Source organism: Cynocephalus volans, chromosome 1 (genome assembly GCF_027409185.1).
Source record: "Cynocephalus volans isolate mCynVol1 chromosome 1, mCynVol1.pri, whole genome shotgun sequence".
Lineage (NCBI taxonomy): Eukaryota > Metazoa > Chordata > Mammalia > Dermoptera > Cynocephalidae > Cynocephalus > Cynocephalus volans.
In genome coordinates, this window is record NC_084460.1 from 52,594,716 (window position 1) to 52,666,614 (window position 71,899).

The 71,899-nt window shown below is 43.8% G+C and overlaps 1 protein-coding gene across 10 annotated transcripts; it reads left to right on the plus strand.

Moving 5' to 3' along the window:
• Positions 1-2,598: 2,598 nt before the first annotated feature.
• Positions 2,599-55,429, plus strand: GNAS (GNAS complex locus). 10 transcript variants are annotated; one of them, XM_063080146.1, is made up of 13 exons: positions 2,599-4,633; positions 41,233-41,305; positions 44,354-44,398; positions 48,662-48,716; positions 48,802-48,921; positions 50,508-50,605; positions 53,361-53,415; positions 53,549-53,622; positions 53,725-53,783; positions 53,893-54,013; positions 54,195-54,325; positions 54,582-54,649; positions 54,910-55,429. In XM_063080146.1, exons 1-13 carry the CDS (start codon positions 2,599-2,601, stop codon positions 55,054-55,056), a joined length of 3,081 nt encoding a protein of 1,026 aa, XP_062936216.1. In that variant the 3' UTR covers positions 55,057-55,429. The 10 variants fall into 10 exon arrangements, with proteins under 10 accessions (XP_062936216.1, XP_062936222.1, XP_062936248.1 ...); XM_063080178.1 differs by lacking the exon at positions 2,599-4,633 and adding an exon at positions 34,921-35,074 and having other exon boundaries at positions 44,354-44,397; positions 48,658-48,716; XM_063080181.1 differs by lacking the exon at positions 2,599-4,633 and adding an exon at positions 34,983-35,074.
• Positions 55,430-71,899: the final 16,470 nt, after the last annotated feature.

A 71,899-nucleotide genomic window follows, 5' to 3' on the forward strand; every position in this document is an offset into this window, starting at 1 on the left:
TCTTCTTTCTCCTCGCCTCGCCCCAGTGGCGGCCCCCTCTGTTGGGTAGGTTAGCCTACGGCCATCAACGAGCCCAAGGGTTAGCCCCTGCAAGCCCCCGACCTCCCCACCCAGACTTTGCGAAGTGTGGTGTCGGAAAGAGTGACCCCACGGCGCTTGCGGTGCTCGTGGCCTTCCAGGCCTGGCCACCATACACCCGCCCACCGACGGCTTCCAACCACCCGAGCTGCACCTCTTCGGGCGTTCCAACGCGGCGCCCCCTATTGGACCTCCCACCCATATCCGGTTTCCGGTGCGACACCCCCCTGCTCATTCGCCAGGCAGCCTTGATTGGCATGACCCCAGCCCAATGGCTGACCCAGCGCTGGGGTCGAAGGGGAAAGAGTTGATTGTTAGGACCTACTTGGACCATTCAGTGGATACCCGAATGGTTAAGCCATTACCCGTGGGGGTAGTTGGCCAAAGTTTGAACCAAAGTTTAGTGTTGGCATCTGGAAGTGTATAACCCATAGAGCTAAGGTGAGATGCCTTTGGAAGGCCCCAAATGTTACCCAGGATCTGACTTTGTCAGCTTTTCTTGGCGCAGCGCCGTCACATGGATGGTAGATGCAGGGGGGCAATGCTCTATGGCTGTGGTACCCTGGTTCTAGGAGGGATACAATAAACTTAATGTAATCCAACCGGACGGTGGTTCGCCCGCATGCGGCTAGTGTACAGCGATCCGCGCGGTGCGCCCAGCTTGCTGCAGCTCACCCCGTATAACTCATCCGGCCACCACTCCCCCAGGCTTTTGTAGGCAAGGTGACCACATGCCCCCTACCCAGGTGCTCTCACCGGTCCGCGTCACCTGCTGGCGATGTTGACCCGATGCACGCGTGCGGCGTTTTACTTGACCCTCAACAGAAACCCCGCCCCTGGCCCCGGGCTCAAATTCCTCCGTAGACCCCAGACCCAGAGAAGTGCGCACGCACGCTCTGAGCCCACCAGTCGGTGTGCATATTTTCTCCCCAGCTGGCTCCGAGCCCACAGCGGCACGGAACTGGAACGCAGCCGGGCGGGCGACTGCTGGGTTTATGGCCGGGTTTAGTGTCGTCTCGGCAGACTCTAGCAATAGAAAAGTAAAGTGGCTGCCCCAGGACACTCATAACAAGGGGAGAAGGGCTGGAAGGGGTACGGAGAGAGGAGAGGGGAGCTGACTGACCGACCCTGCAGCTGGCGCCCGAGGCATGGAACAGCGCACCTCGGCAGCTATAGCCGGCGCGGCAAGGTGTTTGTGAGTTCTCCGTGCACACGGTTATCCGGTCTCTGAGATCCCCCCAAACGACTATAAACCCCAACCGAAATATCCTTTAACCTTTCCCCAGAGTGGTAGGACCCAAAGAACTCTGAGACCTGCACTCTGTGGGGTCCCTTTGTGCGGTCCCCCATCGTTGCCACCTGCGGGGGGGGGTTGCTGGTCTATCCACAGTGCGCATCTGAGACCCTCTTATTCTACTGCGTCACCATACACATAAACGGGAGAGCCCTGACTGCGCCACCCTAGGCCACTGCGGAGACCCCCCCAGAGCGTGACGGGGATCGGGGACATTAAAGTGTTTTACCAGAGCCAACCTCGGCAAGCGGCAAACAAAAGCTGCAGAAGCTGCAGAAAGTACTGCAAGGCGTTTTAAAAACAAATTGCGTGTTCGCATTTGACAGCCCCTCGCCCCCTGCCTCCTCTCCGCCCTTCTGGTGGGCTGACGACCACCTGTCGCATCCACGCGCTCGCCCGCGCCCCCTTCCCAGATGCCTAAAGCTTTGCGCTCCGTACTTGGAGCTCGAGATCAGGGGCCACCTGGGGCTGGGGGCTACGGCTCATGGGTTCAGGGGTATCCTGGGGTAATGAAATCCTCCCGCAGTCCCCCCTCCCCTCGAGGAGAGTCAGTTGGGTTGGAGAGGGAGGGTTTCAGCTGCTGTACTCCAGCGTCCCAAGGCCCACGTCTTGCGTCACGTGTCCTGCAACGCAGGAGATCTTTTTCTCTGGCCAGGGGAGAAGCGAGGAGAAAGACTCCAAATCAGTCCGGGAGAGGAGTGGAAGGAGCCAAAACGTCCCTGCGAGGCCTGCGCTCATCAGCCCCCTTACCCAAAGTCCGGGGCTGCCGGCGCCCGGAGCTGGCTCCTGGAGCCAGAGCCCCACTCGGCACTGGGACCGGCGTCCTCTGGTGGCAGAGAGCAAGCGCTACCGGCGATTTTCGGACCGAATCGACACGCTCCTCAGATCCAAACAGGCGGGGCTGGCCTGGAGCAGAAAGAGACAGAGAGAGAGAAGGGGACAAGGTCAGGCCAAGGGTGGGGGGGGGTGGCCTGGGGGCAGCCTAAGGGGATAAAAAGTGGCCAGGAAGGAGCCAAGACTCTACCAGCAACAATTGAGTTGCTTCTGCTGTGGTCTGGGGTTCTAGGCCCTAAACCCAGAACCTCTCTAGGGTTGGAAAGTGAGGCTGGAGGAATTCCCAGCTGGTCCTTTGAATTTTTTTTTTAAATAATTTTTTTCACCCTAGTTTGGTTGGGTGCTCCATCTTAAGGGGCCCCAAATTTATTTCAAGAGGCCGCCACCGTGTTATGGGCCTGCGCAACTGCCTCGACGGCAATAATATGTCAGGACAACGCAATATCCCCCCTGAAATCGGGGAACAGCCCGAGCAACCACCTTTGGAGGCCCCAGGGGCAGCTGCCCCCAGTGCTGGGCCTAGCCCAGCCGAAGAGATGGAGGCCGAACCGCTTCACAGCGAGCCCATCCCCATCGAGATTGATGGCGAGGCCTGTGGACCCCCAGAGGTCTCCAGGCCCAACTTTCAGGCCATCGGACCAACCTACGAGGAAGCTCAAGCCCGTGGAAGCTACAGCCCACCTCCTGAGGAAGCCATGCCCTTTGAGGTCGAGCAGCCCAGCTTGGGAGTCTCCTGGCCTACCCAGAAGCAGTCTGGATCTCCAACTGGGGCCGAGGCAGGCCTTGAGGCCTTCAGCCCAGCACTCATGGAGTCCGGAGCCTTCGGAGGTGCCAGATCAGGCATGGGAAGCTACAGCCCTCCACCAGAAGAAGCTATGCCCTTTGAGTTTGACCAGCCTGCGGAGGGAGACTGCAGCCAACCTCTCTTGCAGGTCCCAGACCTTGCTCCAGGTGGCCCAGGTGCCAGGGTCCCTGGAGCTCCTCCCGAGGAGCCTGGAGACCTCAAGTCTGCAAACGCTGGCTTCAGAGGAGCCTACAGCCCTCCCCCTGAGGAGGCTATGCCATTTGAGCTTGATGGAGAAGCCTTTGGAGATGACAGCCCACCCCCCGGGCTCCCCCGAGTTATCCCACAAGTCGGCGATGACCAGTTCGCGGCCATCGCGGTCCCGAGCGCGGTCTGCCTCGCTCCCGCCGGGAACGCGCCTTCCCTTTGGGTCCCAGACGCCATCGGCAGCCCATCCCGAGAGGCTGTCAGACCTCTTCCTAACTTCGTGGGTGACAGCCCCTCGATGGAGATCTCCGGACCCTCGCTCAAGATTGGCAGAGCCCCCGTTGGGGTCGACGACGCTCCCATCGACATGGACAGCCCCCCAATCGCGCTTGACGGACCGCCCATCGAGGTCTCCGGAGCCCCAGATAAGAGAGAGCGAGCGGAGAGACCCCCAGTTGAGGGAGAAACAGCCGAAATGGAAGGAGACTCAGCCATCGCTGCCGCGGAGGGAAGAGAAGTCCCTTCTCCCGGGGATGGATCCCCTGCCACCAGAGCGGCTCCTGCCGCCCCAGCCGATCCTGCCGCCGGGGCGATCCCTGTCTCCCCAGCCGATCCTGCCGCCGGGGCGGCCCCTATCTCCCCAGCCGATCCCGACTCCAGGGAGGCTCCTGCCCGCCCAGCAGATCCTGACACCGGAGCAGCCCCTGACACCGGAGCAACCCCTGCCGCCCCAGCCGATCCTGTCGCCGGGGAAGACCCTAGCATCCCAGCGGATCCTGATGCCTCCGGGGCAGCCCCTGCCGCCCCAGCCGCTCCTGACGCTGGGGAAGTCCTTGCTACCACGGCCGATCCTGCGTCCAGGGCAGCCCCTGGCGCCCCAGCAGCTCCTGCCGCCGGGGCAGCCGGGGCAGCCCGGACAGCCCCTGCCGCCGGGGCCAGACGCAAGCTCCATCTCCTTAGACCCCCCAGCCCCGAGATCCAGGCTGCCGACCCGCCTACTCCGCGGCCTACGCGCGCGGCTGCCTGGCGGGGCAGGTCTGAACGCAGCCGCGGCCGCCACGGGTACGAAGAGGAAGGGGCCAGCTACGAAGACTCCAGCGGAGACGAGTCCGATGATGGGGCCACCGGATGCTTTCACTGGTTTCTGCACCGGCGAAATCGCCACCGCCAAAAGCCCCGGCGCAACTTACTCCGCAACTTCCTCGTGCAAGCCTTCGGGGGCTGCTTCGGTCGGTCTGAGAGTCCCGAGCCCCAAGCCCCGTGCCCCGCCAAGGTCAAGAAGGCTTCTGTGGCGGAAAAGCGCAGACAGATGCGCAAAGAAGCCATGGAGATGCGTGCCCAGAAGCGCGCAGAGAAGAAACGCAGCAAGCTCATCGACAAGCAACTCCAGGATGAGAAGATGGGCTACATGTGTACGCACCGCCTGCTGCTTCTAGGTAATGCGGCGGACTCTGCCCGCGGGCAGCAGGGCCGCCGGGGGACCCGGGTAGAGGGTGGCAGGGCTGCCGGGTGGGGCTCGGGGCTCGGCAGTGGGAGGAAGGGGTCCAGTTAATGGTGGAAAGAGCCTGCTAGAAAGCTCCAGGGAGGGATCCTAACTAACTTTGCCCTGGGAGCGGGAGGGGAACTCGGGTGGGTTCGGGTGGCCGAGGTATGTGCCCTCCAGGGAGAAAAGTGATGCCGAGCGACACTGAGGGTCGTTTCCGGCTGGACAGGCCAGCGCCAGCGACCGTAAGCTGGACAGGCAGGGGCTTCAGGTGAGCCAGGAACTGCCAAGGAGGGCCCCGGGGCTCCCCTGGCTGGGCCCGTGGTGGGCTGGGGTCATTGGGGAATGTGCGCCCCCGCCTCGCCTGGCACGGCTGCTTGGACTCAGACAGCTTGTCGTTGGTGTGTGTTGGTGTCCATATTCTGTGTCCGCCTGTGCATGATATGCTCAAGTGTCCCCCAGTTCCCATCCCTGGCACCCCTAAATTACCCGCCGACTGTGTATTTGTACTTGGAAACGGGCTGTCTTGTGATTTGCGCCTTGGCGCGAGCAAAAACTTTCCGTGTTCGCACACTCTGGTGGCACCTGTGCGCGGGTGCTCTGCAGCGAGCGGAGCGAAAAGCGCGCAGGGAAAGGTGGCGGGCGCCCTGGGTGATGTGAGGGGCCTCTGGCCTGGGGAGGAGGGGGCCGCTTCCCGACGGCCTCCATAACCTTTTTCCTGTATGTCTTTCTCTCTTTTTCCCTTGGCGCTAAGCGTTTCCTCACTTCTCATTCGTTCGCCAAACCCTCCCGCCTTTACGGTTGAAAAACCAGACACACAGGTATCTGGGGCGTCCGGGGCTGCACACACAAGTTCGGTATTCTGCACACACTCAGCTTACCTGGTGGGGGGATGGAGGGTGGAGGGGGGTAAAGCCACTTAACCTGCTGCAGGCGAGTCTGGATTCAAAACCACATGGGGATGGTTCCAATGGGGTGGGCGTGGCTGTGTTAAAAAAAATATGAAATAATTTTTTTCCTAGCGAAGAGCCGGAGGTAAGCCAATCATTTACACTTTTACAGAGTACAGTAGGAGGGGCTTGGTTTAAAAAGATGGGGGTTATGTGATGGGAGTGGAATGTCATCTTTGTGTTTGAAATGCAATTAAAATAAAAGATTTCAAAAAATGCTTTGAGTATATTTTAAGTGTGTGGACAAAGTATGGTAAAACCGTGAATATGATTTGCAAGACATGTAAATGTTTGCGTGTGAATTTTTTCAAGCAGCTTTAGCTGGGGGCAAAGAGGCTTAAAGGTAAGGTCTGCTGCAAATCTGCTTTGGACACACACACACAAAAATTAAAACTGTCTTGTGATGAAAGTTAAAATAATGATATTATCACCAGAAGGTTGCCTTTGGTGCCCTCTGCCTTGCCCCTTCTTTCTCCATGATTTCCCATCTCTCCGTGCCCCCCTCCCCTCTCCAGGACCCCCTGTCTCACCCTCAGCAAGACCCTCTCCCCTATCTTCAAGTCCTTCCTTGCCCTTCCCAGTTTCCCCCTCCTCCCAACACCCCCTTGCCCCACGAGACACTTTATCTCAAGTCTGGGGCATTAACTCTTCTTGCCACACTTAATCAAAGCAGCAATTAGCAGGGGTCTGAATCTGTGGCTTAAATGAAAATTTCAAAAGTGAGGCTCCACTATTTTAATTTCTTTATTTTATTCTCTAAGACCTTTCAAGGGATTTTAAGATCACAATTTCTAAGGCTGTGCTACTTTTGTTAAATATTTTATCATGAGTGATGGTTTTTATTAAGGACATTATTGACATGACTGTGCTATTGTGATGTGACTCACATGAATCACAGTTTTAAATGTGATGGTCATTTTATGTATGCCTACTGGGGGACATAATAGCATGATCATTTACCCAAAAACATACAAAAGAGAGGTAGTTTTAAATTTCAAATGTCCCAACTACCACAGAGCCATAAATAACAATGTGCTGGTTTCTCTGTACACACCTGATTTTCCCACAACTGACATTTTAATATGCCAAGCATAGCTCTGGGAAGCAAACCTGTGAATGGGGGGTGGGGGTGGGGATGAGGGAGGGGAACATAACTGGGTGCAGACAGGAGACCCAAGAGACAGTACACACTTGACTCCTAATTGGCAAATTGGCAATGTCCCTAGCATTCTGGGACCTCAGTTGCCCTCATTTGTGAAAAACAGCTTTCTTAACAGATCTCCACTAAGGTATCCTTTAGCTCCATGACTTGGGTCTTCTATTCTTCCCCAGGGGTGGGTGGAGGCTTATACCATAGATTATGCATGCAGCCATCAATCCTGCAGCAAACTGTCCATGTCGGGAGCCAGGTTTTAAGAATATTAAAAGTTTCCCTGGCCTCCCTTTGTTTTGTCTCCAGGCAGGAAAATTAACTCTTTAACAAAAGGAAATTTGCTGGGGTCACCTTGCCATTGTCCTGGCTTTGCTCCCTGGGTGTTGGTAGTCAAATAGTCAAACACATTTGGATGCAGCATAGTCCAGAAAATGGGCTGGTAGACCTTGGGCATGTCTGGCAAAAGCCTGATTTAAAATAACCAGTGTTACCTGCTACCTGAAACTGTAGCGGCGCAGTTTGTCAAACCAGGCTGCAGTTTTTGACCAGACTTCATTTTGCTAAAATGACAACAGAGCAACCCCAACTGTGTCTGAATTATTGATTGGGGAGAGGGTGAGGAGGAAGGATGAGGACTTACCTACTTTTAGGACAAGGCTTTTTTTACTAACTTTTTGGTCCCTACATATAAAATAAGACATCCATACATTCCAACCACTGAAAATACAGATCAAATGGCCATCTTTTGATATGGTTTCTAATTTGTGACATGCAGATTAATCTGTTGCTTTAAATATGTGTGTTTATGTGTATATCCTCTCTGTTTTTATTGCCCAAACAGCTTAACCACATTGCAGGGGATCTTAAAAAGAAAAAGTGTTAATAATATAAAAATTCTAGAATATCTAGAATTAAGGCCTTTTTCTTACTCAACATTATCCAATAGTAGACTATTTCCATATTTCTGTTGCCCTTTTAAATAATTTTGGTGGCTTAAACATTTTTTTTGTAAGCCTCATTTAGGTGTGATTGCCTCATTGCTTGAGCATTGAAGAGGGCTACTAGATCAGAATGTCTTAGTATCTGCTGCATTTATTAAAATTGTGCAGGCAAGTGCTGTATATAATAATGGCTATCCTGCTATGACATTTTATTTATACAGTGAATCACATTTAATTATATGATAATTTTTTTATGCCACCAAATGCAACAGGAATGCATTGCTCCTTGTCTTGCAGAAGTGCTTTTTTTTTTTCTTTTTCTTTTTTAATACAGCCATTTTTCCGTATTCAGGATGCCTCACTGAGCTGTTTGGTGCAGTGGGGAGGGCATGACTTATGAGTCCATGAAATCTTGGACTTAAGAGAGAGTTTTAATATTTTTCTTTTTCTGTCTCCCAATAGTATTCATGCTTCTCAAAGGCCAAAGTTCTGCCCTGCTTTTTAAAATGCAATCTCCCATAGATTTTTCTAAAAAACAATAAAAATTTCCATATGGGTAGGTTAATTTTTTTAAACGTTCCCACATTAACTACCATGGAAAACTGGTATTTAGTGAAGAGAAATGGGCTTCCCCTTTCTATATATCTCCTCCCGACTGGAAAAGGAAAATCTCACTGCTCTCAGTATTATTAGTAACCAGTAACAATAATAACACATTCTGATTGTATTTTACATTTTTAAAAGCCTTTCATCTAGTTACATTTGTCCATTGAAACAGCCCTGGGCAATTAAAACAGGGTAGGACCCCATTCGGTAGGCAAATAAACCAAAAGCTCAGAGATTAACTGTCAGGGACTTTTGCTCAAAGACTGCAAGGTAAGAGAAGAGTCTGAAGTTTCTAATTTAGATAAGATAATGCTTACCAAAATGTGATGATAAGCTATAAAGCACTGTTTAAATGTATAAAGCATGATTATTGTAAGCGTACTATGTGCTCTTAAAATCCCTTGTCAAATGACAGGTGTCTAGCAGTCTGCTGCTTTTTGAATTAGAGCCCAACCCTGACAGATTCCGGGTTATAAATGTGCATTGAGTGTACATGAAACGTGAGCTCCCCCATTTCTGGGATACCTGTCATTGCGATGGTGATATTTAGTTTCCACATTTGCTTTAACTGATCTGCCAGCACTGCAGTACTGCAGTCTCTTGGTTTATTTGTCGGGCTTTTTTTAAATGCAGATTTTCTTTAAAGTCTTTTTATCATGGTTATTTTTTAAAACCCTCTAGTAGTTTTCTTTAGCAAGGTCTAAAGCTTTTGTCCTTACTCAGGTTTTCACCAAGAAACAATAATAATTATAAAATGCAGTTGCTGTGATGCATAGCTCTTCTAAATTTATAGTGTTAGAGTGCTTAGAATCCTGGGCTAGATCTAATGAGCCTATTGAAATAACTCCGCTTAGTATTCTTTATAGTGATTTTTTAAAAAGCTATTCCTTACTTTTAGTCCAGGGCTAATTTCCATTTAGCAAGAATCAGTGCATGATCTTAGAAATCACCTTTGACTTTTATGTAGGAAAAAAATTAATTTCTTTTTAGAGAAAGTAAGCTAAGTGACTAGATTTGAAATTCCCAATGCCAAACATGCCCCTTCTTCATTTTAGAGTCAATTTTCTCTCCAAATAAAACTTACCCCCACCCCCAGCAAAACTGTGGCTCTTCAAATGCCTCTGGATAAAGTAGCTTTTAGGAGACACATAAATAGTGAATGAAAATTGGTTTCTACACTTCTTGGTTTCTTTCAGCTGTGGCAAATATAGGGTGCTTCCCAAACCCACCTTGACCCCCAGGGTGACTAATGAAATTCAAAATTAACATGCCATTTGCCCATTTTGAAATCAAACTTCTCAGGAAGAGTAGAAATTTCCAAAATAGAAAGGACAGGGCCAATTGATGTGATGAGGTCCTACCATCAATTAAAATAGAGGATCCCTAAAAGCATTGATCAGTCTAATTAACCACCTCTGACTCTGGTCCCCCCCCAATAAATGGGGTCTCAGACACTGGCCCTAACACCCACTTTAACAGATTTTGTTGAATTAAACTGAATGGAATCTTTGTTACCATCAAATTCCTATTCTGGCCCATGGTCACCCTGACCATAAGATAATGCTGTTAAGGGAGTAAGAGAAAAATGGGTCTGAGTCTCTCTTTGTGAGTTTTGCTAAAGAATCCACAAGTCCTAAGTGGCCTTTATACAATTTGGAAAGACTAGTGGGAAGTCACAGATACAAACTGGCTCTGGGGTGGGCTGGGGAGCCCTTGAACAAGGGAGGGGTCTTTCCAGAAGAATCAGAGGAGTGGAAGTTTTCTCTTAATTCTCCTAAAAAGAGGGCCACACACTAGAAGTGAAGCTACATTCAAGAACTCCTTAATACTCTTTTAAAGGATATTCTCAGCTCAGTGCTTGGCACATATAAGTGTCCCCCCCCCTCCAAAAAAAAGTTAAGTATTATTTTTAGAAATTTACTTTTCCTCCTGGATTTTTCTTATCCCTGTTTCAAGTGAGGTTTTTGGGTTTTTTTTATTTCATATTCCCCAGGAGACTGCTAACTTTCAAGTTCTAAAAGTACTAGACACCCCATTCTGTCTTCCCACTTCTACGTTTCAGAGTACACTCTGTGCACATTGTGTAAATAAATGGCAAACTGAGCAGTAGATGAACAGCACCTTGCCAAATTTATGATTGTGTGGTCACTCTCAGGTGAGTGATGTGGCAGAGAGAGATGAAGGGGTAACTTCTTTTCTTGTCCTGAAAAAAGTGTCACCTCTTGCCCCTGCCTATCCATCCCCTCCCCTTCTCTTTTTATTATCTCCTATCTGTAAATCAATGCAATTCTGTGACTGAGCCCAAGGACCTGAGCTCAGATTGTTCTATGGTTATTACACATGCAAGCTAAACAACAACAAAAAATGTCTTTAGTTTCCTTCCCAACAGCCAGATGGTGAAGCAGGCCAGACGTGGGAACTGAAGATGAGGCAACCTCCAAGAAAGAGGTAGGGAACAACACATAAAAAGCAATGTTTGACTTTTAATTACTGTTGATCACTGACTGCTCTATTGAGACAGAGGATGCCTTGGTCTCTGACATGTAGCTCACATGAGGCACACACCTTGCACATTAGAATTATTGGAGCAGTTTTACACATGCGACACTCTGATCTGTGACAGAGCAGTGAAAATTGAGGGAGCGCGCCTCCGTTGTACTTACTAGAGGTAGAATCCCAAATTGCATTGCAGAGTGATTTGTTAAACCTCAAGGGAATTCATGAGTATTTTGACTCCTGGAGTTCTGCCCACAGAACTCCAACATTGGATCTTACCAAATGTTCTTTAATGATTCAATTTGGGGTGAGGAGAGAGGTATAAATGTACTATAAATTGTTATCTGATCTCAAATTTATTATGACTTAGTCAATGTTTCCGACATTGTCACACACATTTTGTGTGTGGGACAGAGTAAGTACTTTAAACTTCCTTTAATGAGTTGATAATGGGAAGGGAAAATCTCTTGTACCTGCTTTCTAAGGAGTGTCACAGTGAAGCTTTCACAGCTCAGTGTCACCACTGAGTGTCGATTCTGACAAGGAAACGAGAGCTAGAGTGGTAAGAGCCTCTCTCTTTGATTGATCAGCTCTGCCTCTCCCCCTCAATCACAAGACCACAGGGCTTCTCTTTCCCATTTGAACAAGTTTGCCTTTCATCAAACTGATTGCTAATGTGCAAATTACCGTAAAGATACTTTTAAAGGGGACCTGCATTCAGGTAAGTTTGAAGCTGTGAGATTTTTGAAAGCAAAAAAATACTTATGATGGTTCACAAAACCCAAAGCCAGGCATTGTGATATAGTCCAGGACCCGAGAGGGGCTGCTTGACAGGAAATAGGAGGAAGTGTCCTTGTCTTAGCTTGTTCATCCCAACTCCACTGGGCCTCTGAGACTCTCATGTCTGGGTCTCAGTTTCTATAGCTGTAAAGGTACTGGCTGGTCCAATTGAAAAAACAAACCAAAGAAAAAAAAAAACCCACCAAAAATAGATGGTGTTACTTAGGAAATATATAGGGATTTAAATGACTGGGACCACTTGCACGTATCCTTTTAAATAGATGCCATTGTTATCTCTGGTTACATATGGTAACTCCTAAGTGTGCAAAGGATTTCAGCAGAAGCCCTGTGGTTCCTCTTTTTAAAAAGGCAGACGTTGTTTCCAATCAGCCTCTTGATTTTTCTTTTTTTGGCCTGCATGGGCTTTTGAAATCTTAAAAAGTGTCTATCTTAATTTCTCATAGCTGCTCTCTGCGTAGTTCTACTAAGCCTAGAAGACACTTAATTAACTTATCAATAAAATCGTATTCGTCTTTCAGGGGTTCTTCTGCCTACTGCCCCCCCAACATCTACAGTTTTTTAATGACTGGCTCTAGAAGGGCCCAGGGATTGTTAAGGTGAGCTGATATTTCAGGTGGCCACTAGATGGTGAGACAGTATAAGGTGTTACATTTATGGTAAAAAAATTAGAAGAGCAGAAAGCCTGCAAAGGCGGGGAGAGGCCCTCTTCACTTTCACCCACCCCAATCCCCGACAGCCCAGATTGAAACAGGCCCCAGAGTTTTAGTCAGACCCAGCTTTTTACTTTTAAGCTGTGACTTCCCCCTGTTAGCTATGTGCTGAGATTTTAGGAGCATTTTGGGGGGCTCTGTCTAACAGAGGGGTCCTCCAAGTGGCTTCATTGACATTTTGTCATAGGGAGCTGTCCTGTGCAGTGTAGGATGTTTAGTGGCATCCCTGACCTCCAGATACCAATAACACACACACACACACACACACACACACACACACACACACACACACACACGAGCTCCACCCCCACATACACACATACGTATACACACCCCACCCCGACCCTCACCACACACACACACACACACACACACACACACCACACACACACACACACACACACACCACACCACACACACACCACACCACACACACACACACCACACACACACACACACCACACACACACACACACACACACACACACACACACACACACCCCGACCCCCACCACCACACATACAATCACCACCCCACCACACATATATACATACAGTGTTACATGTCACCCCTGATTAAGAACGACTGCCCTAATATTATCAAAATCAAATTCTGTGGAAGTTAGAGATCATACATATCATAATTGCACACCTTAAAAAAAAAAGTTATCTTCAGAGGAAAAATCGTCCACTTCAGTTACTGATGACCAGTCAGAAATGTTCGCACTAATTTTGTTGACCTGCATTCTTGGGTAGAAGTAATTTCCAGAAATCTCAGAGAAGAAGGTGACCCAGATTACCCTAAATAGAATAGAAAAGGAAATTATTTCAAGGAAGTAAACAATGAATTGGTCTAAGATTCTGATTAACCAAGTCAGTCCCCTAGTTAATCAGTGGGCCAGGCTAAATCAGGACTTAACTAGATTTTAACCTTTAAATGATTGCATCTATCTACCACTTAGGGGTCCTTTAGGTTGCCTTTGTCTGTAGCAATCTAGGAATTCTCCATGTCTGGTGGGCACTAAATTAATTCAACCTGTATTGTAGAGAAGACGGCCAGGACAATGTGGGCGGTACTCAGATGGCTGCTGACACTGTATCAGCTCTGGGATGGCAGACCCCCTCTGCACATTCCACAGAACATTAACAGAGCTTTTGATTGGTAATGTGTGCACATCACTGGCAAGTATGTAGGCCATGTCTGGTGGGTCTCTGTAGTCCCAGGCCCACTAGGATCCAGCCTGCTGCACAGAGGTGACCTATAACCTTTAACAACTGGCATTTCAAGGCAGGAAGTTACACAGCAGGGGCTGGGGGTGGGGGCAGTAGAAGGAACACCTCTGAATGACTATACTGAGAAAGGTAAAATGATAACTTTTGGAAAGAAAACAGTTCTGCCGATCAAAGTAACAACCTAAGGATATTTCCTAGTCAAGAGTCTTGCACTTGATCTTTCATAAAATTGTTGATACCCCTTCCCCCCATTCTAGGGCAGATTCTATAACCAATATTTCTTGGAATAATCTTAAATTGTGATTTTATTTTTAAACAGTGGCCTAACCTCCCAACTTTCATCTAACCAGCCTCTCTCCCAAGTCACCATTATGGAAGGGGACTTTATTGCCTCTTTATTACATTTTGTATGTTTTTATATTTTTGCAAATGTATTTTTAGCCCCCCATTTTGTCTTTTAATAGAGCTTTCAGATGTTACAGTTTCACCAGGGATCTAATTTTTTTTAAAAGATTTTTTTTTTCTCTTAGAGTTTGGAATTTGTGGCTTCTAAGTTCATTGTAAAGGCCAGAAAAAATAGATAAAATAAGACAGTAACCACTCTCCACTCAAACATGTACATGTATTTAAACACTTTAGCTTTTACTAATAGGATTACTTTAGGGTGAGTAGTAGAAATGAATTGGTAGTTTGATAAATTATGTAGCAGACATGTAAAATTAAAAATATGTTTTAAAATCAAAGCCTGTCTGAAGACTAGCTTTATATGTTCCAAGTTCAGCTAAGCAAAGTTCCCCTTAACTATAATACCTCCTTACTGCAGAATCCTAGAAATTACCCAAGGCAAGCTTTTTGAATGTTGATTTTGACATTTTGCCTGGGGCCAAGTGCAACATCTTTCCAAGGAAATGCTTAGAAGACTCAGGGCAGAACCCCAAAACAAATGCCAGACGTTAGGGGAAAAATTTTTTTTAAGTTGGGTTGCCAGAAAACTTCTAGCTATTTATAATTAAGCATTAATGTGATTTTGTTGTTTTTTATTCTTTTTTGCTGCTAAAAGGGAAGCGCATTAGATAATTTTGTTTTGCAATACAAATGGCCAAGGCAGGTTTTAAGATGGACACTTGAAAGAGGGTTCCCCTTTCCAAGTGGGAGTCTCTGGAAATGTTCCTGATGGGATCTAGTCCTTCTGGAGTACTCTTATGAAATCATTTATCCTGGGTGGTTTGGCATTTGTGAGCCTACAGTGATCATTCCTTGCTATCTTCTTATTGCCCTAATGGGGGAGAGGGGTTGATCTCATGGGGGGAAGGGGTTGGGAGAGGACCAACAATTTGGGGGGAGTGTCCTAGGATAGTGGAAAGAGAGCACTGGGCTTAGAGGTGGGGGCGGGGGCTTTCCTATTGCCATGACCTTAGCTGATTCTAGCACTTCATTCTAGAATTCCATGAATATGCCAAGTGACATCCAGAAAAGGCAAACGTTTCAGTCTAAAAAGTATTGACAAGCCTCCATTTTGTGATGATTCTGCCAAGTACCCCTTGGTCAGGGAAGTGGTTTAAACTGGATAGGTTATCCAAGAGGAAGCCAGTGAGGGTCTCTGTGTTCAGCTTTACATATAAAGAAATAGACCCAAGGTGCAGGACAGGTAGTGAAAAGGGAACATGAGACAGACAGGGACAAATCCCAAACCTTGCCAACATCTCAGCCTAAGGCTTAAGTCAACAGGCAGTGGAACCCTCTATTTTCTTTTCTTTTTTTTTTTTCTGGCCTTACAACCTTAATTCCACAGAGGCAAGCTCTGCCTTCAGATGTTACCTGGGCTCAGAACAGGGAGGCTATTCTGCCAGCAAGAGGGCTTAGGAAGGAGGAGGAAGACCATCAGGGTTGCTTTGTGTAGACAAAGGGGCTCACTCCATTTTTCCCAGAAGTTTGCGCAGCTCAGAAATGGGGGAGCAGACATCAACTCCTAAGGAATTCCCTAGTTTCTTTCTTGTTTTCCCTTTTTTTCTCCTCTCCGTCCTGAGATTTTTTTTTAATAGTATTGTTATTTTGGGGGGCACTTTCTGAGCAGGAAATACTTTTTTTGGGGGGGGGGATCAGAGAGAACACCTATTCAGGGCTGGGAAGTAGAGACAATGAAATAAAGCAAGCCTGCTCAGAACCGGCTGGCAGATGGCGCTCGGCTTTTACAATTGAGAGCCTGGCTTTTCAAAACTCATTGCTGTGCTTGAGGCAGAACTCCACATCTCCTTCCCTTAATCCTCCTTCCCAGGGACGCAGCCCCTGCCCCCAAGGCCTAGGGATGTTTGTAAAGGTTTTTGGTTGAGTGATTAATATCTGAGAGTCAAATCCTGTCACTTTTAATTAATAACTCTGTAGACCTTACCCAGGGCAGGAAAACACTATCAGGGTGACTTACAAATTCACAGCCCTTATGCTGTGGTTCTCCTGGGACCCGGTTTTGAGACTTTGGGCAAATCTTTTTACCTCCTGGGTCCCAGTTCTTCTCATCTGAAAAAGTGAGAGAGCTATCCTTCTCACTTTAAAATTTCTTTAATTCTCTTATAAAAAGTTTAAATAGAAGAGGTAAGCTGGCCCGCTGCCCCCCTCCCCCCAATACACTCCTTTTAAAGTGTCTGTTTCAAAAGGGCAGGAAATCAAATTTTAGGGCCATCTTTTTTGTCCTTTGGTAAGTAACTTCTGGGAACCCATCACTGAGAGAATCTTTGCAGGAGCAGAATTTGGTGGTCTTCTATCCTACCACAATCAAGGGCTAGAAAAGAGATTCAGAGGTGAGCAGAGGTCCACTTTCCACCAGGGAAACCCAAGGAGCCTTCCTGGAGGAGTTAGCATTTAGTATAATTTCGGACGATGCAGGGAGATGAGGTAGTAGAATCTGGGGTACATATTCAATGCTTTTTTTACAGAGAAGGCACTGGCTAGAAATGAATCTGTATTATTTTTCCTTCACAAGAGCGTCATTGGGTTTTTCAGGGTCTCTGAGATTAGGGATGTTTTCCCTCTCTAAGGATGGGACCCCCCACTCCCAATCTGAGGCCCAACACTGGACTTGGGACAGGCTACTTGTGGCTTTCTTAGGCCTAGTTTCCAGTTGGATCTGATGGTGTCTGGGCCCAAATTGCTTGGTTCCAAGAACAGGCACCCTGCTGTTCCCTTCCATTCTTCTAACCAACCCCTCCCTGCAGCAGCTGGAAAATCATGAGGTCATCTATCTGACAAGGGCCACATGGGCTTCCCATGCCAGGGCCTGCAAAGTCCTCTACTAGGAATTTATTCCTTTCCAATCAAACTTACCCTCCGTGCTCAAGTCTTATACACTTTCTCTCCCCCCACACTTTTAAAGTTGAAAAGTCAAAGGAACTTAATAAAAAAAATATTAACTTAAGGCAGACGTTTCACCCACCCTGCTGTTAAACAATTTTTCTTTAATTTTATTACAGCATTCATCTCTTACACCCATATTCTTCTGGGGACTCTTTAAACCTTTTCTTGCTCCTTTTCCTCCCCACAGCTCCCAATTTGTAGCCCTGAATGTTGGCTGAAGGCAGGTTAGCCCAGCATCCTGGGGTGGGTGTTCTGGTGGACGCTGGGGCAGCAGAGAAAGCCAGGGCAGGTGAGCTAACCTTCCCACACCTTTCCTGGGCTAGCAGAGCTCCTCCCCCACCAGAGGTCAGCAGAGAGCTCAGAATGGCTCAGTCTGCTCTCAGGAAGTGGGATCACTTAGAATTCTCTAGATGAAACATAGGAAGCCCAAACGAGAAAAGCTCCATGTTTCACGGTGTTTTGGGCTGGGGTTTCATTCTGTATTGGGTTCCTGGAGGGATTTGGTTTATTTGGTTGGTTTCTTTGCCGGTCTCCCCCAACCTCTCCAATACACAATCCTTCCCTTATAGGGGACCACACCCTTTTAGGGGTCACACTGCCCACCTTTGCTTCCCACACTGTTATTTGACTTGGAACCCACGCCCCACACTTGACCTGACCCTTTTTCTTCTAGAAGTTGCATTTTTTGTTAAAATGCCATTACAGTATTACAGGAAACCCCCCTCCCTGCCCTTATCCTATGATTTTATTTTTCCCTATATCCTGTGTGTTCCCCAGATGTATGGATATTTTTAAAGAGGGTATTAACCAGAGTGTGCAAACAATTTCATATTTAGCCTTTCCCCCTGCCGCTGCCCCCCGCCCCCCACTGTAGACTGATTTTCTTAGAGGTTTTCCCATGTCCTCCAGCATCTTTCCACAGTTCTTTGACTTGTTCAGTCCTTTCACTGGCATGGGAAAAGGGGGAAAGAAACCCAGTTCCTTCCCTTCGTTTTTCCTTCTCTGAACTTTTGAAATCCCAGGGTCCTTGTGAGCTCCTCAAGTCAAAACCAACTTCCCTTACCCAGTTTTTTATTGTTGTTGAAAGAGACAGAAAAAGAGAGAAAAGAAGGTGCAAACAGGAAGAAAAAGATAGAGACAAAATAGAAAACTTTAAAAGAAAGGAAAAAAGGAATGAAAGAAGGGAAGGTGCTTTGCCAAGTGTAGCTCGAAGTACCAGTGAGCTCCCTGCCCTCTGGGAACTTCTTTCTAAAAGGAGGATCGAGTCGCAGTGATCACAGCTTCACCAGGTAGGCAATGGACAGCTGCCAACCAAGGATCAGCCAGCACAGCTGAGGGGCTAAGCTGTACTGGGGGTAGGTGGGAGGCTCAGAAGTCTAGGCCAGGGCATTATCTCCTCCCCATCGCACCACCCCATGAGGTCCCATGTTAGTTTCAAGAGCCACCAAGAAAGTCAGGGACTGGGAGGCTGGTGGTGGGTGCCAGGATGGGGCCACTGTAGTTCTTGAGCTCTGACGTTTCCCTCCCACCCACAGTGGGCCCTTTATGCTTCCCCAAATGTCTCCTAACATGATGGTCCAATTTTTGTTTTATTTTGAAATCAGTGCTACACCCCCTTGTAGCACAACCTGATTTTCCAAGTGTTTTCACATGCCTATCCCACTTAGTGGTTTTGTTTTGTTTCAAGAAACTTGGCACACAATGGATTTTTTTTGTCCTTAAAAAAAAATCTCATCTTTATGAGTTCTTTCATTCAATAATTACCCAGAACAAAACAAAGCAAATCCTAACGTTAGAAGTAAACACCCTGTATGTTAAGTATACATCTCAGATGTTGAGGAAATCCTTAGAATTTTACAGGCTGGTTGTCCTCGAGAATTTGGCTCCAGCCAGACCCAGTATAGGCATTGTTTTCTTTCTTTTTTTTTTTTTCCTTCCTTCCTCCCTTCCTTCCTTTCTTCCTCTCTCCCACCCCCCTTTTGAAAAACAAGTTTTATTCTCCTGGGGTGTGTTCATTAGAGAGGGAAGACAATTCTATTCACTAAGGAAGGGTGAGGGGGAAAGAAAGTGAGGGGGGAGTTAAACAGGAGGAGACCGGGGACAAGATTGATAGCCCTGTGCTGGGGGAGGGGTGGGGGCAGGGGCTGAGAGTGTCACAGCCAGATGCCATCGCAAGAGCAGACCTTCGGCTTCCTGGCGTTACTGGGGAAAACATTCCGTCAGCTGCCTCTCTGTGTCCCATTCACCAGCTCAAGTGAAAAAACAAAATCAAATCCTGTCCTAATTTATTGTGGTAGAACCTCATTCTCCCAAGTTTTGGTTTTTTCTTTTTAAAGCACAACTATGGAGGCAAAAGTGGCTTCCTACATGGACGCTGCTGCAGTTCATTCTCAGGGTTTAGCCTCTCTCCACCAGGAAAAGTCCACACTCTTCCCAAGCACCAAGAATTAGAAATGTGTTACTAATTGATTTGAGCAAAATTTGTATTACTTTCAGACTTAGCAAAATGGCTGATTAGGGGCCAGCCGGAGGGGGGGGGGGGGGGACAATTGCTGTTCTCATAGCCAAGAAAAGGAACTCCCCACAAATGTTATAAAATGGGCCTTCTGTGACATTTAGGAATTATTGGGGAGTTGGTGGGGGAGTCATAGTTGTTTTGTTCTTCAGGAAGAAAGTAAGCTTGTTGGGATGTGTTTAATGGAAATTTAGCATAAAATGACACACCTAATCTAGGAAAATAGTAAGTCTGTTGTGGTTCCAAAATGAAAACAGTTGTCACAAATTAATTTTTCAAATTTTTCACTATTGGCAGATTGAAGGTTTACCTCATATGTAGGTTATGTCCAACCTGGCAAAGAGCATGGGGTGCTGCCTGGTCCTCAGTATATGTGAGCCCCTTTGTCCTCACTGATAAGTTATTTACTAATTTTTTCGTTTATGTCAAAGTAGCCTCATGTCCTTTTTACCTTTCTAGTAGCACCTCTAAGCCTGCAGTGGCTGCTCACAGGTCTGCCAAGCCTCTCAGGAGGATGAATCCTTGCCTGGTTGGTGAGTTTGCCTTCATTTGGGCATTTTCATTTATTCATTCATTCATGCAATGTATACGCATCGAGTGCCTATTTTATGCCCTTGCCACTGGGGGGGACAAAGGTGTGAGACATCACAGCTCCTCTCGATGTTTCACAGTCAGAACAAGCCAGGAAGTGAACAACAGCAGGAAGTCTCTGCTAAGGGATTAAACAGGGAACAGATAGCCTGCCTAAGGGAAGATGGAGAGGTGGTCGAGAAACAGACTGAAGGAGCCTTCTGAGAGTTCTCAACCCAGCTGAGCAAACCAAATCAGGGCTTACATAGAAGTATTGTGAGAGCTGATAATTAAACTTCAGAAAACCCAGAAGGATCTTCTTGGGTCAAAACAAACATCCGTGTCTGGACTTTCGACAGGCACAACCATTCAGATGCCCATGCCAGTCCAAGGCTGAAAATTTACACATGAACACAGTGATCGAGCCTTCTCTAGCCACAGGGTAGGCCTCAGTGCTGATAACTTGTCAGTCAGGTCCTCCTGAAAGAGGCCTTTCTCCTGGAGGCGTAGCCCCCAGGGTCACTGGCCATGCTGAGGGGGCAGGCTTGCTTCCAGAAGAGGCTCCAGAGGCCTAGCCTAGGGGTGTTGCTGAGAACAGCCATTAGTCTGCTCCCTTCTTTCATTCCCACCCTGTCCGGGATCGAATTAGGCTTTCCAGGATCTTCCAGGACTGAAATTGTCTTAGGGGGTGGGTCCAAATTCTTCTGCCTAACCTTAGAATCTTCTGTTTATGTCTAGCATTAGTGTTCTGAGGGTAATGGGGAAGTGTTTGTGTCTGCAGCTAGAGGTCCTGATGTAGTTCCAGTCCTCCATCTTAGATCCTGAGCTGCCCTCCATCTTTTCTAGTTCTGGTCCTCCATCTTAGTTTCTGGGCTGCCCTCCATCTTAGGTCCTGAGCTTTGGGCTTCTCTTTCCCATTTCCTAAGGCAGATAGAGATATTCTATATTCAAATACTGTAGTTAATTACCAGTCATTGTGAGAAAAACATACTTTTGATTTCCAGAATTTTATTTCCAACTTTACTTTCACAAATAATTTTAAATTATCTACTTATTTAGCCTTGGGATAGTATGACTTATCTATAGGTTTCTGTAATGCTCAGCACATGATACATGACCTTTATATTTTTTTGAAAATATGTGTGTGTATACAGATAGATATTGTTTATATTAGAAATAAGACAAGGGAGGTTTTGTGTAGATGACTGAAGTAACTTCCAGACGAGTTTTATTCCATAACGAGGAAAAGTTAGATTTACAGAATTATTAAATTTTGGCTTCTCCTTAAAAATCACCACCCCTCAAAGAGAACTGAAACAGGAGTGCCTGAATTTTGCATTCTGAGTGTTCAGGGATGAACCCCCAGCAAATCTGAGAAGTGGAAATTTGGCCCCAGGCCTCTAGGCCTCCTTACCTCCCTGCAGGTGGCTATGTTCTGTTCAGTTAATCCTATTAGCTGGCAAAGGCTTATGGGGCTTCTCTTAAGGGACATTTGCATTTTAATAAAGAGATCTATGAGGCCAAAAAAGCTGAGAGTGTTACATTTTTAATAGAGGGGTCCTTAGGGGTGAGATTCTAATAGGAGACATTGAGGAACAGGGGAGGGGGTATTTTGGCTGTACCCTTCCCTCCCCACATCTTGTCCAGCCTGGTTCTGTGACTGCCTAGCAGCTTCCAAAGCAGAGAATTGGCTTTCATCCCCCTGACCCCAGGACAGGAGACCCCTCCACCCGCAGCTCCCCAGGTGGCAGCATTGTGCCTCAGTGGTGGTCCACCTGGCAGCGGGCTGTCCCCCCAGTGAAGTGGCAGAGTCAGGTCAAGATCGCAGCCTTCAGGGTGCTTGACTCATTCCAGCTCAGATCGATAATGACAAGCTCCACGTTTCTCTCTAGCATCCAAGGCTATGACACATAGAATAGTCAGGAAATAAAAGGGCCTTGAGTACTATATAGTTGCTCTGCTTTCTTTAAAAAGAAATATAATAGGGGTGGGGGGAAGAAGCAAGGAAGCAGGAGGCCAGGCCAGCGAACAAGCGTCCCACAAACCGACCTGTTGTTTGTGTGTTACATAAACAGCCCCCCAGCTGCCCTGCAGGGATAGCCTCAGGGAAAATGGTGCTTAGTGACACTTGGGTTGATTTCACACCTTAGCTTGGAGTTACTCAGAGGTGTATTAACAACTAATGATTCGATTGAAGGAGGCCTACATTGCCACTTTGGCTTGCCAGATATTAGCATACCCTCATAGAAACCTGGATGCCTGCCAATTAAGCTCCCCAGTGTAACTTAAAAGGGACCTTTCCAAGATCTGTGATCTTGAGTAGAAGGAAATTAAGCTAATTTTGAAAGTTCCTGACACTTGAGTTTTCTTAAAATGTAAGTAGCTGAAAGCTAGGATGAATATTATGAATTCCTCTCATAAAATGTATTTGAATATATGTCATGTATTCTAATGGCAGAGCTCAAAATTATTCAGGTGATTCAGGGTTTCCCCCCCGCTTAAATTTATCCACCTGAAATGTTCTTTCCAGGAAGTTCTGTGATGGCTAACAGGAATAGAGTAACATTGTCACAAAATGAGATTTAGACTTTAAGAAAGACCCCTAAATGCTGTAATGTCCCCGAGCCACAGAGAGTGCCCCCCAGCATGGCTCAGTGCCTCTCAACTAGGAGGAGGAGATTTAATTTTGCGTGTAAGTTACAATTTATTTCAGACACAGGAGCACTCAGGCTAGCTATGGTATTAAATACGCAGTCATGCTTTTCCTCCAAACATGAAAGGAGTTTGGATTTTATCTTCCCAGATCCAGAAACTTTCTACTTCCTCCTAAATAGCTTCCTCCTGTCCCTTAGCTAAGTCGACAGGGAGAATCAGCCTCCAAGTTTTGCTAAATTGTGTACCCTGACAATGACGCATAATTAGGAGAACTTGCGTGGATCTAAAAGCCCAGAGGTGGCCGCAGCCACCGTTCCTGCAGATGAAAATGGCCTCGCAGCACGATGCTGCAGACAGAGGCCGATTCAAAACATCGATTTTTCTCCCCACTCTCCCAAGGTTAGGATTCTGCTTAGAACTCTCTGCTTCAAGCTAAAATTTCCATCACCAAAGGGCCTGATTTCAGGCAGAGAAAGGACCACTTTAACAAATAAGAGAAGGGAGAGGAGGGTCATTTCAACAGCCGCAAAAATCAGCCGTGCCATTTTCCCTGACAGCACTTTAATTAGGATGAAAGAACAGGATGTTTTTTGGTTTTTACAGAGGAGGCTTGTGGTGGGGAGAGGGAAGGGGGGGGTCTGAAAGAGATGCGAGCTGCCGAGGTACAGAGTGAAAAGCGGACGTCACCACTGCCTGATGGATGCACTTGGAGAGGGGGAGCAAAGCCCCTCCCCACAGCCCCAGCACCACCGGCTAGCCAAGGGTGAATTTGCAAATAGGAAGGGCCCAGAAGGCAAAATTGATTCACCTGCTAGGCTGCCTTCCCCCTTTCCCTTTGTGGGGCTAGAAAGGATATTTTAACCCAGACCTTGTGCTCTGTTCCACCAACTTTGACAGCCAAGGGGGGGTTTCAAGTGGTCACACACTGCATTGCTGAAAGTGATGTTTCTCTGTAAAGTCAGATGCATGGTTCAAATGGACATTTGAGGGCCTTGGAGATGGAGAGAGAGACAGAACCCAGCAGGCCAGGGGACGGAAGCTCCGATGGGCAGAGGCCATGTTTTAGGGATGGGGAAAGAACTGAAGAGCACAGGAAATAAGGAAAGGGCACCCATTTCCCCTTCTCACCTCCTGGCCTTGTCCCTGCTGTGATCTTAGGAGCTGAGTCTACAGGAGACACCCATTGGGTTGCTACAACCGCCAAAGGTGGCTTGGGGATTTGGGGCCAGCAGTGTTTATGGAGAATAAAAGTGAGTCCTACACTCTGGAAAGAGCCTTAGTTCCTGGGAAAGGAAATGTAGGAAAGAGAGTAGCAAAATAATTCCAGGTTAGCTGTGGGATGGCCAGGGATAAAGGGAGCAGGGGGGAAAAAAAAGAAAGAAAAAAAACGTAGTAGGTGCATTGTTTTGAGCTTCCTTTCCCTTCCCTCCTTGGTTTTGGGGCTCTTTCACTGCATGCAACATATAGTGCAGGCTGCTACAAGAGCCTCCAGTGCAGAATTACACCGAGCAGAAGAGATGATTGGAGCCTGTTCATCTCTGCTGCTTTTGTGTAACTGAATTACACAGTGTCTGTGTTAGAAGTCATGTCGCTGCGAGAGAGCCCCCTTGACTTGAATGAAACCCCCCTACCCCAGGAGGAATGCAGTATAATAACTTCCCCAAACAATGTGTGATTTTCTGTGGTTCCTTATGCTCCTCACTAAATTGTCATTTTTGATTATTATTAATGGGCAGCTGGTAATGAAACAGCAGGGCTTTTGTTGTAGGCGAATTATGGACATTCACTGCTAAATCCACTTTATTTCTTACACTTAGCAAGAGGATTAATGAGCAAAATGCAACATCTGCAGGATCCTACAGGAGAAGGTGGTAGTCTTGAAATTGTGAGGTACACTGCAGGGATACGGAGGTATCTCCTTTCCCCAGAACAACTGCACTGCCACCGGAGCCAAGTTGAAATGCGAATTTGTTCCCTGTCTCCATGCACAGTGATTCTGCCTGTTGCAGGGATGGAGGAACAGTGGTCTCACTGATTTTAATGGACCAATTTAGGGAAAAACAATCAAAATATGTTAAAACCTGTTTTTCCCCCTTTTCCACTTGGAAAGCAATATTAGGAGCCGGCAGTTCAGTCTGGAAGGAGAAAGATGTGAGGGAAGCATCTGGCTTATGACCCTCTGGATGCTGAGATATTTTATTTTAGAGTGATTTTAGTTTGGAGAAAAAAAAAAGACAAATCAGGTATAGAAGTTTGCCAAGCCTGGGGGTTCAAAGGGAGCCCACTTTAGGAGACTGTGCATTTTTAATGTCAGAATAAGTAAAATTTTTGAGGATTTCATCCCCTTAAAAACAGATACTTTGGAAAAGGAAAATATCCAGCTTTTTGAGAAACATGGTGAGGTGGCCGGTTAATGTGAGGTAGCAGTGATCATAATCATGTCTAAAGAACTGGTCTCATTTTTCATGTCAGAATTCATATTGGTTGAGATTAGACAGCTTCTTAATTTAGACCATTTACATTTTATCGAGCACTAAAAAGGAGGGATCTAAGCCACTTTCTGGCAGCAGGAAAATCAAATAAATAGGAACAATATAACCTTAAAAAGAGCCATTCTGTCAGTTGTAGCTTTGCCCTGGTAAATTTTGAGTCTTTTGGCACAACCTAAAAACTCAAATTTTCATTGCTAGAAATATGTAATGCTTCCTACCATTCATAGGGCTTTTCATCGCCCACAAATTTCCTATTCCGGTACCCTTTTTGACTTGAATTTTTGTCTTCTTGACACCAAAGCATCCAATGAATTTTGTCAAAAGTTCAATTGTGAAAAAGCATATGGGTGTTTTGTCTATAAACCACCAGTTTGCCTGAATATTTGAGAGGATCAACTTCTCTGACCACCTGCCCCGATGTCACCTCAACCCAGCCCCAATGCCATAGTTACACATATTTTTAGGAATCACAGCAAGTAGACCCAGAAGCCAGCTTCACACTGTGGGGTGAAGGCAGCGTCTGCACCAGCAAGATGCTGGAGTCTCTTGCTCTCTCTGCAGCAGCCATCTGAAATCTGCAGAGGGGAGGTGGGGATGGAGTGGCGGGCTGGTCCTAACAGGCAGGCACGGAGGGAGATCTTAATGGCTAGACTCTCAGCAACATCATTATCAGAGTCAAGATTTGTCTGGTGCCTGTAGCCATCTTAGAATTTTGGAGGAAACTGAAGCCACCTGCCCTCATTTTGTCTTAGGTTACAACCAACGTAATCCAGCCAGTGAAAAATAAGGATGAGAAATGTTGCTTTTATAGAAAAAGAGAAAAAAGTCTGTGGTTCTGTTTCTCAAAAAGACTGACCGCCCCCCCCCCGCTGCCAATCTTTTTATGTCAGTCACCAAAAGTGAGGCTACATGATCAATTCTCTCTCTCTCTCTCTCTCTCTCTCTCTCATAGAAGGCAATTCCTTCTATTTGGAAACAGCTCAGCCCAAAGGAGAGTATTGATGTTACCCCCAGATGCTGTTCCTAATTTATCTTACTTATTTTCTCCCTGGGGTGCAGGCAGGGCACAGCCCAGATGTGATCAGACTTCCAAAACCCAGCCTTGATCTTTTATTTTTATGTTAGAGTCACACAACCTTGAAAATGTGTTTTCAGCAGTTTACCACATAGAATTTCAGGAAGGTCAAGAATTGATGACTTAGATTTATTAGTAGCCCCAATAAGCAGACCTCAGAATTCTAATAATGGGTTTTTGCTAGACAAATCAATGTCATATTTCTGAAAGGAAAAGAGTAACAGCTGGGTGATTTCACAGAATTATCAGGTATTGGGAAGAAGGTTAAACAAGGGTTCAATTACTGTAAATTACAGTAACTTTGTTTCCCTGGGTTTTTTGTGTTGTTAGTAGCTTTTTTTATTTCATTTGCAGATTTGCTGTTTTGCTTTACACATTTTAGAAATTAGGCATCTATTTTTTCTCTAAAATCTCCTCTACCATTGCAATCCATTTTAGAAATTAAATGTTTGTTATAGAGTTCTATTCTTTAGTTCTCTTTCTTTCTTTTTTTTTTTTTCTTTCTTAACAAAGTTCCCCTCTCTGCCTCTCTACTCACCAATAAATCTAGTGGATATGTAGTTATGCCAAGTTGGGGAAAACATATTTATTTAATATATGTTTAAGAATGTGCAAAAAAATGTGCAAGGTAAATGAAATATAAAGGTAATTTATACTTAAGATTAAAATATTAAGTATACTTGGGTGTCATCCTAGTCATTCAACATTTTGTTTTTAATATTTATTCAACTAACTCATGATGCATTTAAAAGAATTACTGATTTAATTAATAGAAGGCTGTTTAAGGAACTCACTTTTCAGGCTGAGAATGCCTTTAAATTACCCTGTTCTGGGGTGCCTCCCAGAGGCATGGGTTAGATAACAGGATATGAATTGGGGGTCATTTAGGTTTTTCTAGACTTTGGGATGCTTTTAATGGTTATGAGTAAACAGTATTCATTTAACTTGGAGATTAGATGTCTTTAGGTCCCAACAGAGTTTTACGTCAACTTATTTTGTAAGGTTTAGCCATTTGGCACTATCTTGACAGATGATAGGGATCTGGGGCCTTTGCTCTCAGTGCAATGGACCAAGGAAAGTTTTGTCTAGGACCCATCTTGACTTGATAAAACACAGCCTAGTCTTCTTCCTTCCCTCTCCAGACCAGGGCACCCCATGGAGACAGTGCAGTTGCTCGGGCTGGTCTGTGACAGTTTTCAGTTGCCCTCTTCCCAGCGTGCTGCTATCACACCAGCCTATGTCAGGTCCAGAGCCTCCCTTGCTGTCCTTCACTGTTGCAAGTTCTCTTGAGAATCATCTGCCTTCATGGTACTGTTGATTCCCACCTCAGGTGGGACCAAGGTATCCAGTGATAGCTTTTCCTAGTGGTCCTCACACCCACCCCCAAGGTGTTCATATTTTCTGGATGTGAAGGGCTAGTTTTCCAGAATTTGTATTTATTGGTGGTAGGTCACTGCAACCCTGGGATAAAAATAGGTGTAATTAGTGTGTTACAGATTAGACTCTGTGTTTCTAGCTTTGTGCCACTTCCTCTAATAATACCAATTTTGGTGACATTTCCTAGAATCCCGGGATTGCTTTGATTGCTGAAATCCTCCAGTATATGAATTGCTGGACAGACCTGTTTGCTTTAGAAACTAGGACACATTGCATACATGTATTGAAATATAACTCTGTACCCCATAAATACATAAAATCAGTATGTTTCAATTATAAAATAAATTCCTTAAAAAAATAAATAAAAAGAGAACCTAGAAGGGTTTGGTCCAGATTAGATTTTCTCTTTCCCCTGCCTTCCTAGACATTGCAGTTCCACCTCAATTTTCTTGTTTTATGATCAAGGAGCAACGATTCTATTCCCCCTCAAGACTGACATTTTTGTTGAAGGCTGAGCACACATGGTCTTCAGTGCCTGTGGCAAAAGGCCCTTTCCTGGCTGGCTCTTGAGTCCCCACTAGTTAATTGGGGAAAAATTTGAGTTAGGCATCACAATTTCTGCCGAGCTGGGCATACAATGAGTACACCTGTCACTGAACCAGTGTCCAAAATTCAGCCCCACAGATCACAGCTGTAGCATTATTTCAGCATGAGCAATTCAGTATTTAATGTTCCTTAGAAAAGAAAAAATAAATCATTCCGAGCTGCTACTTTTCACCTATTAACCCTTAAGGGATTTCAAAGAAGGGGGTGAGGAATCTATAGTATGCTTGGCTAACAGGGATAAATCCCTCTTCCCAGTTCTGTGTTTTAAAAGACCATTTCTTACATAATGGAGAACAGAAGCTGCAAAAACATCATCTTGTTCTCCCACAGCACAGCCTTCTCGAGTGAGAACTTAGACTTTTCTTTTCATCTCATTTATATTTTTTCCTGCATAGTACAGGGACTGCTTTCTACACACAGTAGCTTCCATTCCTTTCCATAGTAGTCCATAGTAGCTTAAATTAGACCGTCATTATCAGCCAATCTTAATTTACAATTGAGTGCTGGGGGAAAAAAAAAGTTCGTCATTAATCAGACCTTCTCATTTTATGTAAATTGTCCCCCAAAACAACACATATTTTGAATCCGTCCTCCCACTAGCTGAGCCCTTCTGTCACTGGGGTCTTAATAAATGAATTGGCCATCTGCAATTAATCTGCATAGTACAAATCATTGGAAGGCCAATCACCTGCCTCCTGAAAGAAACTGGCTATGTTTAGTTTTTAAAGCAAGTCTGCTTTGTGTTCTTTGTAAAGTCAGCGACATTCTTTCAATTTTTTCAGTGTAATTAGCACAAAAGGAGCCGTAATCTGAGAAGGTAGTAGAGACTAAAGCAGCTGAGAGACAGGAATGTTCAAGAAAGTGGGCAGAGGCCCTTTCCCAGTATTGGGCAGCAGGCAGAGCTCCAGGATGCGGCTGTGGGCAGAGCTGAGGTCTGTAGCTCATCAAAACATCTCCTTTTCATCTGATCCCCAGACTGGCTGCAAATGCTTAATGCTTTGGCTGAATAATTTTCTCCTCCTCCTAACTTCCAGAGGTCAGCAAAGACCTTAGAAAGCCACAGTGCCATCTGGGTTCTGCTGCTGGGGAGTGGCTCCTAACAGGCCAGGGAGCGTGCAGTGCACCTCACCAAGCATCCAGTACAGTGCTGAGTGAGGGAGTCCAGGACTCCACTTCTGGGCTCCCCAGCAAACCCCAAATTTGGACCAAATGGAGGCTAAATGGAAGTTGCGGGGTAGCAGGCTAGGTGGCACTGAGCAGGAGAGCGGGGCTTGGTACAGCCACCTGCAGAGGAGGTGGCAGCCTTCCTTGTGGGGGAGCCGTGCAGTCTGTGCCCTGCTAGTGAGTGCTCCCTCAGAATAAAAACCCAGGGAAATAGGTGGAGCGAAACTCTAATTACACATTTTTCAATTTCAATTTAAAAGCGTGTGGGCAAACACAAAAAGATGAAAAGGTACTTACATTTCTAGATGAATTAAATATGTGACTAATTATGTCACATTAATTGCTTAATTCAGGGTTTACCAACAGCAGATGGAAGTGGGACTAGAGAGGGGGTTTCAGCTATGAAGGCAAATGATAACCACAGCCCCATCAGAATCTGTTATCCCAAAATGAGGCTAGTCACTAGTCGCCAGGCTGTTAGCAAATGAGCACCTACATTTGGTTGATAGGTAAATAAAGTAAAACTGAAGATGAGAAACTTCTACTTAGCAGTTGTTTCATTTGTGTAGATCGACAAAGCAGCATTTAACTAAAAGAAAGTTATTGTCTGATTAACCCAGTGTTTTTAACTCTCTAAATTAATTATATGGGGCTAAATTTGAAGAATTGAATACAATGGGGAAAAATCCTAAAATCTTTAAAATAAGAACAATTAAAGGGCTTTTTTCTTCTAAGAAAATTTTTTTAGAACTTCAGCACTCTTGATTAGTCTCAGCATAATATCTGCAGTTGTGCCAACTGTGTTTTTTGTTTGTTTTTTCCTGTTATTATTTAGTAAGATGTTGGATCAAAATGTCATTTAAATAAGGCACCTTGTAAATAAGAACAAAAGTTATCCGCCCTGTGCCTATTTTTAATTAGTCTCCCTGCGTTATTCCCCATGCTGGATGAGTTTCCAACTTCAAGGCCAAGTTAAAAGTTCTAAGCAACAGGTTTTCCCATTACCTTACTCCTCATGAAATGTTTTTCCCCCAAGGGAAGTCAAGGATATTTTAGGTTAGGAAAATTAACTTTCCTGCTGTAGAATGGTGAAACTGTTATTTATTTTTTTTAACCTAGTTAAGATCTCTCTTAAGCAGGTCCATTAGTCTATGGTTGATATCAATATACCCCTAAGAGAATGGGGCTTACTCAGTCTTCTTCCTGGATTTTACTTTTAGTTCTGTAATTAATTGTTTATGTTGCTGCCTGTGTTGTGCAGATGGAACTCCTTCTTTGTTCTGCTAGCTTGTTTCCCCATCCCTCTGATAGCCAAATTGTTTGTCCATCTAGAATCTTCAACCAAGGTTAACACCTGCCTCACGTTATTTAGGTTTAAGTACAGGGACAGAGTAATGCACATAGTCTCTTTTTGTTGGCTTCCCCCCTTTTAAGGTAGATGGTGGCTTCATACACTCGGGAGATCATGGGGATGTTGAGAAAAGGCACTAATGACCTCGGGTATTGGGTGTTCATGGAGATCAGGAATCTCCTCTCATAGATGGTGCCTGCCCATCAGAGTCAGGACATATGAATAAAGGTTGCAAAAAATCCCCATTGCCCTCATATCGTGTGTGTAGTTTTAAGTAAATGCTTAAACAGTATCTCAAAGCCTCTGGCTCAAGAAATGGGGTCCAAACACAATGGCCAATGCACCCCCACATTCTGTTTGAATAAGAGTATGTTCTGAATTAAAAACAAGTTATTTTAAAATTAGTTGATGGGTATTAAATAGGGAAATTTCATATGCCACGTATTTAATTCTTCAGTAGTTGACTTCAAGTCTTCTAAAATGAAGTTTTACATCATGTTTAGTTTTCAATGCAAGTTCAGGGTTACTTTGTGATTGAAGTTACTAACTAGTGAATATGACAAGAAAAAAAAAAGGTCTAGGTAACCACTACATTAGACTTTTCAGATCTTTTATGGTCCCAAGTAACAGGGCCTTCTTAAAGGGATTAACTGGGACTAGAAAATGCTTTTACAATACCTGCTTTCATCACCTATATGGCACAGGCTTCTATTAACATTCATTTGCAATAACAGTTTCAGTCATTCCAGTTGAAGTGCAGAATGTGTGCTTTGAAGACAGAAAGCACTGTGGAAGTGCTAAACACTATCATTAAAACCTTACAGCTAAAGTTTCTGTTTCAGTGGAAACCTATTTATTGTTTCCTAGGCTATTAAAATAATATTATTATAATTATATTTTCTCTGGGCTCTTGGAAAATAACTTAGAATGACCCCAACTAATGAAAGGCCAAGGAGAACACTCTTGTCCAAAAACTGAATTATATCATTAAGCATAACAATACTTTCAGGATTCTAAGCTGTAGAAAGTTTATTGCTTCTAAAAGCAGACAAGGCATTCTTCCTCAGAAAGGAAGATGCCAAAGAGCCAAGGAACACAAACTCCATCCATAAATCTGAAGCTTACAAGACCACAAAATTCAAGCCCTAACATGTGAATTCATCCACTGTCGTAAAATATGGGATGTTGGAAAGAAAAGTCACTAGACCATCTCTCCGTGTTGTGTGGGACACTATCTGTTTGACCAGGTTGTATCATTGGGTGACTTAGTTTTTAGATTAGGGATGTGTTTTCATCTCAACTTGCTGGGTTTGGCATGAAGCAAGTCTCCTGAGCCAGGGACCTATGCCCTCCCTGGGCATTTTATACCCAGGATGTTCTTGCCCTTTGTCCCTCTCTGGATCCTGAAGTTTCCACAATTTCCATCTCTTCCTGAGCCAAGTGTGGGGCCCTTGATTGGAAAGCTCTCTAGTCTGGACTGTTACAAGAATTATGCTAATAGATTGCCCCACTCTCAAAGCATAAGCTAGGTACTCAAAATGGTAATGACCTATTAAAATAAATTACTAATCTAATTCATATGAAAAGGTCACACATGGTGGCCTCCAAATCTGAAAGACTTTTAGGACCCAGGTAGGTCAAATACTAGTCTGAAAATTGTAGATGGTGTCAGCTCACCTTACCAATTAAGTAGAACCTCTTCTTTCACTTTGTGTCGAGTGAAAACAGAAAATCGAACAGACCACAGAACAGCTTATGTTTCAGAGCTCTTGCTGTCATTTGCTTACCTGTAAATTCTTGATTTCACCTGCTGCCATATATTTACAAAGTAAATGCTTTACTTGTCCATCAGTAGTTAGTAATAATAAAACATAGGTGAAATTTGCACTTTAAAAAATTTTTTTCGAAGGATGGCCTGCTAAGGTTAGGAGTTGAAAGAAGTAAAGCCTGACCTCGCATTACATGTTTCTCGGACAATAGTCCCGATTGTGCCTTGCCTAGTACATGTTTCACTATATGACATGGGACAGTTTCACTCCTTTTAAAGTTCAGGTGTGATTTTTATCTAAAGGGGAAGGTGGTAACCCAACTCAGAGATTTCCAAATAAGGAGACTCTTCATTATATTTATTGTATAACTGTGTAGCTACTGGCATAAGTATCAGGGTTGTATTGGTTACTATTTACCTTGATTCTCTTAAATACAATATATTTGTGCTTTGCCACATTAGAAGCAGGAAGGAAGATACTTTTGAACAAATGGAGCATAACGAAAATTTCTGGCCTTTCCTCCCTCTTATAAGTCTTTACCAGTTTTAAAAATGACAGTCAATGAACCAATGAAATAAAAACCAATAAGTTTTAATTTAATATTGAAGAGTATAAAAACTGGGCCTTGTCTTCAAGTAAGTTCTAATCTAGTTGGTGAATGATCGTGAGTAATTCTCTCTTTAAACAACCCTGGAATCATTGACTGTAAGGCCTTTCTGGCTAGCAAATTTTCCCATGAGCACATTTGGGTATATCCATTAAATGTTTTTATCTGCTTTTGTTTAGGTGAAAAGCATCAACCTAGAACAGTAGTAGTTTTGTTTTTGTTTTTGTTTTTTAAAGAAGGGGAGCAATAACTTTTCTGCAGTTTGGGAAAGTCGGGGCTCTGCAATAAGGCCAGGGGGGTTAGGGGCCTGCAGGTTATGAGGGTCTGGTGTCTAGGTTTTGCTTCCTGATTTTAATTCCAAGTGTTCTTTGGTGACTTTGAATCGCCTTCTGTTATCCTTTCATATCCATAAAAAAGAAGCCTTGTAGAATGGGGGTAGAGGTATACCCGAAGGGGCCAAGAAAAATAATATGTGACATCTTCATCTGTCATACCTTTTCTTACTCTGAGTTGAGCAAACTGGGGGGAAAGGGGGATTTCAATAGCCCTGTTGAGCAGTTAACAGTGTCTTTCTATTTTCAAAGATAACTTAAACCTATACACAACAATCTGTTCAAGGTCCCTGCAAGTATCAGTCACCCCATACCCCTAGGGACTGTTAGATGTGTTTCCATTTATAGGTAGACTTCCTTTCTTTTTCCTTTCTTTTTTTTTTACTTTTGTTCTCCCCAACCATCTCAAGTTTTATGGACTCTGTTAAAGTAGTCAAAGAAAGTTAAAGTTGGAAGAGGGTTTGTGATAACTTTGCAGATAAGGGTTTACTGGCAGGTATGCCTGTGCCCCATCTAAGACAGGGCCTGTCTTAGCCTGATCACCTGGCTACTCCGGCTCACCTGAGCACATGGTGTGCTGCTGGGAACAAACATTGAATGAATGAATGAATTGTACACAAGCAGACACCCACGTGGCAGCAAGTGACCCAAACAAGTTCCCAGGGAAAGTGGGCAGGGGTCAAGTTGTTGAAAACTTAGTGTCCCTGCCCTCAACCCAGTGCTCTCTACTACATCCTAGTGTGGGGCAAGAGAGGGAATGGGGCACTTTAGAGTTTTGAAACAATCCTTAAACAAGTTCGTGTTCAATAAACTATTTTTCCCTCTCTTCCAGAGCCCCCGCGAAGCTCAGGTCGGGCCACCACATCTCCCACCTAGGAAGAGCATGTGCAACAACTCCACAACCTGGCCACCGCGCCTCGCCGTGTCGCCTGCTGCTTCTAGAAATGCTAGTTTTGCACTCACACACCACTTCTCATTAGAAGATCTGAAACTCTGTCCATGTGTCGCGATTAATTGTGATTAGGCTTGTGGACACCTACCTCCGCGGGCACGCGCCGCCGGGAGGGAGGGGTGGGCTGCGGTCCCCGCGTGCGCTAACCGGGAAGCTGGAGGTAAGAAGGCGCACGACAGGGGTAAGCGCCGTCGCACACATTGCACGCCGCCCAGGGCTACACCACTCACCGAAAATTGGGAGGCAGGTCTGGGAGGCGGGGTCCGGCGCCCACCGTCTTGAGCGCGCCCGTGCCCCCTGCCCGTGGCCCCCTCGCGCCCCCTGCCCACACCCACGCTGTCCCCGCACCGGCCCGCACCCCTAGGGCGCGCGGCGGCCCGTTTGAGTGCATCCTCGGCGGGCCGATTTTTTGCGCTTCCCCTTCGGTTTATAGGGGCCGCCGCTATGGGTCGGTCCTCTGAAGAGGCTGGGGCGTCATCGGGCCGGTTAGAAGCGCTGTTCCCCGGCGGGGACACTCAGTCGCGTCGGCACCGCGGAGCGGGCTGCGTCAGGTGGCTGGCCTGGCACGGCGCTCATCGCTCTCTGGCTCGGGGCTGCGGCACCGCGGCTGGAGCGAACCCCTGTCCCGGCGCGGGGCGGCGGCGGGCGGCCGGCAGGCACTGCCTTGCGTGTGAGTGCACCTCACTCACATGTAAGTCGGGGAGCGCCAGGGCGTCCCGCGGAAGTGCGAGTCGCCCGGCGCGGGCAAGAGCCACCGGGGCCGGGACAGGGCAGGGGCGCCCAGCGCCGCTGCCCTGCCCCGAGCCTACCGGGCATCCCCCAATTCTTTCTCTCTTCTCTTTTCTCTTCTCCATTGGCGTGCCCAAGAACCAAACCAAGGAGCGCCTGAGGGTAACAGCAGACTCGTGCCATCGCGCCTTTGCACTCTTCTTTTTTAAGTTGTTTGACATTTCTTGGTGCTTTTTGGTTTTTCGCTGTTGTTGGGTGCTTTTTGGTTTGTTCTCACCCCTTTTTCGTTTGCTCATCCTTTTTGGCGCTAACTCTTAGGCAGCCAGCCCGGCAGCCCGAAGCCTGCCCGGGCAGCCGCACTCCGCGGCCCCGGGGCAGAGCGGCGGGGACCGCAGCCGAGTCCCCCGACACGGGGCGCACAGGGACCGGACAGCCCAAGGCCGGGGGCAAGCAGGGCGCCCGGGCCAGGCACGAGTCGGGTTCCTCGAGGTGGCCGAACCACCATGCTGAAGATGGCCATGAAGCTCAAAGCCCGAGTGGCGGAGAGCGAGAGGAAGACGGCCGCGGCGGCTGCCGAGGTGGCTGCCGAAGCTGCAGCTGCAGCTGCGGCGTTGGCAGAGCCGAGAGAGCCAACTGCACCGCGGAAGAGCGCGAGCCCCGAGAAGCTGCTGAAGGATCCCGCGAACCCAGCGCGGGAAGTGCCCCCCGAGAAGTTCCTGACCGACAAGGAGCGCAGGAAGATCGAGAAGAAGCTGCTGGAGCAGAGGAGAAAGGAGGCGAAGAAGAGAGAGAAGGAGAGGAAGAAGTTGGAGAAGATGCTGAAGAAGAAGAAAAAGAAGGTGCCAGAAGCTCAGGAGGAGGCCCGAGGCCCCGAGGCCGCCGCCGCCGCCGACGACGACGACGACGCGGGCGCCGCGGAGGGCGCCGCCGGGGCCGGCGAGGGCGCCGCCGGCGGGGGCACGAGTAGGGCCTGGGCCGAGTGGGACACGGACTCGGGTGACGAGGACGACGCCTACTATGCGGCGCCGCGCGTGGGGGGCGTAGTGTGGCGGCCCGGGCCACTCAAGGCTGGCGCGCTGAGCGCCCAGCTGCCCCTCGTGGTGTTCCTGGTGTTCTCGGTGCGCAGCCCCTCGTGGGTGCTCAACTTCCTGCTGCAGAAGCGCACGGAGCAGGGCCGCGGCTGCGGCTTCGTGTTCGGGGCGACATGCTGCTTCCGAGTGTTCCTGGGCTGTGCCTTCTTCTCCTTCTTGGGCGGCCGCGCCAAGCGCAGAGGCCGCGGGCGCTCTGGGGCCAGCGGTGCCTTCGGCCCGCGCCATGGCGCCCGGCGCCGGGGGCGCGAGGAGCGGCTCATCTAAGTCCGCCCCCCGCCCCCACCAGACACCACCATCGCTGTGTAGTGTGGATTTTTTATTAGCATTTGTGTATGTGTGTGTGGACACATTTTCTTTTTCGGTTGCTCTGTCCTGTGGTTCGTGCTCGCCTCGCTTTTTTCCACACTCCCTGCTCTCTGGCTCTCTCTGTCTCTCTTTCTCCTTTTCGAAAATTTTCCTAAGTCCGGGCTCTGGCCCGCGCTCCCTCCCCTTCCGCCCACTCTGGCCCCTCGGCGGCGCCCGCGGGAGGAGGGCGGGGGGCGGCGGCCTCGGGGGCCACCGGGCGACACGGCCCGGGGGGTGGAGCGTTGGCGTCGTGCGAGGGGTCGTCACTGGCGCGGGGCCGCCCCCTCTCCCCCCTCGGCCCGGCCCGACTTGGGCCTGAGCCCGGGGGGCGGGGGGCGCGACTCCCCGGCCCGTCCCGTCCCCGGCCGGGAGCGGGCGGAGGGACCCCCCTTCCCGGGCACCCGGGGTGGACGCCTCCCTCCGCCGGCTCCCGCCCTCCCCGCTGCTGCGGCGGCCGCTCCTCATCCCTCCGCCTCCTCCTCCTCCTTCCACCCCCCGCGCCGCCGCCACCTCCTCCCCCCGCCTCCCCCCGCCCGCCACGGCGCTTTTGGGGCCCCGGCCGAGGCAATAAGAGCGGCAGCGGCGGCAGCGGCGGCAGCAGCTCCCGCAGCTCCTGCTCTGGTCCGCCTCGGCCCGGTGGCGGCCATCAGCCCCCTCGGCCTCGGCTCGAGGGGCGGGGAGCTGCGCGCGCCCCTTGGTCCGAGCGACACCACCCTCCCCTCCGCGCGCTCCTCGCCGAGGAGCCGAGCCCGCGCCCGGCCCGCCCGCCCGGCGCTGCCCCGGCCCTCTCGGCCCGCGTGAGGCCGCCCCTGCCCGGCCCCGCCGCCGCCGCCGCAGCCCGGCCGCGCCCCGCCACCCGCCACCGCCATGGGCTGCCTCGGAAACAGTAAGACCGAGGACCAGCGCAACGAGGAGAAGGCGCAGCGCGAGGCCAACAAAAAGATCGAGAAGCAGCTCCAGAAGGACAAGCAGGTCTACCGGGCCACGCACCGCCTGCTGCTGCTGGGTAAGGGCGGGGCAGGGGGCGCCGGCCCCGGCCCCGCGGCCCCCGAGGGGCGCCCCGCAGGCCGCGCTCGCCGAGCCCGCCCCCCGCCCGGGCGCGCGCTCCCGAGCCCGCTGCCCGCCGCGGGCTGTCCGTGTGGGGGGCGAGGCCGGAAGGGGGACCCCAGGGCGCGGATTCGGCCGGGCGGGGGGCTCAAAACGGGGCGCGGGTCCCCCTCTCCGGGCCCCCGCGCTCGTTGTCTGTCTGTCTGTGTCTCTCCCACCCTCCCCCTCGATCTGTTCTCTTTCTCTATCTTTCCGCGAGGCCTACGCGACGCCAGGGGTTTGGGTGCGTGTGGGGGAGGGGGAGGCCCACGGGGCTCCGGAGACTGCGACAAAAAGAGGATTTCGGGGACAGGAAACGGGGTGGCGGGCCGAGGGAGGGGGACCCGCCTCCATGGGGTGTGTGTGATTTGCTGGGAGAGGGAAGAGTGGCGAGAAGAGGAGGGGGTGACCCTGGGGAATGCCGTGGTGGCTGAGGGGGCCTCGCCAAAAGAAGGCTTTGACGGGGGGAAGTGGCCGAGGAGAGTGGGGGGGCGAGTGACATCAGCCCCTCGGAAAGGATTGGAGCGGTAAAGGTGGTGCGGGGGGGAGGGGGCGCGGGCAAGTCGTGGCGCCGGAGGGGCGGGGGGGGGGGGAGCGCGGCGGCCGCGCTGGGCGCGACTTGGTGCGTTTCGGGCAAGACCGACTGTGTACGCGGAGCAGACGTGTCCCGGGCCAGGCCGGACTGTGGAAGAAAGAGAAGGAGAATCAAATAAAATAAGACGCCCCCTGCCCCCCTCCAAGTGGATAGAGTTAATACACAAAGTGCCAGAGAAGCCAAATGACACGTCATTTTACAGTATGACCTTTTTTTCCCCTTCCAGACTTGCAGGCTTTTTGAAAAGCAAAGAAGAGAATTAATTGTAGCAGCTGCCCCCCCAGCAGCGACCCCCACCCCGTGCAATAAACCGTTAAAACACACACACATTTCCCTGTTAGTTGGCCACATTGAGAGTGCTTTGTGAAAAAGGAGAAAAAAAAAATATTCACAAATAAGATAAAACGAAAATGACATTTGTCAGTAAATGGCTTCTTGGTGTGGAAATGGCGTGTTTTTTGGGTTCTTTTGTCCTTTCCAAGGTGGGAAAGGGTATTGAGAGCTCTTTAAGGGAAAGGCTCTTTTTTCAGGTGGGAGGAGAAGAAAAGACATTAATTAGTTTGTAAAGTGACATTTGGTTTGGTTTTTCTTCTCTTTTTTGATTGTGGGTTTTCAACTGTTTGGCAAAAAAGAAAAAAAAAATTGTTAACACCTTTTTTCTTTAAGGTGCTGCTGGGGGGGGCGGGGGACAATAAAAAGACAAAAGAAACATTAAAAAAATAAAAAAGTTGAAATGCCCAGAAGAATTACACTAGCATTAATTAGAATGGAAGTTTTCTACTTCCTTGGTAATTTGTCTATCTGAATAAATTAGTGAATTTGCTAGGTTAAGACCTAGTTCATGGTCACATTTCAACAAAACAGTTTGATTACAAAGAATAAAATGTAAAGGATTGGTTTTCCTTTGTGGTGGTGTTTGGTTTGCTCTTTTTGGATGGGTCACATCTTTGTTCTCTTGGGTCCAGATTTATAAAAGCAGAAAATTAAGTGAAAATAAGTCTCTGTTTATGCATTTGCAATTTCAGTAATTAAATAGTATACATATATTGGTATCTTGTCTAAAACTTCTAAAGGTAAAATTATTCTGTGTGAATATAATACGCATATGACTTGATTTCAAAGTATAAGCCTGGAAAAATCTAGAATCTTTCCTGTGAATGCTATCTGAATACTAATTTAAGTCAAGTGTGATGTTAATGGTACCTTAAATTTCTAACACCTTTTGTACAGTGATCACAAAGTCCCCACTTAATTCGAGACTGTTACTCTGAACACACCTTGCATCACTGTGGGCTAATTTTTCTAAGGTGTCCTAGTCTATATGGCTAACATTTTATCATGGTTTATTGATAGCCTCTGGCATAGAAATCTGAGCACAAACATTTTTAAATGGTGATTCCTACCAAATTATGCCTCCTCCCAAAAGAGGAATCACAATTATGCCCCCAAACCCTCTTTTTACTCTATCTTAATTTATTGACCTAAAAGTTAAGTGAATTACAAAACCACAAATGATCTTACAGTGATTTTTAAGCCCAATTCTCCAATTTCATAAGTGTGGAAACTGAGGCACAGATCTGTTTGGGACTGTGAAAGATAGGTGTTACGCATTTTAACATTTCTGAAATTAGAATATTGGAGATTGTGATTAATATTATGTATTTTCCATGGAATCTCTTAGTAGTGTCTTTTATATTTTAATTTATGAGTTGGGCTCATTAAGATAGAGTGTTTGCTTTGAAATCAATGTTTCTGTGGAAACTAATTTTAACTTTTACAGATATTGATTATAGCTTTGTGAAAAGGCAAGAGAAGGAGGAATGCTTTGCTATCTGGGCATTAAAACAATTAATACAATTAAAAGTAAAAAGAAAAGGGATAAAAACCAAACAGATTTGTGTGGGAGGAGGGCAAAAAACTGTTCCCAGGAGGATGATTTGCTGGAGAGTGTGCATTCAGAAAAAAAAATGCAGTATAGCAGCAATCCTCCCTCTAGCTTGATGGAAATGTGTTTTTCCATAAAATATATATATTTTTACAAATGAATGGTGATTTAAAATGGAGGCACATGTTCCTTCTCTTTTGGTTGGGAAGGGCCTGGAATCTGAAATTCAGTGGTTTCCAGGAATATTTTTCCTTATGATTAAAGTCTTGTCCTTTTATTTCTATTTGCTGTTGTTGTTGCAGGTTTCCTAATGTTAATATGGTCTCAAACACTATATTTGATATTAAAATGTGTTTTTTTGAGAAGATGACAGATAATTAATTGATGGTCTTCCATTTTCGTCTGCAACATAGTTGTATCCAGAGAGAATTATCTTTGGAAGATAGTTTGTGGGGAAAGGAGGGTGAATAAATGGATAAAATGTTAATATTGTGGTTTTAGGGTTGGATTTTTAAGTAGCCCAAGGGGTGGGAAACCTGGACAGAAAGAAGCTGCATTGTGAAAACATGCAGGAGGGAGTGCTGCATCAGTACGTGATGTGAGAGAAACGGCAGTCTGGCTGGGCATTGTTTGTGAGTCCTGGGTATTTTAACCATGAAACATCTGACAAGCAGTGAATTATGTGGCTAGATACATTTATGTGTACATTTTACCAGTGCATGCTCATATCTCAAGGATTCACTTTTCGCAGTTTTAACTTCAATTCCCCCCCCCAAATGACAAAATTACGTCATTCCTTCTCTTTGCCCTTTTCCATCGCCACTCCATAATTTTTAAAATAACAACCAAGAGAAAACAAAACAAAAAATCCCTACAAAGAGCAAAACTTCCATTCTTGTTTGTTATTCTGATGGTGAAATACTGCAGGTAGACACTGTGTTGGATATTTATCTTATTTGCTCTGCGTCGAAATGTCAAGGAAAATTGCAAATCTATTATTTTGTGTTTGATTTTTGCGTTGTTGCTTCTGTGGAAAAAACAAAAACCAGCAGTCCTTTCCCTGCCCAAAGTGTGTGAAATGCCTCCTTCATAACCTGAGACTTACTTTCATTTTCTAGGTGCTGGAGAATCTGGTAAAAGCACCATTGTGAAGCAGATGAGGATCCTGCATGTTAATGGGTTTAATGGAGAGTAAGTGTCAAATCTGTGTAAGGGTTCTAAGTAAGAGTAACAGATTTTATACTATTAGGAAGCATAGGTAGGTTTGGGGGCTGGGCAGACAATTTTCACTTAATTTTTTCTAATTTACATATTAGAAAATCCTGGGAAGAGCTCTTTAGGGATTTTCCCCCCTCCTTTTAATCTTTGGTGCAACAAATAGTAATAATACTAATAAAGCACCGGTGTTGGTGTCAAACATTTCCCTATCCCAGGAAAATAGTGCCTGGTTGCAGAGGACAGTTAACAGCACTTGGCCCGGTGACAGCATCTCTGAGGCTAGGTCCTCTGCTGCAGCCTCACAGATTTTGCTGCAGTGACTCCAACATGGCTGACATGGGCCTTGGCCATCCCCTTGTCCAGCCCAAGCTGAGCACTGCAGAGAGACACCCCCCCCATCTCGCCCCACGAACCCATTTGAATGTTCTAAACTATTAGGGAAACATCGTTAATAATATTCTCACATACCACAAAGTTAAAGTGGCAGCCCTTGTTAATTCATTTTTTTTTACCCCCTTGTGAATTATTATGGACAAATCATTGTTTCCCTTTTAAAAAAAAAAAAAAAAATCAGTACTCCTGCCTGAAGAAATGAAAAGGAAACATTTAAATGATGGAAAGAATGGGAGTTAGGTACTTCCGAATGGATCAAGGGGCATTTTTGCCTTTGAAAAGTCCTTCAACGTTGCAATACTGCAGTGAGAGTAAAAATTTAAAAAAAAAAAAAAAAAAACATATTAGAGATGGGAGGCAAGTATTGGGGTCCTGCTTACCATGAAGAATGCAAATAGAGGGAGTTCACTTTTTCCCCAGACCCCAGATGGGGCCCATCCTTCATTTTCATTTAACAAAATGTGTGAAACAGAAAAAGCTAAGTTACCAGCCTCTCTTTTCACTGGTGTGAGAGAGGTTAACCTCACCAAAATACAAACACCTGAAGACACTAGATTACAATTAGTAGCTGGTTGGCGATCCCTTTCCCTTTCTTAAACCTGGATTCAGTGGGGAATTTATGCCTCAGTTACGTTTCCTTCAGTTTCAAAAAGGGAGACTGAGTCAAAGCAGCAGTTTAATTGTGCACCCCCCAAAAAACAAAAACGACGAAACTTGCTTATTGTTGCCTGTGATGCATTGGGGAGACAAAGGTAAATTTTATGATCTTTTGGAATGCCGCAGGCAGCTCTTTATGGAAAATTCTAGAATTTAACTCAATCAGGGTTAGAAAAGGATGACATTACCCATACAAATGGGCATGTTAATTTAGGATGCTTTTTATACTTTAACCCTGAATTCAGAAAGATGCAGAAGTGTGGGCTAGTTTACCAGTTTTGTGAATGACGCTCAATGAGTTATCAATATGCACATATATATGCTAAGTTGCTTTCACTTGTCACAAACCCAATTCTGAAGTTCTTAATTCCTCACACCTTTTAATAAAGCCCAGCCAACAGAGATTGCCATCCTGTCAGTATACAAACAAACAAACAAAAAAACCTGAAATGGACACTTAGCCGTGAATTTGTAATTTAAAAAAAAAAAAATCTTGCATAAATTTTTCCCCTGCAATTTACAGGGAGTGTGCTTCTTCATGAGGCTAGTTAAGCAAAAATAATTTGACCGTGTATCCTCCAGGTAAATATTTTGATTAAAACTGAACATGGCTAGGATTTTTAAAAAGATGCAGCAGCCACTGTTTACCTTAGCTTGAGTCAGATGGAAGATGTCATCTTTGAAATAAGTTGCTTAAAGTTTTATTACTTTACAGATTGCCCTAAAATTAAAAAACTTTTACAGAAAGGATTCTCCTTCCTAAGTGAGCTAGTCTGCAATGCAGATGAGGCTTTAAAACCAAAACTTCTCATTTCTTTTTTCTTTTCAAAACGAGGAAGCGTTGTTCTCAGTACGCCCCCTTTCTAGGGGAGGCCATAGGTAATCTCCGAGGATATTAAACTTAGCCTGTGAAAGTGACATAGAGCTTTTCTTCATGGGAGTCTAGATACCTTATTTTTATCTCATCCAACTGAGCCTCATTTTTCTTTTTCCTCACTGTGGCAGTGCAACAAAAGCTGTTTCCTTCTTCACTAGGAATTCCCTATGAAATGGTGACATCCCATCCCTAAAGGGTGGTGTGTGCAGTGCTGGGACTTTTCCTCCCAGATCCTGAACTTTGTTAGGGCTAGGCTGAACTATTAAATTTGCCTTAACTGTCCACAGGCTGCCATACCGTAACGTAACAACCATTTGACCTTCAGAAATACAGAGGTCGAATGTATATTTTCAAGCTCTCTTCCTTTTAGTACCAGCAAAAACAAAACAAAACAAAAAAGACACCATTAACATTGGTTGAACTAAGCTAATCACAAAACTTAGTAGAAGGCCTACCTACCTGCCTTTCCACCTTCAAGGAGGAATTTCTAGTATGTATAAAAATAGGGTTTCGGTCTTGTAATTTTTTGCTGCCTCATGGTCCAGATGTAGTTTTAATTGATGACAATTTATGGGGAACAATTATTTTTAAGTAAAAACATCTTATAGGTAGTTTACCTCACTGTAAGAAGGGAGGGTATTAATTTTGCACCAGGAAATCGTGGGCAAAAATCCTCCTGTGTTTATGACTTTATTCAGAGACAACATTGTGAAGATTATTACCTGGGAGAATTAGAAGCCTTATGTGCTGCCTAAAGAGAATTGTGAGATAAATCACTGCTTTAGCTCTTGAATGCATGTACATTTAGTGAAAGCCGAAGAAAATAATTATCTGTCCCTCCTGTATCCGACCAGTCTCCAGAGGGCTCTGTTAATACAGCACCAAAGGTGTGGAATTCTTCCCCCTACGGCCTGCAGTCTCAGTAGACCTTCCAATTTAGACAGAAAAGCTACCTAAGAATTAATGGGAGGATGGCGCGCGAACGGTTGCATTTGCTGTTGGCTGATTGTTGAGCGATGCAGAGAGGCTGTGTGGGGTTTGTGTGAATTGCAGTGCCTTGCAGATTAGGTGAGCTTTCAATCTCTCTTTAAAAGGGGCGGCGAAGAGGACCCGCAGGCTGCAAGGAGCAACAGCGATGGGTAGGCACATTCAAAAACAGAAAAAATGTTTTAACAAACAAAGCAAACATGAAGATCATATGGGGAAACTGAGGACAGAGACCCGGGAAGAAAATAAAAATCGTTTGAGGGCCATCAGTCATATTGGTATACATTTGCAAATGACACGTAAACAATTTCTTAACATTTCAGAGCAAGTGAAGTGCAAAACATAATTTTTTGGGCCATGCTTAAAGTATAACTAGATCCAGCTGGGGGAAAGTTATAGATTTCAGCTTTAGACCATCAGTTTAGGATTTTGAGAATTGATGTTTTTCCATATGGTTTCTATTTTCCCCCAGTTCTCCATTTGAATCAGCTACTTGTTTTTAAAACTATCTACTAAATTCCGTCCACCCAGTGGTTGGTCTGATTTTAAAATTTCAGACCTCTTTGAAAAAAAAATTTTCTCCTCTATTAAAATACGCAGTGTCGCACTGTCCTTAATTTTGAAAAATGCCTTGGCACCTTGTGGCAGGTCGTTGTTAAGAATCACCTCAAAAAGCCTCTGGCCTTTTAAAAATGATCAAATTTATTTTAATCCAAGGCGCTTTACATTAGCTAGTGATAAGGAAATTCATGGTGGCATCCTTTTTTTTTTTCTCCATTCATTGTCATTTTTTTTCTTTGCTTCCTGCATTCCCTATGCCCATCATACACAAACACATAAGCACACGCATGTCAGGTAATCCACTCTGGCTCTGCTTGCACATGCAGCATGCAGTGATGGAGCAGCCATTTCTCATGAAAACATGCACAGCCGATTGAATGAGCCCAGGGCTTCTCAAAAACATAGCTTCTATGGTCTGGAGGGAGGGGCAAAGGATTCTGGGGTCGGGGACAAAGTAACTGACACATGTTTGTTCATCTGTTTCTTTTAGAATATATTATCCCTAGATGATGGCTACAGTTTCTCATCTTCCCGGCTATGTCCTATCACAATTTGCATGCTGGAATTGCTCGGTCTTAGGAACTTCTAATAAGAATACTATTCTGTTGTCTGGGGGTGGGGGGGGGCCCTACTACCTGACCTTTAAAGATACCTGAAAAAACAAACAAAAAATTCAACAAAATCCTTAATTGTCCTAACAAACGTAGCTTAACAACAATCTAAAAAAGTCGTCTATATAAAAAATGATTGACAGTCTACTGTACCAAAAGTTGGCATTTAAGAAATATGACAAGTCCTTAGTGAGCAACCTACTGTGTACTAGATGTTGTGCTAAACCCTTGAACCCTACTAATACCTTGCCTGCATGCTTCTCTGTGACTCTGTTCTACAAGTAAATATAAGTATTAACATTCGTGATAAATAAAAATTCTCTGCATGTTTCAGCAATCCCTGTATCTTGCGTCTGTCTTCTGTCTTCCTTCTTTTGTCTTTTCCCACAAAGAGTGAAACTTAGTACAACATAGCCTTCCACTTAGCTGAAATGAGGTGTAGGGGGAGGAGCTTTTAAAATTTTAACCCAGCTAATCTGCTTTATATGTAGAGGGGAGAGGGAGGCAGCAATATCCTAAAAGAACTTCTAGCCCCAGCCCCGATTTTTTGGCCAATCAGAATTTAAGCAGTTGACATATATTTTGCCTTTGTTAAGTAGTTCAGAGACATCTAAAGAATTTTCCGTGAATTTCACAATCAACATTAAATTCATTAAGTGATAGTAGAAATGATAAACCTGCCAACCCCCAGTATAACGTCTCCATCTACATAGTAATTGCTTCAATGGAAGAATTTTATGTTTTAGTATTACACACCCAAATTAGATTTCAGATTTCTATTTTAGCTGTTTTATACTTGATATACTCCCACACCTATTCACATACGTAGATGAATACTGAACACGTTCTCAAAATATCTGTATTTTAAGACTGGAAGTTTTCCAATTATCATACTACTACTTAGACCAAAATATCAAACTGAATGAAAGAACCTTGTTTCTGGAAATACTTTTCTCTTGCTATATGTAGATTTGGGTATTTAATACCCGAACATATCTAATTTTACTATTGTGGAACCTTAAAACCAAAGGTTAATGGCTTTCATTACAAATGAAATGGAGCCTGTTTTTAATGAACAGGAATGGATTTGTAATAGGGCATTTTACGTAAATTCTGAATTCAAGAGTGAACATTAGGGACAAACACACATCCTTTTAATCTCTTAACATCTAAATAACTGATTTTAGTCTGTAACACCAAGGCTGGAAATTCATAATTTCAGAAATGATCTTTGATTCTGCAAATACAAACCAGAATAATTCCACAGAGTGGTCAGGACCCTCGATCCCCTTCAATATAGGATGGTTGCTTTAAGAGTCTGGGGGCCAGAATCACATTTCAGATTTGTGCAGAAATTCCACTCTCCAGGTCTGCAGCGAATCTCTCCCTATCATCTCTGCTCCTGAGGTTCTCTGGTTCTCTCAACTTGAAGCACTTTTACTTAAATGACCCTGAGGGGATTCCTGGTACCATCTGTCCTCCTCCTACATGCCCCCACACACCCCACATTGCTGATAGCAGCCCTTCTAAACCTTGCTGGCACCTTACTCTTTAAAAAAGCAATGGCTCAAAGTCCCCTTTAAGAGAAAGGGGCTCAATCCTAGGAAAAGAGTGGAATGAGATCATTCAGAAAATGAGGGCCCACCCCTCAAGTAAATACACAAACAGCTATTCGGGAAAGAATAAAATGCTCAGGAAATGGTAGCTGCAGTAATTCTTTGAAAAAGGAAAGACCAGGTTCCTTGGGGGGATGGGGGGAAGAGCTGTTGGCAGGCATGCACATGAACCCCCTCCCACTGTCCCCCCACCCCAGGTCCACCTTCTGGCACCCCCCCAACCCCAACAGCACCACTAACTGCCCTGTCAGGCTGCAGTTGCTATGAGTCCCTCTCTGCACTCCCTCTACATTAGTTTCCTTTTGTGTTCTACTCCAGAGGGATCGTTTAATTTCTACCTCCATTCCATGACTTGGTGACTCGACCATGTGAAAGCTTTAAAAATTGGGAGTCTCAAGAGTTTTTATAAAAAACTACAAGCAGAGAAAAAAAGATATAATGTCTGTTCCTTCTTTGTCGCCCCAGTTCCAGCCTCTGTGACTGGGACTTTCAGCCTCAGTTTCCCCATCAGCGGGGCAGGGCTGTAGCACCTTCCTTCAGCATAAGGATGCTGTCACGTCCTGGGGCCTAACGTATAGTAGGTGTGCTGTGCATGTTGGTTCCATTTGCCCCACTCAACTTGAGGAAGGCAAGGTTTGGCTATAGGTGTGGCAACACATATACTCCCAGCAAGACGTTCTTTCTTGTCCCCTAAAAAATACAAATCTTCCCTGGCAGTGCCTCTAATGAAGGCCAGTTTCTGAAAGACAGCATTTTGATCCATGCAGTCTCGTACAATAATTAACATACTGTTGGGGACCCCAGAACCCAAAGTCTGTGACCTTTACCTGTGGGACCAGAGACAATATAGATCATTTAATGAAAATCAAACAGGCTATATATGCCTGAGTTTAAATCAAAGTTAAAGGAAAGAAACAAAGCCTCTAACTTCTACTTAAGAGAAGGACCTGACCCTCCCCCCATCATAAGAAATTTTGGAGGCAAAATCTTCATTCCTATTCGCATTAAGGGACCAATGTGTATTAACATCTGTAGACTAGAAACACTCATTGCTGCTAGCTCTAGTACCCAGAACAGTGTACACACAACTATTTAAATAAACAAATAGGGTCTCAATGCCCTGAAGTCTGTAATTAACACCAGCATCTGCGTTCACTGGTTCTCAGTATGCTAATCTAGCAACTGAGTTCATCCCAACTCAAACCATGAGGCTGGTTAGGCTGTTTTTCTTTTTCCCAACCCCATAATGACCTATCCCTCCCCCCACCCCAGGCCCAATAGGGACTCTGATAAGGGCCAGCAGAAGCATTTTTGGGAAGTGTTAGTGTGTTGTGTGGAGACTTCAAACTAATGGCACCACATCTGAAGTATAAATGAACCCAGGACAACTTCTGGTACAGTAGCCTCGATCAGGGTCTCAATACCACTTTGCAACCTGCCCCAACCGGAGTTATAATTTGAAACTACCTTTATTCTGCTACTTCCAGTCTTTGTTCAAATCTGAACCTACAACTCCTTGAAGAAAAACAGAATACTATGCTTATTAGTTGGAATACCGTAGTTAAAGCAACACTCTTAGTCCGCAAGATGCAATATGATTTTCTTTTTCTTTTCAATCCCACTGCAGTGAGAAGGCAACGAAAGTGCAGGACATCAAAAACAACCTGAAGGAAGCCATTGAAGTATGTGTCGCTTCCTGCTCTGTGTCTTTCAGCGCCCTGCCCCCAACAGTGCTGTCCCCCTGACCACTGTGCTAAATCATTTCAGACCATCGTCGCCGCCATGAGCAACCTGGTGCCCCCTGTGGAGCTGGCCAACCCCGAGAACCAGTTCAGAGTGGACTACATTCTGAGCGTGATGAACGTGCCTGACTTTGACTTCCCACCTGTAAGTGACACCCCTGACTTGTGTTGCCTTAGCCCTGCACACCTGAGCAATAGAATGGTTCTATGGAAACATCAGTGACAACCCTGGACACGGGCAAGAGTGTCCAACCATACTTCAGGCAAAACACATTGCAGTAATATTGATACTTAGGTTAAAGTTGACCCCATACATATCCTTAATGTTTAAAAACAAAACTAATAATCATTAGAGCTTTGTTCAAGATGGATGAGCAAAATTCTGTCACCCCTTGTAAATCTTGGCTCACCCATCCCCACAAATAAATATCACGTTTTAATACTACATTTCCCACTTCATTAGATTACACATTTTTATCTGGGAAAAAGTCCTAAGCTATGGCAGGCTTAATTATTTCCTCATCCACATCTTAGGACAAACTACATTAAACCTGACACACACATATGAATTGTCCAGTTAATCTCCACCAAAAGTGCCTGAAGATACTGTGACATGCATAAATGAAATGCCGTGGCAGATGAAATCTTTTCTCATTAAAAAAATTTTTTTAAACCTAAATTATAACTCAAAAATAAATTACGAAATTGAACATATAGAAAAAATGATATTCTCCTGTGTGTGCTCTGACTGGGTACATGACACTGTTTACAAAAATTTTCGGCTCCCTAAAGAACTATTTTTAGGAAACACAAAACTGCCCAGGCATATACATTTTGGCCCCTTTGTCAGGGAAGAATGGTTTATATGAAAAGAAGGGGAAACAAGATGGAAAGACCTATGACTTTATAAAGCCCAGGAGGAAGAGACTTGTCTACAGTTTAAACAATGAGTTATTGTTGCCTTTTGTTAGGCTTTCGTGGGAATTTGTATTTGTGTATTTTAAATTGGTTTGGCTGCAAATTTATATACTTGCGGGAAATAGTATTAATTAGTATGAGTAGGTAAATTTTTTAAAATAGCATTTGTTTGGGGGAAAATTTTCTAGCAGTAAACACAATATGTATAATACAACCCACCGGCTTTTTCATGAAATATGATTCTGTATTTCTAATAGGAGAAAGCAAGGCAGCCCATTAAGCATCCACACAGTAGCCTTTATTAGTCCTACTGACCTCTGAACTTTATGGCCTACTTACATCATAATTTTTTTGGTAAAATTTACATTTTCCTGGAAAGAAAATTTAGTCCTAGCACATCTTCCAAATGAAGTTGCTTGTTTTCACAACACTGAATCATTTATTGGCATATTCTCCAACACAGATTAGTGTGTATTTTTTCTAGGTAAACAATTCTGTGAAGAAACAAAATTATTCAGTACTCCCCCCCCCCCCCAAAAAAAAAACGCAGGGGGTGGGATGGGGCGGACTACCCCAAGACAAGCAATTTAAAATAAGAGAAGAAGAGCAGGGATTAATTCCGTTAACTTCTGAATGTGGTCAACACGTAGAATTAAAGTTCCTTATGAGCGTCCATTCGTTGAACGGACTAGTACCTTGAAATCACACGTGTCAGTCAGGGCGGGAACTGCGGCCTCCGAGTTCGAGTGCCCGCACTCCTGCCGGTGCAAGTGCCTGTCTTTCTCTAAACCTCCTTTCTCTGCTGGCTTTCAGGAATTCTACGAGCACGCCAAGGCTCTGTGGGAGGACGAAGGGGTGCGCGCCTGCTATGAGCGCTCCAACGAGTACCAGCTGATCGACTGCGCCCAGTAGTAAGTAAACCTGTCCTCGGGAAACACGAAAGCCTGCAGCTCCTGCTTTTAAAGTTGCTTGCCAGTGGTTCTTTACATAGAAGATAGCCAGCTATCCACCTGCACGTAGAAAGTTCTAGTCTGATTCATGTTTTATAAAGCCCTTAATTGCACTTTTTAGTACAGTGGCATTATTTTATATATAAACAATTAATGCCTGTTAAAGCAAAATGATAATTACTGGCAATAAAGTGATGTTCATAATTAGCTTGAAGTAATTAATTGAATTGACTGCCAAGCATTTAGAAAGATACGGCAGCTCTCACTTTGAAAAATGCAATATATATATATATATATATATATATATATATATATTTTATCACTTTAATTTAAAAACATAACAAAGAGAAATGGTGAAAACAAAAGTATGCCTGTCCCCTCATTGGTAGCTGTTCATTGCTTTGCTGTTTCTGCCATCAAGTGAGTGACTATAGTAGCTGCCTTAGTTGAACATTATTAGATTTGTTAGAGTTTTCGTGTTGTTTTGAATTTTGAACTTCATTTCATATCCTTATTTATTCCTTCACACCGGGTCTTGATTGAAGGATGGTAAGTGGTCAGTGGATTTTAAATCCTAAATATACACCTAAACAACATAGTACAGTGGTGGGGGTATTTTCAAATAAAATGAATTATCTGAAAACAAACAAATTAAAATAAAAACCGAATTACCTGTGAGGAAGACAGGTTAAGGCGAGCAATAACAACGTGAAAGTCATCTTTCTCCAAAGTCAGTTATAAAGCAGGCTCACCTGATTAGTGCATTGGTAAAGGAAAAAAAAAATCTAAAAACATTTTATTGCACACCTATACCTAATGCTGCCTAAGCTACCACACCTGTTGCCTATTACCTGACTTATCTTCCATGGGATCCTCACTCTGTCCCCCTCACCCTTCAGGGTCTCTCTTTCAGTGGACATAATATCACACCCCTGGAAAGTTGCCTTTTAAATAGTTTATGACCTCCCTCATCCTGTACATGATACAGCAAGCATATGGTGGTCAGGGTTATAAAAAATATATATTTTTTCAAGGAACAGAAAAACAACCCATCTTGGCCAGTCCCTGTGACCCCCAACCCCCACTCCTTCTCCAACAAAGTCCCAGATTTTCTTCAAAGTTCTAATAACTACAAGCTGGAAGCGCTAATTATAGTAACGCAAAACAAATGGAAATCCTGGAATTGTTTGCGTTTTGTATTTTGGATCCAAGTCAGAAGCTAAGTACAGGTACAGATTAGGAGGGTTTAACATAGCAGTTTTGAACGCTGGGAGGTGGGGAGGCGAATGCAACCATTTCATTAATTAACAGCAGGTTAGCCAGGTATTTTTGTGGGGTCTTTTTTTTTTTTGTCACGCCGTTTAAAAGTTTTTTTAAAGCAACACTTAATTACTCGAGAAACTTTATCTGCAAACAGCACCATTAGCACAGATTATGAAAAGTTTTAAGGAAACTCTGAGGAAAAGAGGACAACAAAGTTTAAAACTTTGCAAACGTCTTCCCTAACCGGGTGGTTGAAACCGCCATGCATTTGCAGTGACCACTGTGTTTCTCTGGCTTAACTGCCTTTATGTTAAAGTTGAGATCCCGGTGCTGTGCCCATTTCCTAAGCTGCCTATTTTTATTTGTTGAGCTGGGGTTTGGCTGGCTCCACTCCAGATGTCTCTCTCACAAGATTTGGTGCTGATGAGCTATTTATAGAACTGTGGTTCTGTTGCCATGGCAACGCGCTGGAGGCCAGGGCGGCTGGGGAGCTATTTCTGGACTGGTGCTATAATGTGAGAATGATTGGGCAAGTCAGTATCTCCTCTAAGCCAGACGAACTCAGAACTGGTAAAAAGGCAGGGGGAAAAAAACTTAACGGAATTTCTTTGGTCTTTTCTCCCTTTCTCCCTTTGTGATTTTCTTTTCTGATTAACCTACTTTAAAACAGTTCCAACCTCCACCCCAATCCTCCCACTCCCCCCCTCAAAAAAAACTGGCTTTAACATTCATTTTCCATATTAATTAAATCTTTCAAAAGTTAATTTTCCTGGGTGTCTAGTCAAGCAACACAAGCAAGATGCTTTTTTAAACTATAAGTTTAATATCTGGAGTGTTCTCTTTCATAGAGCAAATAGAACGGAAAGGAACTTTGTTTCCTGCTCAGTGTGGTTAGGGCAAGAAGGGCCTCTTTGTGCCAGTTTCTTTGTTCTCTTTAATCAATGAGATTCTTAAAAAGTAAAAAGGAAGGGACACAGATTCTGAGTAACTAAGTTTGCCCTTGAGGGAAGGTCCTTGCTTCTTGAAAGTGTGCCACTTCACATTTTTTAAAAAGCGTAATGACAGAGGCATACAGTTTTGAAACTATTAGCCATTTTAGCCAAACAGTTGGAAATTTTTAATTTTTCTCTCAGTCATTATCAAATGGCAATATGATAGGCCTGATTTGGGGTCCTCTTTCTACTGGTTGATTAGCACAAAATTAACCTTTTAAAAATAAAAGAATAAACCCACACCACTGTCCTATGCTCTTTGTATAGTCCAGGTACCCTGAGAGCTCACAGGATAGTTGCTAGACAATGTGTCCAGTTCCCTGATTCAAAAGTGCCACTGCCTTTGTGCTGTGTAACTGTGGGACGATGTTTCCATTCAGCCTGGCCCTGTAGAGAGACACAGATAGTTGGCAATTAATGTGGCTCTGTGAACACCTCTAGTGTCTTTCTTTTTGTCCTAGCTTCCTGGACAAGATTGATGTCATCAAGCAGGCCGACTATGTGCCCAGCGACCAGGTATGCAAAACCAGTCATATTCAGAGGGCTTTCAGCCCTTTTAACAGGCGACTCAAGATTTTTGCTCCAGATTGGCAATTATTATTATTTCGGTTGGCTTTGGTGGGATCCATTGACCTGGGTTTTGTTTCAGGACCTGCTTCGCTGCCGTGTCCTGACCTCTGGAATCTTTGAGACCAAGTTCCAGGTGGACAAAGTCAACTTCCAGTAAGTGAATAGTTCACTTTTTATAAAACAGAGAGAGAGGGGTTTCTTGCCATTCTCTCTGACAGGCCCTGTGGAATAACGGATGTCCTTTCTCCCCACCAGCATGTTCGATGTGGGCGGCCAGCGCGATGAACGCCGCAAGTGGATCCAGTGCTTCAATGGTATGGACGTGATGGGCTTTGCTGCTCCTTCAAGGACGTTTTGCTTTTGTAATCATGAAAGGTCATCTCTGCTTCCAATATTTATTGCTTTTGCTTTCTTGCGGTTAAGATGTGACTGCCATTATCTTCGTGGTGGCCAGCAGCAGCTACAACATGGTCATTCGGGAGGACAACCAGACCAACCGTCTGCAGGAGGCTCTGAACCTCTTCAAGAGCATCTGGAACAACAGGTTGGTGGAGGGACACTCCCCCTTCTCAGATTGCCCTGCAGTCATATGACTGATCTTGAGGCCCTGATTTATGCTGTTATAGAAAAGAAGCTTGTGCAAGTTCTCATGCAAGCATTTCAAACCACTTGCAGAAACCATGTGTTCTTTTCCTGGACATTAAATCTGCTTCCCTCTTTGCTAGATGGCTGCGCACCATCTCTGTGATTCTGTTCCTCAACAAGCAAGATCTGCTCGCTGAGAAAGTCCTTGCTGGGAAATCGAAGATTGAGGACTACTTTCCAGAGTTCGCTCGCTACACTACTCCTGAGGATGGTATGTACAGCTTCCATGCTTGGCTGTAGTTCGTTTAGGTGATTCTTCTTCAGGTGGTCTGGCTGAAAACCCCACCCCCCTCCCACCACAGAACTGTAAAGGATCTGTTGGGGAAGCAAGAGAAATTTACCTCCACTCACTTTTGTATGGAGAAATCAGAGTTTGAGAAGTTAGGAGGCTACAGTGATGTCAGCACCCTAGCTCTACTGTAACCTTTAATTTGCCTTAAGTAATAAAATGTTTAAATTTTTTGCAGCGACTCCCGAGCCCGGAGAGGACCCACGCGTGACCCGGGCCAAGTACTTCATTCGAGATGAGTTTCTGGTGAGTAGATCCTGTCTTCAGTTTCCTCTCTTTCTTGTTCTTTTTTTCTTATGGATGTAAATTTTCTTAATTATGAATGTAGGGATTAAGCAACTTTATTTCACCATTATCAGTGTGAGCTTTAGCTCTCTGTGCCCTACGTTTGGTTTGAATATTACATCAGCAGCTGGTCAACAGTCATTCTTGGTAGATGTCCCTGTGGCTGATGGGGGTTCGTGGAGAGGGTATCACTGACCAAGTCCTTGTGTTTGTGCCCACAGAGAATCAGCACTGCTAGTGGAGATGGGCGCCACTACTGCTATCCTCACTTCACCTGCGCTGTGGACACCGAGAACATCCGCCGTGTGTTCAACGACTGCCGTGACATCATCCAGCGCATGCACCTTCGTCAGTATGAGCTGCTTTAAGGAGGGAACCCCCAAATTTAAGTAAAGCCTTAAGCACAATTAATTACAAGTGAAACGTAATTGTACAAGCAGTTAATCACCCACCATAGGGCATGGTTAACAAAGCAGCCTTTCCTCTCTCCCCCAAGTGATTTTGCAAAACCCCTTTTTCCCTTCTGCTTGCTTAGATGTTCCAAATTTAGAAAGCTTAAGGCGGCCTACAGAAAAAAGAAAAAGAAAAAGGCCACAGAAGTTCCCTCTCACTTTCAGAAAATAAAATAACAGCAGCAAACAAAAAGAAATAAACGAAATAAACGAAACAAAGAAATAAATGAAATAAATATCGTGTTGTGCAGCATTAAAAAAATCAAAATAAAAATTAAATGTGAGCAAAGTGATGTGACTCCCGTGAGTTATTTGCGGTTCCGAGCAAATTTCCATGGCTTAGGGTTACGACTTGGCCCTTGCCTCCAAAGCTGGAAGGACACACTTTGAGGTGCAGGCCCCAAGGTGGTGAGTGGGTGTAAAGTCTTGTCACTGTGTGTTTTCTGGTGACCTAATCTTTGGGTTTCTTAAAACACTTTATAGAGAATACAAAAGATGCACCCCTTGTCCATCCTTCCACAGCTGTGTCCCATCGTAAACCTCAATGCCCCAATGAAAAAATTCCATATTTTGATCATTGCTGCCCTATCCGAAGATTCTACCAATTTCTACTGTGACATCATTACACCACATGCCTGTTTACACAGTCTCCCTTCAAAAAGTTTTTTTTTTTTATAAGAAATGGACTAAATTATGTGGAAGAAATTTAGGAAGACAGTATTTAAAATCAGTGGGGGGAGGTGGGATTATTCAAGAAATGGTGTTGAGATAACTTAGCCATTTGGGAAAATTTTTAAGCTGGATCTCTACCTCATTCTACACACCAAAATGAATTTGATATGGAACAATCACATCTAAATTAAAAAGGTACTTTTAAAAAGTGGATGTTTTTACAATTAAAATCTTGGTTTATAGAAGGCCTCTCTAAGCATGACCTAAGACCTAAAAGCTATAAAGGTCTTAGCAATTATACAAAAATGAAAATCACATATAAAAACAAAAAATGAGTGAGGGAGGGGCTTGGGTTTGGTAAAAATCTGTAACAAAGGTTGGTTATTGGTTTCCCTAATAAGCAAAGAATTCTTAAGAATTAATAAGCAAAACCATCAGGAAAATGTTGATGCAATTTACTTTTAAAAAGATTGAAACAGCTAATAAACATCTGGAAATATGTGGAACATTACTCATAATGAAAATAAATATAAACTTTCACCATAATTGGAGGTGGGGGGCAGTCAGTGGCAGTCATGGGCCCCCCTATCAAACACGACCTACAATGTGGCTCCCTGGAAAGGTGGGAGGAGATTAGGGTTGCCCCCAGCATCAACCACTGCACCCTCTGAAACTGGCTGGATGGGACAGTTAATTCTGGAATCCAGGCCCCAAATCTATTTCCTGTTCTATTTTCCAGATCAAATTAATCCCAGCCACATTAATCATCCAGTAGCCCCAAGGAGGGCAGAAGAAGTAGCAATTACCCCTGTCTCCATAAACCTTTCCAGAGCTTTCTACATAATATTCAGTCCGCATAACTGTTTGCTGTACAGATTTCAGTACAAAACAGCCCTTGAAAGTCCCCCAGATAAATACGCAATCCAAGTAAAAATCAGGGCTTGCTACGTGGCTATCACCAGGACCACCACCCCACAAATTCCCAAAATCCTCCAAAGCACCCCAAATAAACACAACTAGCTAAAACCCTGGCAGCAGCTATCAAGCGCAACTACAAGATCATGTGCCTGTGCTGACTAGGAAATCAAGCTGAACTCCAATCCCATAGCCCGTCTTCCAAGATGGCCACCTCTGTCCCTCCTTTATAGAAATTCTGGAACATTCTCTGGATGATCCAAATAAGATTGTCACAGCTCTAGCCACATATCCATCAAAATTAAAAAACAGATTCCCAGGCTATGGGGCATTTATACTAAAGGAAATAATAGCCCAGAACCCTACCTTGTTTATCAAAACTGGCAGACTTCATGGTATTATCTAGAAGGAGGGTAATAAAAGTCACAGTATTGGGAACCTACTATGTGCCAGTCTCTGCCTAGTGAGATACGTTGGGCTATTGCCACCATTTTACCAATGAGTAACAGAGGCCCAGAGAGGCCCCAAGAGACATTACTAGTAAGCAGGGAAGCTGGGCTTCAAACTCAGGTAGCCAAAGCCCACTGCTTGGCTGCTACATGATCCTATTGTCCTGGAAGATGCTGGAAAAAAAAAGGAAAAGGTCTCCTGGTGTTTTTTTCCATGACGCTAGTTGTCAGGACCATGACCTATGACCCCAAGGGGAAATCCTGCAGGGCACCATGGGATTGCACATCCGGTGGGTGGGTGGGGTCCTCTTCCCTCAGAGAGTGGCCTTGGGCACACTCCTTCCTGCCTCCCACCGGTTCAGGGCTCATCAGGGGGGCCCCTCCAGTCACTCTGTTGTGTGTGAGACTTGCTTCCCTACCTTAGGACTCATCCCTTCCATTTAAAACATTTTTGTTTCCATTTTCCCTTTGACCCTGGTACCAAACATAATCTTTACAGGGCTATTTTAAAATTGAAATGCTAGGATCCTCAAAAAACCTATGTGTATAAATATGTATGTGTGTATATATTTATTATATATAATATACATATTAAATACACATATAAAAATTTCATTTAAATCCTTGATTACAAGAAGCCATTATTTTAAAAAATTTTAAGCTGAATTTTAAATCTCTATTCGAATGCAAAACAACATGTTTTACCAAAGGTAACAATTTGTGCCAAACTTTGCCAAGTTATGTAAGCTAAATATTAAAATGACTTTTCATCGAACTTTTGGAGATTAAAAAATAAGAAAAAAAACTACTAGGCCCCCTCACAGTATGAAAAAGGTTTAGAGTTGGACAGTATTTTTATCCACCTCCACTTTTATTTAAATGTGGGCAAAATTATACCAAAAGAAATGGCCAGGTCTGCACAGCCTGTCTGCACCAACAGCATTCTCTTCTTATTTTATTAGATGGCCTTGGTCACCTTTTCATTCAACAAATGAATAGAGAGTGTGGAATCTATGCTACTCAGAGGGAGTTCTACTCTAATGGGGTTTATGTTCTAGTGGGGGAGACACATATTTACCAAACAAATAATCAAAAGAATCACAGATGGTGACAAGTTCTCTGAGAGAAAAACAGAATGGGGGCCATGGAGAATGGAAGGTATTTGGGGAAAGATTCACTTTAGATAAACTAGCTCGGGAGAGCCTCTCTGAGGAGGTCAACTTTTTTACGGGAGCATGAAGGATGAAAAGGGGCTAGTCATCCAAGTAGTAATAACTAATATCATTATTTTTTATTATTATTAAGGATTAAGACATAATAATCAACATTTATGGAGCACTTTATCATGTGCCAGGCACTGTTCTAGACCCTGTATGTAGATTATCTCATTTAATCCTTTTAAAACTCTGTGAGGACTTACACCATCAGTTGTTCAACAGGTCCTATCTCATTATGCACATTAGCTCAAAAGTGACAAAGGTAAATTATATCTAAAACATTGTGAATAATTTATGCAAAGTACGCCTTTAATAAGGGTTACACTAAAAAGGTCATTGCAATAAGCACTTAATTTGAGTAATTGCTGCCCAGGTTCGTATTTTAGAGTTGGGAACTTTGTGTGTCTAGGATAATTTTCCTGCATTTAAACATTCATGTACTATGAATGCTAGGGTTTTCTGGTTTTGCCTATCTTATTTACTGGATCAATTAGGAACGTGTTCAGCTGCAAATAACAGAACCCTCAGAGTGGCACAGATGAACAGAAGTTTATATCTCACTTGCTAAAAACTCTGGAGGTAGGTGGTTCCTAGTGTTATTTCAGCAGCTCATCAATGGCAGGGCTGATGCCTCCACACTTTTCTTGGCTTCTCTCTCATGGTTGCAAGATGGTATCACGTTGTAGCTGAAGTCAGAAGGGAGAGAAGAGACAGCCCGGCCAAATCTCTTTTGTCAGTCTTTCGTAGACACCCTTCCAATTCACTCCTCACCATGTGAAATACAGATAGATTACTAGAAACCTAGATAAATACCTAGATACCTAGCTGGACAGACAGATAAATACATAGAAAAGTATCTTTTCAATAACACTGTCACACACACACACACGCACACGCACACGCACACGCACACGCACACGCACACGCACACACACACACACACACACGAGGGATTTATAACTTCTGTTGCATGCACCTTGATGGAACACTTGGGAAAAAAACATCCAGTGCCTGTGGTTTTAACAATTAAGGGAGATAATAGGTTTAAACACAAACAAACAACAACAACAAAAAAACCTTTCATATCCTAAAACTAATTTGTACAATTCTATGTAAATAGATATGAAAGCCTAGATGAAATAGTTAACCAAAAAATACCCCACCATTTACCAAAAGTGACCTCCGTGGAGACAATAAATCTAAGCAGATCAGTTACCATAGGGGGAAAAAATAAGAGCATAAATAGCTCCATGACCAAAAGGCTTCAGCCTCTTATTCCAGTGGGAAGCTAATGATGAGAAGAAGACATGAGGGAGGTTTCTGGCATGCTGATAAGTTTCTGTTTCTGCTCTAAATGTTGATTAAACAAATATATTCACAAATATATTCCATTTGAAAAAATTCACTGAGCTGTACATTTGTGATTTGTGCACTTTTCAGTACATGTATTATATTTTTAATTTTTTTAATGAGGAAAAGGGAAAAGGCACCAGGCCCAGGTGGTTTCACAGAAGAATTCTACCAAACCTTTAAAGGTCAGATAATCTCAATGCTACTTCAGTTATTCCAGAGCATAGTAAAAGAACAATTTCTTTTACTTCAAAATTATTTTTATAAAGCAAATATAACACCAACTGCAAAATATGCTAAAGATTGCACCCAAAAATAAAATCACAGACTAACCTCACTTATGAATATCAATGTAAATACCTTAAAATGTAAGCAAACAGAATCCAATACTAAATTTTAAAAAATCATACATGCCCAAGTAATATTTATTCTAGAAATTCAAGATTGGCTTAAAATTTGCAAATACAGTAATATTTGCCAAAATTTAGTAGCCACTTATATTTTAGAAATCCAATAAAATAGTAATTAATGGATGTTTTCCTAATATATGACTACATATTTAATACAAGTATGTGTATATGATATATATACCATATATGAGTATTTATATATAATATACATTGTACAGTATAATAAATATGTGTTCTCCCAAAGTCAATGTTTTAATTGAGGAACCTCTAAATGCTTTTCCACTAATGGCAGGAACAAAAAACAAGAAAGACAGTGATGCCTAACATCTCCACACTATTTATTACTGTATTGGATGTATACACGAATTCAATTGTACAAAAGAAAGCAATCAGAGGCCTGAGAATTGGAAAGAAAACTGTCTTTTTTTGCAGATGATATAATTAAATATCATAACTCCCCTCAAAAAAAATCACAGAAAAATAACTACAAAAAAATGAGAGGATTTAGTACAGATTTATAAGATCAGCCTGCAAAAATCAACACAGGTCGAACATCCAAAATCCAAAATGCTCCAAAATCTGAAACTTTTTGAGCACCAAAATGATGCCACAAGTGGAAAATTCCACAATTGACCTCATATGATGGGTCTCAGTTAAAATGCAGGTACATGACACACAGTTTATTTAGAGTCCCAGAGAGAATAAAGACCTCCCAGCACTGTTCAGCTATGACATATCTTTTCTGTGCATGCTTCTGTTCCTCCACACTAGCGCACCCACAAAGGGCAATAAAATCACATGTGTGCAGGCTAAATACATCAACAGTAGGTTCCCCACACTGACCCACATGGGACCAAGACCTATATGCATTATTCAGTGTGTTTTTTTGTTCATTCTCTGTGGTGCAAAGATATTGAAAATGTCAAAAAGGCCTGATACCCCTATGGGTAATAGTGATAAAATTTTTAAAAAGAAAAGAAAAAGAAAAAGTATTTGTGCTTATCTGTAGCGCAGGAAGTCAAGCTGTTAGAGAGACTGGACAGTGGTATAAGTGTGAAACGTCATACAGAAGAGTTTGTTGTTGGAATGACCACCATACATGACCTGAAGAAAGAAGGATAAAGTGTTAAAGTTGTATGCTTTAACATAAAGTTTTGTGCTTTATGTAGTGAAACACCACATAAAGCTAAAAATGAAGATCTTGATTGTGTACAGAAAGAGTGGATTTGTCAGTGCCACTGTGAACACGTCACTTAATGGTATGCTGGTCATGAAACAAGCAAAGATCTACCATGATTAACCGAAAATTTAAGGGAACTGTGAATATTCAATAGGTTGGTTGCAGAAATTTAAGAAATAGCATTAAATTTTTAAAGATTTGTGGTGATAAAGCATTTGCTGATCACAAAGCAGAGGGGAAATTCATTGACATGTTTGCCAAGGTCATCGCTGATGAAAATCTGATGCCAGAGCTAGTCCATAATGCTGATGAAACATTACTGCTTTAGCATCATTGCCCCAGAAAGACACTGCCTACAGCTGATGAGACAGCCCCTGCAGGAATTCAGGGTGCCAAGGATGGAATAACTGTGCTGGGATGTGCTAATGCAGCAGGTACACATAGTATAAACTTGCTGGGATACGCAAAAGCTTGTGTCCTCACTGTTTTCAAAGAGTGAATTTCTTACCAGTCTATTTTTATGTTAACAAAAAGAAATAGATCATCAGGGACATCTTTTCTGATTGGTTTCACAAATATGTTGTAGCAGTGGCTTGGGCTCACTGCGGGAAATCTGGACTGGATAACGACTGCAAGATTTCATTATTCCTTGACAACTGTTCTGCTCATCCTCCAGCTGACCTTCTCATTAAAAATAATGTTTGTGCCATGTACTTAACCCCAAATGTGACTTTTTTAGCTATGTGACCAGGGTATCCTTGGATCATTGACGAGTAAACATAGAAACACTTTCTTGAACAGCATGCTAGCAGCAGTGAACAGAGGCATGGGTGTGGTAAGTTTTCAAAAGGAGTTTAGCATGAAGGATGCTGTGTATGCCAATGCCAGTGCTTGGAACACAATGAGTAACGACACATGTGTACACGTCTGACCGACCTGTGACCTGCAACTATGTTCAATGATGATGATAAACCAGGTGGTGACTTCGAAGGATTTCATGTCAAGTGAGAAAAAAATGTCTGACCTCTTTACATATGCAAAAATGCACCTCTAGAGTCCATCAGTAAGCTAGAAGTGAATATCAATGAAGTTTTTAACACTGAGGCTCCAGTTGTTCATTTATTAACCAATAGTGGAAATAGCCAAAATGATTCTGAATCAAGGTGATGGTGGTAACAGTGATGATGAAGATGTTATCACCGCAGAAAAAGTGTTTATAGATGACATGGAAAACATATGTTGGGCTTATTGAAAGATTAGTGCACCATGAGTTGATAACAGAACAAGAAATCATGTCAGTTTATAAAATCTAAGACTTCAAGGATAAAAAGCATTGCTAATGAGGCAGACAACTCTAGAGAAAACATTTAAAAACACTATCCAGCAGAATGCCTTCTCATCTCTAGGAGACCGACTTTCTGGTCCCTTAACTGCTTCTGATGTTTCTTCTCGCCTAAAAAAATAAAATACAGCGTACAGTAGCCTTTTAATCAAGACACAGCATTGTAGGTGGAGACGGAAAGCCACTGTTTGTTGCTGCTGTCATTGAACAGCTGATGATACCAGTGCTCTGGTGATGCTTCTCTGCAGCTCAGTTACCATGAATGCACTGTTTTTTCATTGTGTTAATGACATGCCGTATTTTTTACTGTTAAATACTTATGTGTGAATAAATGTAAAAAAAAATGATTGCTTATTGGTAACATATAAATTCAGACTCAGGGATGATGATGATGATGCCAAGCAACCAGAGATTGTCCGTGTGGGTGGCTGAGATAGTGACACCTCTGCTTTCTGATGGTTCACTGCACACAAACTTTGTTCCTTGCACGAAATATTTGCCATGCCCCCCACCATGCATAAAATTTAAAATACTGTATGAAATTACCATCAGGCTATGTGTATAAGGTATATATGAAACAATGAATTTTGTATTTAGTCTTGGGTCCCATCCCCAAGATATCGCATGCATATGCAAATATTCCAAAATCCAAAAATATTCATAATCCAAAACACTTGTGGTCCCAAGCATTTCAGATAAAGGATACTCCATGTGACAGGAAAAGCAATAAAGCTTTTAGAAGAAAATATAGGAGACTACCATGTGGCATTTAGTTGACCTTTCTCTTAAATCTTGTTTAATCTGTGGGCTTCCACCTCTTTTTCTTCCCCTTACAATTTAATCATTGAAGAAACTGGGTTGTTTGTCCTCTAGTGTTTGCCATATTCCAGATGTTGCTGATTGCATTCCCATAGTATAGACCTGTTAGGAATTCTGATTTGAACTATTAAAAAAAATTATGAAGTTGTCAGGGAAATTTGAACCATGACTATCTGACAATACTAAAAGTGTTAACTTTTTAATGTGATAGGTGTATCACGGTATTTTTAAAAGAGTTCTTATCTTTTAGACGTACCCACTGAATCAAAATAATACGATGTTCCAAAATAATCCAATGGGGTGTGCGAGGGGGTGGTAGTTGGAGTGGGGTGTGCTGGTAATTGTTTAACAGGCTCTCAAGCAGGCGGCAGGGGGAGCCTTGGTTTGTAGTGTTTGCCAATTTTAATGGTGTAAATACTCCCACCATGACTGATTTCAAGCAGTTTGTCATTCATCGAATGTGGAGCTGGGAAGAGACATGCACAGTCAGCTCTGGGCAGACAGTGCAAGTTGGCTCCAGCCAATCCCTGAAACGGGGATAAAGAAACAAGACCGGCTATGAGTTGATACTTATTGAAACAGGATGATGAGTACATGGGGGCTTATTGTACTATTCTAATTTTGTGTATGTTTGGCATTTTAATCAAAAATTTTAAAACAAGGGAAAAAAATTTAAATTAAAATTTCAAAATTAAATTTTTAAAAAAACTTCCAATGTTAAGGGTGGCTGTTACAAATAATTATGAAAAGGAATTAGGTGTAATATCAATGGTCCATGAGAGACATACCAAACTAAAATGATGGAAACAGTAAGAGCTACAATGTTATCAAGAGGCTACTACCTACCTGACCTTTACAGAGAATAACTCAGGGGCCTATTCTTATCCTTATTTTACAGATGAGAAAACCAAGGAGGACAAAGTTGAATGACTTTTTTGGCTTAAGACTACACAACTAGTAAGTGGCAGAGCTGGGATTCAAACCCAGGAATTCAGGCTCCAGAACCTGCAATTTTATTTAATTTTTACTTTTTTATTCTACTTTATCAATATACAATGTAGTTGATTTTCATGTCCCTTTACCAATTCCTCCTTTCCCCCTGCTCCTCTCGCCTCCCCCACCATCAACAGCATTTGTCTTAACAAGTTCAAGGAATTGTTGTGATTCTTATGTCTTCTTCCCCCACCCCCCATTTGTTTGTATATTTATTTTTATATTAGCTCCCTCAAGTAAGTGAGAACATGTGGTATTTGTCTGTGCCTGGCTTATTTCACTTAATTTTCTCTAAGTCCATCCACGTTGCTGTGAATGGTAGTACTTCATTTTTTTTTTTTTTAATAGCAGAGTAGTATTCCATTGTGTAGATACGCCAGATTTTCCTTATCCACTTATCCGATGGTGGGCATTTAGGCTGCAGAACCTGCAATTTTAAACTCCAACCCAAGACATTTTATTGAAAAACACACACCAAATTGTAAGATTTGAAGTAAACTCAGTGATGCTGCTGAATGACAGATAATACACTGTTTAGGAAATCCTTTTTCCCAACCATGAATTTGTTGGGTACGTCTGTGGACCAGGACAGAGCTGGCTTCTGTTCTGATAACACACTCGCTCTGCAATGAGGTAAATCACATCTCCAAAATGGGATTCCATTTATATGGGGCTCAGTGAGGCAGGGGAGGGGGCTTCTTGCTATCAACTTCTGGGTTAGTCTTTTATGCTGTTTTGGTCATTTCTTTGCATACATCTGTCATGAGTAATTTTTCTCTATTTTAAGAACAAATATTTTCATCCTTTGTCACAGCACAGACTGTTTTATCCAGTCAACAAGTATTTACCAGGCACTCCCTATTCACCATGCACTGTCCTAGGTGGTAAGGTGACAGCAGCCAGCAGAGCAGAAAAGCATGCTCACTCTAAAGGGAGAATGAGGCAGGGAAATGGTAACCAAATAGATAATCGGTGATTCAGGTGGTTACCCGGCCTATCTAAGACAAACTCATATGGTTGTGGTGTGTGCAGGGGGGAAAGCGTGAGTAGGGAAAATCTCTTTGAGGAGGTGACATTTGAATTGAGACTCTCAGGGTGGGAAGAGAGCAAGGAAGGAGCCTTAGGGCATGAGAACCCCCACGGGGAGGGCCCTGGGTGCTCACCACGTATTTCAAACACACATTTTGAGACACAAATGTGTTTTTTTTTTAAGGAGTTTGATGTCTTGCTGCTTAGACATCTGTGGCCTTGCATCTCAGATTCTTCTCTTTCAAACGTTGGTTACGCACATTTTCCTAGGAAGGGTTAGAACTTGGGGTTAGAGGTAGGAAGAGAGGGAAGGAAGATAGGATTCAGATGTCAGAATCTAGATTAAAGTGTACTGTTATATGCGTACAGCCCAGAGCAGTACCCAACACAAAGCTGATACTCCATGAGGAGTTGTGGAGTGAACCCACTGGAGAGACAAGACAGTGTTTCCATCACTTTGCTCTTGAAATCGATTAACTTGTTAATGTGGCTCTTGCAATAGTGGCTAGGTGAGTCTAGGACCTCCTGACCTCCTCCTCCTACACACACACTTTGCTGTTTCAGACACAAAGTTCAAGTCTGAGAATAAGTGAGATCAGCCACTAGAAATAAGGATCTATGAACCAGAGACAAGAATAGATTCTTCTATTTTTCCAAGGAGAGAGAATTAAAGAAAAAAATACTGTGACCCTGCTTCCCAAGGTTGAGGTGCCTCAAAGGAAGGAGAGAGCCTCCATTAAATCGGGTTTCAGAGAAAAAGGACTTTGAGAAATAGAAAATTGTATGGGATTACCAAACGGCCCCTGGAGCAGGTAAGGAATACTTCAGTGTTTTTCATCATTCATTTCCTGATTGTCTGGTGCTTGGTGTAGAGTCTTACAGATCATTAGCAAACAGCATCCCTGGAAATTGTATTAACTGGTTAGTGAAAGCATTCTAATCTACGTTCTTTAGGGTTTTATAATTTAATGGTGTTTAGCAAACATCTGAAGGGCATTAAAAACCACATTGTATTTGGTAAATCTGTAGTTATTCAATATTTCCCCGTTTTGTCTTTCCTTCCCAATTATCAAGTAGCCTTTGGTGGTGATGACAACATCTTTCTGGTGGCTCTTGAGGTTGAAATGTCTTGGCCTCCCAAAGTTTGGGGAACTGTCAATCTAGTTTCATCCAGCTACTTTGATGCTAAAATTTTCTCCTTAAATCCAAATTGAAAACCTTTTTGGTACCAGACCACTGATAGTCTTGGAAAAGCTGTTGGTTAAAGGAATAGAGGCTCCTAAAGAAAAATGGTCAGAGCTGAAGGGGAAACAGACTGCTGGTAAGCAAAATTTTAAGGGAAAAATCAAGTTTACTTGCCTTCTCAAAGAGGAGAATTATTGTCACTGGAATAAATAATTCTTCTTTGTCTCTAGGAACAAGAATTGAGTGTAGAAACAACTAAATCTGACAAAGGAAATGAGGCCTTTCCTTAATCAGTAACTGGAAATCTGAAAATCAGCAGGTAATATAGGTTAAATTCAAAGAGACAGTACCCGATAACAAAGCATTAAACCTTTATCCGTAAAACTGTGGCTTAGTGTACTACCAATTGAGACATGACCCCGTATGGAATTCTATAATTGCTTCCATTCACAAGTATAAACATCTCCATTACCTTCCTATAGAGATTCAAATATTGTTATAAGAGTTTCAGCAATAAATTGAAGCTGTGATAGTAGCTTATCATTTGTTTTAAGGCTTTTGCTTTTGTTAAGTAGTACAGAAACCACTGGAGTTCCTGATGTATGCCTGTGACAATGTGAGTTTACTTAACTCATGTTCAGCTCTTGATGAAACCTGCTTCCACAAAGACAGTATGTGTGTTGAAAGCAAAAGCTCAGAGTCTTGTATTTCTTTCTCTCTAAAAAAAAGGGGGGGGCTTATTTTGTACCTGCAAACCTCAAGTAAAAATTTAATTTCTAAGTCACTTTTTTTTTTTTTTAATTCAGAGTTTTAACTTTGGACATAGAATTAAGTCATCTACAAACCTGATGAAGGTGAAAGCTTTTCTAGGGATAATTCAGTGCATCATCTGAATCCCAAAATCTTCGTTGTAGGAGTTTAAATTCACATAAATTTTGAGAGTCAGTTTCTGTCAATGCCCTAGAAATGAGCAATTCCAACAAATTTTGTTTTGCATTTCACAGCAGCACTGGATTTTTAAAAGCTGGTTCAACAACTTGGTAACAGCTGGGAGGATGTTGTCCTGTTGGGCTTTGCCTTTTGCTCATTTGGGTCTTTCTAAAACAATACAAATATTTTGGGTCTACTTCACCTTATGTTTGGCACACTTCCTTACGAAGTAAGAGATGAATTAAATACCAGGCAACAGGATCCAGGCCATAGTGAGAGGGTTTTACCAAAAACTGCAAAGGAGGACTATCACAAAATCTACCAATGTGATTGATTGTCCATGTTAATGTAGGGTCAAAACAGAAGAGACATTCCACAGCTTGAGAGGGTTGAAAATGTATTTAAGAATGTTGGGTCCCTTCCTATTTTTTGTTTGTTTTTTTAAGCCCTTGGCAAAATATAATAAAAGGATACTTCCTTAATATCATTTTGTGTGTGTGCCCATGTAGGTATAAGACCCAACAGCCAGCAATAGTCTTAATATATTAATATTATAATATTCTTAATATTATAGCCAGGAATGATAAAATGGGGTCTATTCTAACATTACAATTTTGTTCTGAAAGTGCTGGTTAGTACAATTTAAAAAAAAATAGAATTAAAATATGAGAAAATAGAAGGTAATATTGTCATTACACATGAATGATATCATTGTATAGCTTAGAAAAACCCAGAAAGAAAATTTGCTTGAAGTACTATAATAGTAAAAACTTAATACTTACCAAGTACAAGCACTGTTCTAAGTATTTTAACACTCATATACTATATAACTATAATAATAAAAATTAGCACTGATAGAGTACTTACCATGTGCCAGGTGCTTTGCTAACCATAACAATAACATTTTATACTTACTGTTTATTATGTGCCAGGTCCTATCAAAATGCTTTAACAGTCATAATAATTGTAAGAGGCTTCAAATCCTATTTCTGTTATATGATACTATAGATTATTAATAATATACTACTATGTATATATTTCTATAATATAGTTTATACTGTAATTACACATATGTAATATAGTACATGTTAAGTTGTATATAATTTATATTATACTATGTTATATATTTTATTTTATTATATATTATGTTATATTTTTATATTAGTATGTATTTATTATTTCATGTATTATAATTGTACAGGTATAAGGTGATATATTATATATTAAATTATATATAATTTATGTTATATAACACTTTATGATTTATGATGTAGATTACTATAGATTACTAATATATAACTGCATATTTATATTTACATAGTTTATAATTACTCATGAATGACTTGATATAATATTACAGATTAAAATGATATGGTTTATATTATACTATGCTATATTATATGTTTTATTTTATTATCTATTATTAGCTATTGTTATACTACAGCATATTTATATTTATATATTTTATATTATAATTACACATGTAAAACTTGATGTAATATTACATATTAAAATTATAATTTACATTATACTACGCTACATTATATATTTTATTTCATTATTTATTATGGATTATTAATATTATATTTTCATATCACTACATTTTATATTTATACAGTATATTTCATATATTATAATTACACATGTATAAGATGATATAATATTATATATTACTTTTTGTTGTTGTTGGCTGGCCCTTGACCCTTGAAGTGAACACTTGGCCTTGATGTCTCCTTGGCTCAGCCCCACCCAGACTACTCAAGAAGGGGCCCACAGGAAAGAGGGGTTTTACCAGAAGGAGAGAGAAGAGATGCTGGACAAGCAGAGCCCAGAAGTGCCAGGTATGGGTCAGATCCTGTCTCACTCCTTGCACCACCATGAAATCTACACCGATGAAGAATTTAAGGAAGGAAAAAAGAAACCAGAAAAGAGCTAGAATAAAATATGCGTGACTGAAGGAATTAGGGGCTTAGAAAGTGCCTTTTTAACCATGAAGCTAAAATCAGACACCATAAAGAAAAAGACTGATTCATACTAAACTTCTGCAGCACAAACCAAAGCACAGTCTCCATAAGCAAGATTAGGAAACCAACGACAAACCGGAGAAAAAGAACTAGTGAACTACCCATTGGACAATGCACTGTATCCCATATATGCCACAGAGTTCTTAGAGACCAATGCAAGGTGGATTTCCCAATGGAAATCTGAGAACAGGACATGAACAAACAATTCAGAAAAAAGGACACTGCAAGTACAATAAATGTACAAAAGCTATGAATAAAAAAAACTTCAAACGATTTCCAATTCCCAGTAGGAAAACCAGCCTGCTTGGGCATGGTTGGTTAGAGTGTAAATTGGTCCCAACCCTTTGGGAATACAGATCAGCTGCATGTATGAAAAAGTAAAGGGGATGATGGCCAGTCACCTCACTTTGGAGAGCATGGTGCTGGTAATGCCAAGGTCACAGGTTCAGATTCCCGGACCAGCTAGCCACAAAAAAAAAAATTTGAGCCGGCCAGTTAGCTCAGTTGGTTAGAGCTCAGCCTTGTAACACCAAGGTCAAGGGTTTAGTTCCCCATGCTGGCCAGCTGCCAAAGGAAAAAAAAAAAAGATTCATTTGTTCATTTAGAGAATATTAATTGGGCGCTAAGTATATGGAAGACAGTGCTCTAAGTAAGCACTTGGGAAAAACTTGTGAAAAAGCAGATGCAATATCTGCCCACTAGGAGCCTATGTTCTATAAGGAAGACATGTTAAAGGCTCATTGAGGATACAGTTACAGCCATACTCAGTGCTATAGAAAGTACATGGTGCTGTTAGAACAGGTAGCAAGGCCTGTCTTGGCCTGGGTGATCTTGGAGGAAGTGAGGTTTATGTTCAGGTGTCTCCCTAGGTGACGTTTAACCCAACAAAGATTTGTCAGTCAACAAATGAATCCCAGACTTTGATACGGAGCCACCCTATTCACACTGGGACCACCTCACACTCTGGTTCCCCGTGCACGGTGCACTGAGTTTCCTCCTGGGAGCTGGCAATCTTCTGCACAGTTGCTGCTCACACCCTCATGTCTACTGAATGGCTGGCGGAGGCGGTGGCTGAGTGGTCAAGTGTTCTGTGGAGAGGGAGGAGCATGTGCCGAAGCCATGAAATGGGCTGGGCCCAGGCCTGTTTGGGAAACTGGAGGGTCTTGGTTGCTGGGGCTCTGAGACCCTGGGGAGGGGTGGGCCTGTGGAGTCTGCTGAAAGACCAGTGCATTGTCCAGTGCAGTGATACCCTCAGAACAGGCCAGCTGGGGCCTTTGCTGTAGGGTCCTGTGCTTTGAGGCCCCACTATGGTTCTTTTCTGATCACCCCTCTCTCCAGGACGTGGAACCTTTAATGCTGAAGGGAAATGCCCATCCAGATCCTGTATCCTTCCTGCACTACTCTTCAGTACCCTAGAATCCTCTGCCTGAATATCCTCAGCCTGCTGCCGGGGCCCTGTGAAGACCTTTCCCCTAGGGCCTCCCTCCCAAGAGCAGACAGAGCCCTGGTGTGTATGCTGTTTGTGGAGCAGCTGGTTGACGTGGAGGGTGTGGACGAGCTCGGGCACATAGGCTGTCACATCTACATGCATCCATGTGAAGTCCCTTGCAGGGTGGGACCAAGCCAGGGACAAAAAAAGAAAGAAGGGCACAGATGTGGGAACCTCAACTTGTACCCTTACTTCGGTTCCCATGCTTGTTAGGTGGAGAATAACACAAAGTATTTAAAAGCCAAGGCTAGGATTAGTGGGAGGCCTGCTGAGGACTGCAGGTAAGGGGAATGGCAGGGATAGACAAGGTGGTGAGCAGGGTCTCTGGCTCTGGTGTGGTGGTGGATTGGTGGTGAGTCTAGAGAGAAAGAACAGGGTCGACTGGGAGGGCGCTCTGTAATTAAGAAAGAGATGAAGCCGGTTAGCTTAGGTGGTTAGAGCATGGGGCTGATAGCACCAAGTCCGAGGTTCCATCCCTGTACCAGCCAGCCACCAAACGTTAGTAAAATAATAAAAAATGAGATGGCAATTTGTATTTGGTAGCAAAAATGGAAAAAGTTAGGAGGAAAATCACATAGCGATGGGTACGGGGTTAGAGAGGAGTCTCGAAAGTCACACTTTTAGGTGTCCACCTCCCGTGACTGGTAGGCAGTGGTGCTGTCTGTCTCCTGGGGTGGGGAACAAGGCAGAGGGCCAGCTGTGCTGGGTGGGTGGGGTGAGGGATGGGGGAGGCTGTGGACACGTGGAGTTCATCG

What these genes read in the sequence shown, in the direction of transcription:
- GNAS (XM_063080146.1), top strand. Translation starts at nt 2,599, where the DNA reads ATGGGCCTGCGCAACTGCCTCGACGGCAATAATATGTCAGGACAACGC. An exon ending in GTTAATGGGTTTAATGGAGA is followed by an intron (nt 41,306 to 44,353) that starts GTAAGTGTCAAA and finishes TCTCTTTAAAAG; the next exon opens with GGGCGGCGAAGAGGACCCGC. An exon ending in CTGACTTTGACTTCCCACCT is followed by an intron (nt 48,922 to 50,507) that starts GTAAGTGACACC and finishes GCTGGCTTTCAG; the next exon opens with GAATTCTACGAGCACGCCAA.